This window comes from Eschrichtius robustus, chromosome 1, assembly GCF_028021215.1.
Source record: "Eschrichtius robustus isolate mEscRob2 chromosome 1, mEscRob2.pri, whole genome shotgun sequence".
In the NCBI taxonomy this organism is placed as follows: domain Eukaryota; kingdom Metazoa; phylum Chordata; class Mammalia; order Artiodactyla; family Eschrichtiidae; genus Eschrichtius; species Eschrichtius robustus.
The window spans coordinates 124510205-124582293 of record NC_090824.1 but is presented as its reverse complement, the minus strand read 5'-3'; the positions used below and the strand labels follow the sequence as shown (position 1 = coordinate 124582293).

General features: G+C 40.6%; 2 protein-coding genes and 1 long non-coding RNA gene across 5 annotated transcripts; 1 reads left to right on the top strand and 2 right to left on the bottom strand.

Moving 5' to 3' along the window:
- Positions 1 to 24605: 24605 nt before the first annotated feature.
- On the bottom strand, positions 24606 to 45873 carry LOC137770445 (uncharacterized). 2 transcript variants are annotated; one of them, XR_011075177.1, is made up of 4 exons: positions 45597 to 45873; positions 42089 to 42195; positions 30183 to 30356; positions 24606 to 26079 (listed from the first exon to the last, which is right to left on the bottom strand). It is a non-coding gene; the product is annotated as an uncharacterized lncRNA (long non-coding RNA). The 2 variants fall into 2 exon arrangements; XR_011075176.1 differs by lacking the exons at positions 42089 to 42195; positions 45597 to 45873 and adding an exon at positions 37321 to 37421.
- RPS27L (ribosomal protein S27 like) lies at positions 37341 to 40858 on the top strand. The gene is made up of 4 exons (XM_068553136.1): positions 37341 to 37480; positions 38371 to 38479; positions 39441 to 39551; positions 40663 to 40858. The coding sequence occupies exons 1-4, from the start codon at positions 37475 to 37477 to the stop codon at positions 40689 to 40691; spliced, it is 255 nt and encodes an 84-aa protein (XP_068409237.1). The 5' UTR covers positions 37341 to 37474; the 3' UTR covers positions 40692 to 40858.
- A 4766-nt stretch (positions 45874 to 50639) lies between the features above and the next one.
- LACTB (lactamase beta) lies at positions 50640 to 66435 on the bottom strand. 2 transcript variants are annotated; one of them, XM_068536441.1, is made up of 6 exons: positions 66017 to 66435; positions 65521 to 65587; positions 63903 to 64093; positions 63263 to 63614; positions 62168 to 62333; positions 50640 to 51358 (listed from the first exon to the last, which is right to left on the bottom strand). In XM_068536441.1, the coding sequence occupies exons 1-6, from the start codon at positions 66377 to 66379 to the stop codon at positions 50827 to 50829; spliced, it is 1671 nt and encodes a 556-aa protein (XP_068392542.1). In that variant the 5' UTR covers positions 66380 to 66435; the 3' UTR covers positions 50640 to 50826. The 2 variants fall into 2 exon arrangements, with proteins under 2 accessions (XP_068392542.1, XP_068392552.1); XM_068536451.1 differs by lacking the exon at positions 62168 to 62333 and having other exon boundaries at positions 51088 to 51358.
- Between the last annotated feature and the right edge of the window lie 5654 nt (positions 66436 to 72089).

The window sequence follows — 72089 nt, the reverse complement described above, 5'->3', positions numbered from 1 at the left end:
AATTGATGGGAATTAAAAATGTTTTTGTCTTGTTTTCACTTCCCTGGCTTTTCTCTATTAGCAAGTGTGTAGAACATTTGGGACTTTCTAGCTGATAAGTCTGTATACCACTGTTGAACTATTCAAGCATTTTGATATACTGACACTACTTCAAGAAGAATCCAATTTTTTTCCTTTTGTGAATTATGAATTTTCATATTTTGTATAACAACATGTTACTTAGAGATCAGATTTGGGTGGTAGTAACTACTATTGAATCAAGGCACTTTACTCAAAAGACTGGACAATAAGTGTATTTGTAGACCTAAGGGTCCCACAGGTAACAGGTTGCTGGCTGCCACTTTCTTTTCTTTCTACAAGTGGCACGTTACTATGTTCTGAGAAAACCACATCAATACTTTTTTGCCAGTTGCCCAAACCCACCCTTAAAATGCTATGTCACTGCAGATACTAGGCAGACCAGCACTTTCAGTTTGATTCTGTAAATGTTTATTGAAGCCTTTGATAAGTTTAACATGTACATGGCAGCTTGACTTAACAGGAATCTAGCTGTCCAAGGAGTTTACCCTCTGTGGTTTTTGTCAGGCCAGTACTCTTTTCCTCCTGCTTTTGGGCAGCCGCTCCTCCCCCTCTGGTGGCTGTGAGTCATGGTACTTTATTCCTTCAGCCACAGAGGTGGGCATATGGCCAGGCTAGGTCAAACTGAGTTCTTACCCGTGAATTTTCTAGGAAGGTGGGGTGATGATGATGAAAGGAGGTCTCGCTGATGTGAGGTCTTCGTGAGCTTCAGGCTGGTTGGTCAGAATGTAGTTCATTTTCCTGTATTCTCTTGTTGCTGCCCTCCTCTATATGGTTACTTTGTCCTCAGTCTGGCTTTCCTCATGGTAGCAAGCAGGACTGCCATGTTGCACAATTCCAAGAGCCATTATTCACTTCTTACAGTAGTTTATTCATCCTGGGGGTCTTTAACCCCCAAGAATCTACAAACACATTCTTGAGGGTCTGTGTGTTCTCTAGGCAAATTTTCAAATTAATTCAAGCATTCCTTAACTGGTTTAAATTGTTCCATGACACTTGAATGCGAGAAATGTCACCTTTCTTAATTGCTTAAGTGAAATTAAACTTGACTGAGACCCCTACTCATCAAGGGCTGGCAAAACTGGTACCAAACATTATTGGGACTTTTCCTTCCCTTAACTGTATCCTACAAGAATCCAGGTGCTTACATGGTCCTGAAAAATGAGGGACAAAGCAACCTCTGGTTGTCAGTCTGTACCCATCAGTGCTGATGCTTCTGTCCAACCACCCTTGGGTTCTGGTCCTCTGCCATCTGTTGAGCACAGCTGTCCTGGTGGGCTACAGAGATGTCCTTCATGGTGATTATTTTCAATGACAGATGACTCAGTCATCGAATAAGTTCTCTCTCTGTTTTCTAAAGTCTGTGTACTTCTGTGTCTTCTCCCTTAGAACTTGAGCCTTTTGAGGAAAGGGACATTGCTGTTTTCTCACTGTGTCGCCAGCATGCCTAGAATGATGCCTTACACATAGTAGGTACCCAGTTAAGTTGTTGAATGAATGAATGAACATCTGACTATCATGCCAGAAGTCTAGGTTGTTTGTTTTTTTTTTTTTGCCACACCACATGGCATGCGGGATCTTAGTTCCCTGACCAGGGATAGAACCTGTGCCCCCTGCAATGGAAGCGCGGAGTCTTAACCACTGGACCACCAGGGAAGTCCCCAGTCTAGGTATTTATAAAACATCTGGGACACCTTCAGTTTATTATTTGCTATAAGACCTAGGTATTTTTAGCCTCACGAATACCTTTCTGGTTGTACTTTACCTTGTATTTATATGTTATTCATTTTGAAAGTATACTATTTATTGTTGTGTTTAAAAAATCAGTGTGATTATATATTATTTCTCTAGCTTGTCAAGATCATATTGAATGATAACTCCTCAAAAATACCAATTTCTCTTATCAACTGTTTGTCATCCCAAACCATGCTATTTGTTTAGTGATAATCCAGTGGGATAATTCTACAATTTTCTTCATCAGAGAGGGACACACTGTACTCTTTCCACCCACTGATGTTTCCTGAGCAATCACTGGTTGAATAATGTCTACTCAAACAAGCTCACCCTGTGAAACCAGCTCAGAAAGGCCTACCTGGAGGATACAAAGGTATCTATCATGTGGTCCCTGCCCTCAGTTTGCTTCCCAGGTAATTAAGGGGAGATCCCACAAGCGAAAAGTTCAGTGATAAATGGGAGGCAGATATCTGGCAGACACACACTTCATCTATTCTGATGGGTCAGGTGTCTGTTCTGATTGATTGGCTTTTAATTCGGATTGGTCAGACCTCCAATCTGATTGGTCAAGTGCTTATGTCAAACTGATTGTTAAATATTTTGCATATCTCCACTGAATGTAAAAATTAAATAAAAATGACATGATAATACCAAAAAATGGCTACATGAAATTTACTCTACTATAGGGTGGATTGGAAGGAATCTATTCTAATACACTTGTATTATTTCTTTCTCTAATAATAAAGTTTTTGACAATAAAATATGTTAGTGAAATTCATTCCTTTCATTAGCCTGGGCATTGCTATGTAGGATTTTGTGTCAAATAAGGCACATACACAGTAAGTACTATGTGTTTTGGGTAGAGTTTCTTGTTAGAATGAGTGATTAAAGAAAGCCTTTTGGAACCAACTTTAAAATGGACTTTGATCCAATGGCAAAGTCAAGATGTTATGAAACTCACAATCAGCATCATAAGAGGTATTGAGATACGTGTGGCAGTAAAAAATAGAATAATAAATGGTTTAAATAATAAAAATATTTACTTAATCATATACTAAAATAATCAGATCTAGAACTAGTGACAGGTGAGTGATCCAGTAGCTCAAATGACATGCCCAGGACCTGGTTTCTCTCTCTTGGTTTCTTAGCAATGCTTCCTCAAAGTAACACTGATTTCAACAGACCAGCCTCATGTGGTTGCAAAATGTCTTGCTGAAACTCCTGGGACACCTAGATTCAAAGAGAGCAGAAAGTAAAGAATCCTCTTTCTCAGGAGTTCAAATTAATACCCTAGAATTCAGTTCCATGGGCCCTGACTGCCCTTCCGTGAACAAATCCTAGGGTCCAAGAGAACGGCGTAAGCCAACTGGCTTAAGTCATTCAAGCTGAATATGGGGTCAAACTCACCCTAAATCACAGGGTCCTGTTAGAAATAGAGAAGACAGGAGGCAACAAGGCTGTAGAAGCAACCATTGAAAACTACTACCTGGGGCTTCCCCGGTGGCGCAGTGGTTGAGAATCTGCCTGCCAATGCAGGGCACACGGGTTCGAGCCCTGGTCTGGGAAGATCCCACATGCCGCTTAGCAACTGGGCCCGTGAGCCACAATTACTGAGCCTGCGCGTCTGGAGCCTGTGCTCCGCAACAAGAGAGGCCGCGACAGTGAGAGGCCCACGCGTCGCGATGAAGAGTGGCCCCCGCTTGCCACAACTAGAGAAAGCCCTCGCACAGAAACGAGACCCAACGCAGCCAAAAATAAATAAATTAATTAATTTAAAAAAAAAACTTCTCAAAAAAAACCCCAAAAACTACTACCTGTTTCAGTGTCAAATGCATATAGATATTCATATCATGTTCAGTTATGTTGGAATTTCTGGAGAGGTCATGGGGCTGAATCCAGGAAAATTCTGACTTGTCTTTCTCTTAAACAGATGGATTGATGTTGAACTGGAAAGAAGAGGCAAGAGAGAAATATTGTTTCCTTGAGGAGGGGATGGGTGGTCCAAAGCTAGAATTAACACAGGCACTTAGACACCTGGTCCCTTTTCTACCCCACTTCAGCAACCACCTAAGGTTAAACACTTTGATAGCCTTGAACTTTCTAAATTCTCTATCAGGCCCTGACAAGCCTGTCCTGGGATTTTGTAATGGAAGGAAGATTGGACAAAGCATCAGGTGACCTGGGTTCCGTTCCTAGCTCTGCCCCTAACTAGCTCTGTGACCTAAAAGAAGGACAACAACCCTTCTGTGCCTCAGTTTCCTCATTTGTAAAATGAAAGAGGCTGGACTAGAGAATCCATTTCTGTCTATAAAATCCTTTGGCTCTTGAACCCAAGCTCCTAACAGATGTCCTGAGATCTGCCTTAGGGGTTCTGGTCTTACAGACTTTGGTCTCCAAGGCCAACTAAACACCCTAGTGAATTGAGGAGATTCATCAACAGGCCTAGGAGGCCTTGGAGGCCAGGCAGAGTGTGGGGCTGGAAAGGAGCCCAAGACACCTAGTTCCTTATTTTAAAAAGCATTCAGTTCACCCTATGACTCAGTTATCAGTACTTCTCTCTTTCCAAGGAGTGCAAAGTTTCAGTCCTTTCTGTGACGAGAACAAGTTACTGGGTTGCCAACAACTTATTGGATTGCCAATCTACAGGATGAAGAGAAAAATGAAATTCTCCTTTGTATTTTGAGCCATATTCAATCAGATTCCTGCCTCCAATTCCTACTTAATATGGATAATCATTTCCTGAATAACCTTAAACATAGATTTCGCCCCCACCACCAATGTAACAGCAGCAAAAGGGCTTATAAAACGGAGTTTATCAGGGAGCACGTTGAATGCTCCCAAACCTGTGATAAAACACCCTATCTCTCTTGAAATTTTTGCTCTTGCTGTTCAGGCAGAACTGAAGAGTTAACATGAAATCAAGCAGATCTCTTTGATTACTCATTTTTAAGATTTACAATTATAAATTATGGTACAATCTAATAGCATGCTGAAGAAATAAGGCTGAATAGGTAATTCTTTGGGGCCAGGATGAATATTCAGATTAAGAAGAACTGTTAATGAAATCCCAATCACATAGTAATTTCCCTCCTATTACTTTCTGAAACTCAAGTAGCTGTATGGCCTAATTAGGCCTGTTTGGGGGATTATCACAACATTTTATTTCTGCAGTGAGTGACATCACTCGGCGTTTAATATTCATTGAGGCTTTTACGAAACAGAGAGGTTTCCATATGTCTCTAGAGCAAATCATTTGTGTTTGCCATCTGCTACTCAAGAGTAGTTTTATAGAAAAAGAATGCAAATCGCTTGGTTCTTTAATTACTTTGGGGTTAGGCTATACTACAGTTGGGATTGTGGGACAGCCAATTCACTGCTAGGAGAATACTGTTGTGTACTTAGCCACCAACTTAAAGAATTCTTTTCAAGCAAATGGCATGAAAAGAAATTGAAGCCTAAAATTATCTTTGCCCTTTTAAGTAGAGGCAAAGACCATTGTGAAGTGACGTGTGAGGGTTTTTTGAGTTGGCATTAAGGAGACACTATCCAGAGCACAGGACATTGAGGTCAGTGTAGCAAGCATCGGTTCTCTTTTCTTAGTTCTGACACCAAAGGAATATATGACTCAGTACTTAAAAAAAAAAAAAAAGCCAAGGATCTCCTTGAGCTCAGTATCAAAAAAAACGGTAATTTACTCTTAGTCACCCAGGAGCTAATTACCTTGGCTTTGGACTCAGTGCCATTTGTTTCTCCTTCCCCCATTCTCATTAGCTTCTTGAATTCTGGATAATTCTCTGCTCAGTAGCATCTCCACCAGCCTGTGAACACACGCCATTAGTTTTGCTTCATCAGGAGTAACTTCAAACAACAGAGTTTTACCGAAAGTGGAAACCCTGGAGCTTTAAGATTATCTGTAGATTTCAATTACTGACGCTTTTTCTAAACTTCCTCACAGTAAAATTTCATTCACTGCGATTGTTAGCACATAGAATGTGAAAAATTGGCAACTGAAAGGGACCTAGTTTGGCCATTGACTAGCTATGAGATCTTAACCTCACGGTCCTCTGATTTCTAAGACTATTTTCTGCTTTAAGATGCTATAAAATCAATGCGTTTAAGAGATCGTTTATTCTAATGTTTCCAAAGTTTGTACCTCAGAATACTAAGTGAATCAGCAGATGTTAGTAGGTGAAACTAGAAGAGAGGGTTTCATGGTCAAACTCGTTTGAGAAATGCTGCTATCAAAGTGTTTTGAAGGTACAGCTTCTCAGAACCCTTCATATGCTGCTGTGCCTTGTGACTCTCCAACACTGGGTGTGGTGGGCAGCTTTTCCTACACTGCTGCCCCAGGCTGCTTTTTGAAGAAATGTCTTAAAAAAGGACCTGTGTTTTGCAGAATATAATTTGGGAAACTCTGATGTAACCTAAACCCTTAGTTTTAGACATGAAGATCTAAGCTGTAAAGTCCTCCTGTCACGATGAGAATCAGCATGTTTACAAGAAGCTGTCCAGAAGCAAGGCAGCATCCGTTAGCAGAGTGCCTGACATACTGGACTCAGAGCACCTGTCTCTGCCTCCTGGTTTCTCCTGACTCCCAGGGCAGGGCTCCCTCATGCTGCCTCTGTCACCATCACACCCACAGAAAGGCCAGCCAAGGGGTGGGGGCAATGTGATGGCTGTTCCCTTCCCGCCTGGGGCTTTACCGTCAAGTCCTGGGGGACTGGCAGATATTGTACTAACTGAAATGAAAATCATTTTATGTGCAGAAGCAAATTCACCCAGAATTCTGAAAGTGCAGAAGACTAGATCCTTAAAGGAACATTCTGGATGCTGTGTTTTTCAGAAAAAAAGGCGAATGTTAAGTAATTAAGCTAACATTCGCGTTCTTTCTTTTCTATTATTCTATATTTTGAGTGAGTTATAGGATGTGTTAGACAGTCCCATCACGCCCAGGCTAATTTCTTACAGTGACATCTAAAGTTCTGTAAAATGAACTGCACAATAAAATGGTTTTAAAGGTGAATTACTTAAATTTCTTGAGGGCATGAATTATATTTACATTGTATCCCTAATGACTAACACAGGGCTTGGCATATATCAGGCACATAATGATAAATACGTTTGCATTAATTAGTAGATTATAATCTGATGATTAGGCTTTAATAAAATAATGTTAATAACATATTTTTTGTTTGTTTCAAACTAGTATATTTTGAGGTTCCATTTTCACTCCTCAATAGATTTTATGTATTTCTCATATGCTTCTTCACTCATTAGTTCATCTAGTTCTGAAGGGTTACTGAGTGTCATCTTGATCAGCCAACCATCTTCATAACAAGATCTGACAAGTCCTGGATTTTCTGCTAGAGCTTCATTAATTTTAGTTACTTCTCCTGATAAGAGAATAGAGTCCACTAGCAGCTTTCACAATTTCCAAAGCACCAAATTCCTCGTTTGTTCAATTTTGTCCCAACTTCAGGCAGACTACAGTAAACAACATCTCCCAAAGCTTCCTGTGCAAAATTGCTGATTCGCACTATTCCAACACTGTTTTCTGTTGTTACCCATTCATGTTTGTGAATTTACGCACCGACAGCAGATTGGGGCCGGTGCACAGCGCCCAAAGGGCGCCAGCCCGCAGTACCCAAGGCAGCGGCGAGGAGGGTGCGTCGGACACAGAGATGGCGCGCAGGCTGCAGACCGCGGCCTGCACGCTCGCAGCGCCATGCTCGCAGGGGCGCAGGGGGTCTCCGCGCAGCATCTAGAGCACCCCGGCTGACGGGGGCGGAGGTGGCCCCTGGTAATAACATATTAATGGTACTAATTAATGATAGCCTACCTTTTCAAAAATCTCTAAGATACATTCCTTGCCCTGGTTAAGGTTTATAATCAGAAGCTGGTTAGCACTCCTTATTTGTAACCTATTTTCATAAACAATTGCACTGTGATGTGGTGTTTCTTTTAGGTAGTAATAAATGGGATCACTTCTATATTTGACTTTGAGACACATGCACATAGACTTAGAATTGGAATGAGTCAGTGGACATCAAGTTCTGTCTTCCAGTCATTACAGAATTCTGCTTTCGTCACTTGGCCTATATTAAACATCCCCAGAGATAAAACACATAATAATAAGCCTGAAGAAATGTGTGATCCTGGAGGGCCTTCTGAGTCATCAAAGAAGGATTAAGTCATGTTGGTAAATTATAGTATGTGTTCTATACAGTTGACCCTTGAACAACATGGGCTTGAACTGCATGGGTCCACTTACATGCAGATTTTTTTTTCAATAAATATCCAAAAATATACATATAGAACATCCTGTGCCAGACTTGAAGTAGATAGCCTATCCTTATGTAAGCATGAGGTGAGTGATATTTAATACGAAATTAATATGTTAGTTTTCTTACTGTTTTATAGCTTTGCTTTCAAAGAATTACATGACCATATAGTATGCCTCTCTCTCCCTCCCTCTCTCTCTGTCTCTCTATCTGTCTCTCTCTCGTAACTGGAGAAACTGCATATATGCCTATCATCACAGGTACGTGGTTTTTGAAAAAAATATAACAATGTTTCTAATACTGTAGTATGAGTATGACTGTAATACTGTATGCCATAAAAATGGTATAACCATTCATGTGGGTATATGCTAAGTTACAGTGACGTAATAGTATCAATTACACTAGGCTACCATAAAGCAATCATATTGCTCCTTTGTTATTAATGCATGAATCATTTTATCTGTAAATAAATATGAATTTCTTTTTCACATTATCTTTTCATTTTTGATGCCTAGTGTTGTAAGAAGATAGGGTAGGGGGTCCCTGGAGAAAGACAGCCAAGCATGGCTCCTCTTGACATAAGAGAAGCCATTTTTGGCCTAAGCCATTTTGTGATCTAAGCCTGGACACAATGCTTGTCCTTGAACTGGTCTCAGTAATTAATGATCTTAAGGGAACAAAAGAATGCAGGAGCAAATGACTGTTATCAGGCAAGAGAAGTAACAATAGCAAAGGTAATATGTCAGTTGTAAAGACTCCCATTTCTGCTTCAATGGTAAAGATTAGCCTGAAGCACTTTCTTGGGCTGTTTTGTAGAATTTAAAGCCCCCTAGAGCACTCAACCACCAGATCAACTGGAACCTAAGGGATGATGCTGTTGACAATTTTCTGACCCTGGTGACTTCAATCAACTAAAGCTTGGACTCTGTCAACCCCCAATTGTATGCTGAATTCTCCTCTGCTCAAGCCCCTTCATGAATGAATATGCATGTACCCTCAGCTTAAAATGTCACCAATTTTGGGACTTTCCTGGTGGTCCAGTGGTTAAGAATCTGCCTTCCAATGCAGGGGATGTGGGTTTGATCCTTGGTCAGGGAACTAAGATTCCCATATGCTGCAGGGCAACTAAGCCTGCGTGCTCTAGAACCCGCACGCCACAACTGGAGAGAAGCCCACATGACTCAACGAGGAGCCTGCGCGCTGCAACGAAAGATCCTGCATGCCACAACAAAGATCCCGCATGCTGCAACTAAGACCTGATACAGCCAAAATAAATAAATATTAAAACAAACAAACAACACCAACAACAAAAACTTTGCCAATTTTGCTGTTCAGGGAGACACTGCTTTGGGAAAGATCCCCAGTGTTCTCCTTACTTGCTGCAAGTAACAAATCCTTCCTTCTCCTGATCTTTGGCTTGGTTGTATCTGTTGGCTTGACCCCCACCAAGAGGTCAACAGTTTTTTGGTAAAAATTTTTGGCGACCACGAAGGGACATCTCACCTGGCCCCTCTGGGTTCTCCCAGCTCTATGTTGCTGGGGACCTGCAGGCAAGGGCATAGGAGAATCCCTCTTGGTGCCTGAGCTGTCAGGTCCATGCACCTCAACTCACTTATCAGACTCAGAGGCTACTCCAGACATCTTGATCTGGAGGGTCCCTTTGAAGAAGTGAGTGGCATTCACCCAACAAATCAGCTTCTGTCCCCATCTCAACAGGGGAGGAGGAATGACTCAAGAACTGTGCAGTTAATCTTGTCCAGTAAGCAGATAGGGTAGGGGATCCCTGGAGAAAGAGAACCAGGCATGGCTTTCTTGACATAAGAGAAGCCATTTTTGGCCTAAGGCATTTTGTTATCTGAGCCTGGCAACAGGCTGTTGTCCTTGAACAGGTCTCAGTAATAATGATCTTAAGAGAACAAAAGGACAAACTTAGGCAAGAGAAGTAACAATAGCAAAGATAACAAATTGTAAAGACTCCCAGTTCTATTTCAATGGTAAAGACTAGCCTGAAGCACCATCTTGAGCTATTTTGCAAAATTTAAATCTGCTCCGAGGGCAGAGCATTAGGCCTGGGAGCCCGTGGTGCCTAAGTGGACAGGGAAAGCACTGGCCGAGTTCCCTTCCGGCCCTTTGCACCCCTCCCCCATTATCTCCCCAAGGGTCTCCCCCAACGCCGCTGGGCCCCTAACCGTGGGTGGGTCCCGCTGGCTGTAGGAATTCCTTCCCTCCCCCAGCTAACCCTCAGGGATGCTGGTCCCGAGGTCCGGCCTTTACTTTTGTTCCCCCTTCCCTCCCTCCCACTCCCTCAGGACCCGCAGCTGGAGGGGGCCTCGGCGGGCAGAGGATCAGGCCCCAGATCTCAGCAGGCTCCTGGGGGCCCAAGTGGGCAGGGGAAGTGTGGCCACGCTCCCTTTTGATCCTCTGCCCTCCCAGTGGTTCCCCCAATTTCCCCCTTTGGGTGTGGGATCCCTTCCCCTCCCCCAGCCGCCCCTCAGGGGCGCCAGTCCCATCCCACCTCCCCTTCTCCCCCACTTCACTCCCCTCACGCCCCACGTACTACCCGGTCGCTGGGGGCTCCTCCTGTCCCCTTAGGTGTCTGTGGTCCCCCACCGGTGCCTGGTAGGTGACCTAGTTGTGAGGAGAAGGAGACGCGAATTCTGCATTCTCCTAGTATGCCATCTTGACTCCACCCCCTCCTTCTGATATTTTTGACAAAATTCCCAAATATCATATTCTTTTTAAAAAAAATTTTGGCCATGCCACACGGTTTGTGGGATCTTACTTCCCCAACCAGGGACTGAACCTGTGCCCCCTGCAGTGGAAGTGCAGAGTCTTAACCAGTGGACCACCAGGGAAGTCCCCCAAATATCAAATTCTAACTGAAGTTCTTTTGACCTCCAGCTAACTATGATGCTTCAGAGGACCCCTGAAGCACCTCAGAGAGAGATATTAAATTAACTAGGATTATTTGGTATGTTAAATTACATGGGAAGCATTGTCAAATGAGTGATAAGCTTTCTCAGGTTATACTATAGGGATAAATGTTATTATTATTAATATAGATACTCTAGAATTATATGAAATTTCTAAAATTTGGATATGTCCTGGTATATAATGTTATCTGTCATAATTCTAGGTATTATCTTAAAATGTTGTATGTCACAGCAGTAACCAACATTCTTTGTCAATTACATTGTAATCAGGTGTTAATCACGCCTTTTTAAGTCTTTTGTCATTTACAGACAGTTATTGTTATACTCTGATGATTTGCAAAAGTGCTTCATCTTCAAGAAGATTCTTAGGAAGGATGTTTTGATAAGTACAGGTCTCTGATAAATTTCTGATCATACCACTGAACTGGGTAAGAAATTAAAGAATCTTAATGAAAACCTGATGGCTTCATAAAACTGTTAACAAAAAGGATTAGCTATTGAGTGAACTAATGAATATGGTTATAATTTTTATGGTTTTTGTCTAAAATGTTACTGGCTTTAATCTGTGTTTTCCAGATATAAAGAAACCCTTCCGCTCAAGCTAATTATGACTAACAGCAATTTGGTAAATTATACCTTTGGAAGTAAAACAGGAACATTTGTCTTTTTTTTTCTACCTGATCCCTCCAAAAATTAGAAATTCTTAAGTTCCCAGCAGCTTTATCAGGTAAATAAAGAAGGCCACCATCTAAAAGGTACAGGAACCTCAAGATATTTTGGGGACCTTGAAAAGGGCAGAATTCACTCAAATCTATAGATATTTCAGGTGAAATCTGTGACAGGCCCATGGCATGGCTTTCCTGGCTTTAAGATACCTTTCAAAAGTTCAATTGAGATTCCTTATGAAAAGCTCCAGCCGAGCCAACTTAAAAGAGCCTAAGTAATCAATTAAGCAGACTTATTTTGCAAATAAATTAGTCTTAATTTGGCTATATTTGCTAAAAATGAGGGTAATTTTAGACAAAAATTATGTTTCAGTGGATACTAAAATCAAGTTTTGTTAATTGAGGTCTGTATTTACTGCCTGAGACTCACCTCCCAGATAGCTACGTATTGTTACGTTACATAATTGTAAATTTTAAATGAATTGCTAAAAAGACACTCTAAGTTTGTTTCTGAAGCTTATCACAACAATGTGTCTTTAGAAGAAGATCAGATGCCCCATGTCAAGGCCCTATCAAAATTGAATGTTATTGTGTTAGCCATATGTTCGCCCTGATGTTCAGGAGGAAAAGAAAATTATCTAGTGAAGTTATCACAGAGTGTAACTACTCATGACATGTATCACTGCTTGCTTTAAGTCTACTGCTATAAGCACATGAACAATGTTTGTGTTACAATTTGGTATAGTGGATAAATGTATATATAACCTACAAAATGTTTCCCCATGAACATACCTCTGAGCCTGTTCACAATATTGATTAACTTCCCCCAATGTGGATAACTAGAAGAATCTCTATATATTAACAAAAAGAAGGCTTAGCACCAAGGGACATGATGAACCCAGGGCAGGCAGCAACCACCCTGGCATCAAGGGACAAATATTTTTGTCTATCGAAAGACTTTCAATCAAGAGGGGAAATGATGAAAAAAAATCTTCATATTGAGATATGGGGAAGTCATGCTGGCTTATACATGATTTAACTTAAACTTTACTGACCAGAATGGCCTGTTTTGTGGCCTATAGAACATGCATTGTACATCTGCTTTGGCCATTGAGGAGAGGAATGCTTTTAGAAATCAAACATAGAGGGGAATTCCCTGGTGGTCCAGTGGTTAGGACTTGGTGCTTTCAGCTTTCACTGCAGTGGGCCTGGGGTTCAACCCCTGGTCAGGGAACTAAGATCCTGCAAGCTGCATGGTGTGGCCAAAAAAAAAAAAAAAAAAAATAGAAGGAAAGAAATCAAACAGAGAGGACGTCATCATCACTCACATAGAGGCTTTAACAAAATTTATCCAGCAAGCCTTAACAACAGTAATCAGGCTGTCAATCTAATGAACTCAGAAGTTTCTATGATGAAAAAGCGGTCCTACAAAACTGCATGGCCCTTGATATTTTAACAGCCTCTCAAGGAAGAACTTATGCTATAATATATACCAAATGCTGTTTTTAATACCTGGTGAGTCTTCTAATATAACTCACCTTATGATGCACATGAAAAATCAAATCTCCTCTCTGAATGATCCCCTCCCAGTTTAGGGAAAATATTAGAAAAATGGTTTGGTTTAGGCAGCTCTTGGCTCAAGTCTGTGCTAATGATGTTGCACATTTGCTGTTAACTGTCTCTCCCACTGTGCCTCTTCTACACCTGCTAGAATAATGCTATTCAAGCAAGGTTCAGACACTACTTTGGTGGACCCCAAAACTTACCTAGCTCTAGCAGCAAGAGAGTTTCACTCCTCTAACTAGGGAGACTAAAACATCCATTCTCAGCAGGAAGCAATTACAGAAGACTTACCTTCAGTCCAGTACCCCTCAGGATTGAAGAGTGAAATATCTCAAGGGGGGATTTTGTAAGCAGATTGGGTAGAGGGTCCCCAGAGAAAGAGAACCAGGCATGGCTTTCTTGACAAAGAGAAGCCACTTTTGGCCTAAGTCATTTTGTGATCTAAGCCTGGCCACAGTGCTTGTCCTCGAACAGATCTCAGTAATTAATAATCTTAAGGGAACAAAAGAAGCAGGAATAAATGACTGTTACCAGGCAAGAGAAGTAACAATAGCAAAGATAGCAAATCAGCTGTAAAGACTCTCAGTTCTATTTCAGTGGTAAAGATGAGCCTGAAGCACTCAATCACCAGATCAACCAGAACCTAAAGGATGATGATGTTGACCTTTTCTGACTCTTGTGACTTCAATCAACTAAAGCTTGGACTCTGTCGACCTTTGCCCAATTCTATGCTGAATTCTCCTCTGCTCAAGCCCCTACATAAATATGCATGTACCTTTAGCTTAAGCGGAGACACTTTTTTGGGAAAGATCCCCCAGTGTTCTACTTACTTGCTTAAGTCCTTCCTTCTCCTGCTCTTTAGCTTGGTTGTGTCTTTTGGCTCAACACCCACCAAGAGGTGAACCCAGTTTTTGGGTAATAGTGTTAGTTATTTGGATAACATCTACAGTGTTTTGTATCATATAAGACAATATTGATGTAGGTACTGACAGAAGATTCATCTTGTAAACAGACAACATAAACTTACAGTATCAATAAGTACAGTATAGTACTGTAAATTTTTTTCTACTTTATGATTTTCTTAATAAAATTTTCTCTTCTGTAGCTTACTTCATTATAAGAATAGAGTATACATTACATATAGCATACAAAATATATATTAATGGACTGTTTATGTCATCAGTAAGGCTTCCAGTCAACAGTAGGCTTTTAGCAGTATGTTTCGGGGGAGTGAAAAGTTATATGCAGATTTTTGACCGTGTGGGGTAGGCACCCCAAGCCCCCACATTGTTCAAGGGTCAACTATATTTTTATTTAATAAAAAAATTTTTTTAGCACCTACAATATATAAAGCAACTCTCCAGGTACTATAAGGGTAATAAAGATGAAACTGATCCAGACCATCTCTTCAGAAGCCAATGGTGGTCGACAGATGAATGGATAAAGAAGATGTGGCACATATATACAATGGAATATTACTCAGCCATAAAAAGAAATGAAATTGAGTTATTTGTAGTGAGGTGGATGGACCTAGAGTCCGTCATACAAAGTGAAGTGAGTCAGAAAGAGAAAAACAAATACAGTATGCTAACACATATATATGGAATCTAAAAAAAAAAAAAAAAAAAAAAATGGTCATGAAGAACCTAGGGGCAAGACGGGAATAAAGACACAGACCTACTAGAGAATGGACTTGAGGATACAGGCAGGGGGAAGGGTAAGCTGGGACAAAGTGAGAGAGTGGTATGGACATATATACACTACCAAACGTAAAATAGATAGCTAGTGGGAAGCAGCCGTATAGCACAGGGAGATCAGCTCGGTGCTTTGTGACCACCTAGAGGGGTGGGATAGGGAGGGTGGGAGGGAAAGAGATGCAAAAGGGAAGAGATATGGGGACATATGTATATGTATAACTGATTCACTTTGTTATAAAGCAGAAACTGACACACCATTGTAAAGCAATTATACTCTAATAAAGATGTTAAAAAAGAAAAAAAAAAGAAGATGTGACACATATATACAATGGAATATTACTCAGCCATAAAAAGAAATGAAATTGAGTTATCTGTAGTGAGGTGGATGGACCTAGAGTCTGTCATACAAAGTGAAGTAAGTCAGAAAGAGAAAAACAAATACCGTATGTTAACACATATATATGGAATCTAAAAAAAAAAAAAGGTTCTGATGAACCTATGGGCAGAACAGGAATAAAGACACAGACGTAGAGAATGGACTTGAGGACACGGGGAGGGGGAAGGGTAAGCTGGGACGAAGTAGCATGGACATATATACACTACCAAATGTAAAATAGATAGCTAGTGGGAAGCAGCTGCACCACATGGGGAGATCAGCTCGGTGCTTTGTAACCACCTAGAGGGGTGGGATAGGGAGGGTGGGAGGGAAGTGCAAGAGGGAGGGGGTATGGGGATATATGTATGCATATAGCTGATTCACTTTGTTATACAGCAGAAACTAACACAACATTGTAAAGCAATTATACTCCAATAAAAATGGTAAAAAAAAAAAAAAAAAAGAAGCCAAAGGTGGGACTTCCCTGGTGGTCCAGTGGTTAAGACTCTGCACTCCCAATGCAGGCGGTGCAGGTTCGGTCCCTGGTTGGGGAACTAAGATCCTGCATGCCACACAGTGGGGCCAAAAAAAAAAAAAAAAAAAAAAAAAGAAGCTGATGGCCTTGTAGGGGAGGTGGAGCACACTCGTAAATAATTACAATGCCAGGTAAAATTATGATCTGCCAGTAATGTGCTGTTGTGTTATTTATAGTTCTTTCCAAATTAGTTTATTTTTCTTTCAAAACTGGTAGTCTATAGTTAAGCGGATTATCCAGTATATTAGAACTCCCTGTTCCCTAACTATTCTGGATAAATGAAATGTTACATTCCTCGATATCAGTGACATCAGGTGTTACTAGCAGCCATCAACATTGTCTGAGAGTCATTCTTCTCATTCAATGACAGGACTGTACCGTTCCAGCAAGGTCTTATTGACAGCACCACATCACCTTCTTTGGACATACAATTCTCCTGAACTGGATGGGCGAGGAGGATGGATCAGATAATGTGGGAACTTGAACTGTGGTGGGGAGGCTGAGGGCATGCCTTCAGGAAGTTGGATACTTGTGTGGGTGGCAACACAAAAGTAGATGGGCCATGTTATCAAGTGACAACCAGAGATGGGGTCAGTATAGGCACGCAGATTGTCCCTGGCTCTACAGAATGGGTGTCTGAACAGATAGTGGATCTGTGGGGGCGAAGGCTGTAGGGGCAGGAAGAGGACCTGTCTGTTCACTCCACAGATGTGACCACTATGTGATGGTGTGAATTGACTCTTTTATTCTGATTTGGGCTCTGTTTTTATCTCCATTTTAAAAGCAAAAAAAAAAAAAAAAAATTTTAATGTATTAATTTATATAACCACCATCGAAAGATCATTAAGGAAATATGTCCTTCATATATTAGGAACAATGCTGTCAGAGAAGGTTGGACTAAAGCCTTTGAATCAAGAATCCAGAATTCAATGTTGTTACCATTGACATACAGCACAGTCACAAATTAGCATCAGAATATACATCTTACACATTTCCTTATTTACATCTTTGGCCTTGAGAATTTGATGATAAAAATACTTTTTAGATGTGGACATGGTTCCCTTAAAATTAAATGTTGTGGGACTTTCCTGGTGGCGTAGTGGTTAAGAATCTGCCTGCCAATGCAGGGGACACAGGTTCGAGCCCTGGTCCAGGAAGATCCCACATGCCATGGAGCAACTAAGCCCGTGTGCCACAACTACTGAGCCTGCGCTCTAGAGCCCGCGAGCCACAACTACTGAAGCCCACGCGCCACAACTACTGAAGCCCGTGCGCCTAGAGCCCGTGCTCCACAGCAAGAAAAGCCACCACAATGAGAAGTCCGCACACCGCAATGAAGAGTAGTCCCCGCTCGCCGCGGCTAGAGAGAGCCCGCGCGCAGCAACGAAGACCCAATGCAGACAAAAATAAATAAGTAAAATAAATAAATTTATTTAAAAAAAAAAATTAAATGTTGTAAATCATTAATTTAAACAAAGTTGATCTGTGAGTTAATACGGGAGCTGGTAATGTTAACCTCTTTGCATCTCAAGCCCCAGGACTGGGATCATGACTCTGACTCTAAGGGAAACGATGTGGACAGAGGGATCTGTTTTGTCCCACGGCTCCTCGAAACCTCGGCTGACCCAAGGACCCCTCCACAAAGAGCAAGGCGGCACACGCCCAGGGGCCCAGGGAATCTCTCCTTCTACCCACTTGGTCCATTTTGGGGAGGCAATAGTAGGGGTACCCAACCTAGGGTCACCACCTAGAGCTTTGGTATCTGTTTTTTTATGGGAGCTCAGCCTCTTGAGTAAAATATTTAATTACAGAGCTTATTCATTAGGTTTCTGGCCTTGACACCTACTGGAGACCACGCCTACTGCCCAGAGTAAGTAAGTTATTTGTGGGAGGCAGCAGACATAATACTTGAAACAGCTCATGCCTCTGTGCCTTGTAGCTGAAGTGAAATTATTTATGGTATCCAGATTTGTGCCGTCTCCAGTATTAACTCACACTTTTGGCTGATTTATTATTTGGCCAGAGAGCATTTGCTCTTAGGTCTTGGCAAGAGGCCCCTCCCTGGGGCCCACTCTTTAGAGAGCCCTACTCTTGCTCTCTTCTGCTCATTCCTCTTCACTGGGTGAGGAATCCACAGGCCAAGTGATTTATTCACTCAGAGCCTTGCCCTGCTTTTAGGTCCAGAATTCCCTGCCAAAGTCCCTGCTTCCAGGACTGGTATGAACCTCTTTTCCCGATCTACCCTTCCAAAGGGAGACCGTGCCATTGGTGTGGTACCACAGGCCCAAAGCGGTGGCTGTGAGGGGGTGCCGATGTGGCAGGAGCTTGAACGTATGTGGGGTGGGATCATCGTCGTGTGTATATAAGGCCCTTTATGATATGGGCCAGGGCGGCGGGTGGGAAATGACATCAGGCCAGAACTGCTTTCTTGGAACCACCACATTCTGGTGTGGAGCTCTGAGGAGTTTTGCATCAATCAAACTGATTTTATAGGTCATTATAAACATCTATCAAGGTAGGAAAGGCGAACTGGCCTGTCAAGGCTAACTTGTTAGCTTCGGCTATAATTTTTTAACATTTAGACACATGATAGGTGGGCCTCCATTTTTCCTGTTCCCCACATCCCACAAATATGGGACTAGGTCTGCTCTTGGAATAGGTTCAATTCTGAGTTCATTTAAAATTTTAATATAAAGGATCTGGTAAGAGATGGGTGAAGTGTGGGTAGTGGGTAGGCGGCTTTCCACCAGGTCAAATGTGACATTGCTACAATTGCCCACATTTCCTGGCCTGCTCTCTGGCCTGGCAGGAGAAACCTTATGTGCATGTGTGTTTAACATCCACTGAGAGCCAGAAAAATATGACTTGGCTGTTTTCAAAGAATTCAAGCCCCACACTGTGCTCTGGTTGTGACAGCTGCCGTTCCCCTGCCAAGCAGCTCTTCCCAGCTGACTTCCTTAAGCTGTTTGGAGTTAAGAGCTGGGCACTTTGAAGGCCTCTTCCAGGCCAAAAAGAATGAACTAGAAAGGGAATTGGGGCAGGCTTCCTTGGTTGCACACCACTTCACTTCAGCAAACCCCTAAGCCTTGCTATCTGTTTTGTCAGCTGTAAAATGAGCAGACTATTTCAGCCCTACCTCAGAGGGCACCAAGCGGCGGGTTTAATTAATGATGATTGTGATGGGCTTTGTCATGTAAAGTCATATATAAATGAAAAGGAGCATTGGAGCTATTTTATCCAAAATCTGGAGTGCATCCTGCTTTCCACTGCCATCGATAAGACTTTACGTCCTGATCACAGACCGCTGCAGACTTCAGGAAAACAGAGAAACAGAGAAACTTCAGAAAAACACAGCTGGGCTCGCCTTACCTGAATAGAAAGCAGGGTTCGGTCATGGAAGTGGAGCACAGAGCAAGCAATCGGTGCATGGTTCAGATTTCTGATGGCAAGCAGCACTGAGATCCACTGGGTCCAGCTGGCGGCAGATGATGGACTGGTTTCTGCAATCAAAGTACAAAGAACAGGTGTACCCATTTATTCCTGGGACTGCTCTGGAAAGATCCTTGAGATTGAAAGTGTCACGTTGAGGGGACAGCTCTTTCCAAAGATTTCCCCTGCCCTTCTCCCTGTTGTCCCTGCCTCGGTTTGCTGGCTGACAGCTCACAGCAGAGGTGTTTTCTTCAGGGACAGTGTTTACTGAGAACAGGCCACAAGGATCAATCCTGTCTAGGATCCATTTCTTCCTTTAGTCTTGTGTCTTATTCATAAGGGTCACAACCCACAGTTCACTTAAAGACACGGGTACATGATTAACCAGAAGTTGTACTGGTCCTGCTGAGAATCACACCTGAGAATTGTTGATTACTTTGGCTAACAGGGGATTTCTGTCTCTCTGACATGATTCAGCTAACAGCAGCAAATCGTAACTTTTATATACTTAGTAGACATGATCATTCCTTCCCTTCATCTCCTAGAGCTAGGATGTTACTGGGATGAGACACCATATTCAGCGTTCTAACTATTTTGTACAGCCTCTTGTTAAGTATTAGATGACCTTGAGCTCCTTGAGAAACCCAAGAGGGTCTTAATCATTTTTGCATTACCCTTGACATCAGTGCCTTCCTTATAGGAGACAAAAACAAAAAACAAAAACAAAACCCCCAACAACTTGTTTAGATGCATTGAAAATGAAAACTCCTCATGAGATAAAAAATGATAGGAACTCCCACTGTCCATTAGGGAGCTTCGTTTTCAATTTTTTACAAAAATTTCTTGTTGGACGATCTAAGTATTTTATATTGGTTAAGGTCTTCAGCTTCAGCCAGACTTGGGCTTATATGCTTGTTCTGCAAATTACCATTCATGGGACCTTAACTAGCATGCTGCCTTAGTTTCTTCATCCGTAAAGTGGGGAAAATAATACTATCTCTCCCAGCGGTCCCCAACCTTTTTGGCACCAGGGACCGGTTTTGTGGAAGACAATTTTTCCAGAGTGGGATGTGGGGCAGAGGGCGGGGGGAATGTTTCAGGATGATTCAACCACATTCCATTTATTATGTACTTTATTTCTATTATTATTACATTGTAACATATAATGAAATAATTATACAACTCACCATAATGCAGAATCAGTGGGAGCCCTCAGCGTGTTTTCACTTGCCACTCCCTGATAGGGTTTTGATATGCGTCTGCAAGCAATTCATTTATTATGGTCTCTGTGCAGTCAAACCCTCTGCTAATGATAACCTGTATTTGCAGCCGCTCCCCAGCACTGGCATCACCGCCTCAGCTCCACCTCAGATCATTAGGCATTAGATTCTCATAAGGAACGCGCAACCTAGATCCCTCGCATGCACAGTTCACAGTAGGGCTCATGCTCCTATGAGAATGTAATGCTGCCGCTGATCTGACAGGAGGCGGAGCTCAGGCGGTAATGCGAGCGATGCGGAGCGGCTGTAAATACAGATGAAGCTTCGCTCACTCGCCCCGCCGCTCACCTCCTGCTGTGAGGCCCGGTTCCTAACAGGGTTGGGGACCCCTAATCTATCTCATTGAGAAGTTATAAAGATTAAATGTGATAATCTATGCAAAGTGCTTAGCACAGTGGCTGGCACAAAATCAGTGCTCAGATAATACCATGATCATCATCATCATCGTTAGAGATTATAGGGGAAGGAGTCTTGGTTGCTCTCAGAGCCTAAGAGTACAGCCTTCAGGTTTAGTAACCTGCCCCATGGTTCCATTAATGTTACCTTATTAATCTGAAGCAGGAAGCCATGTAAGTCAGAACCTCCAGATTTTCTGCTTCTAGTCTCTGATTTCAGGTTTTATTCTTTGGACACCTAGAGAAGTATGAATAAGATAATTTTCATTCAGACATAATTTGAGGGCTGTTTAAAAAGGCAATTTACAAATTAACTACTTGTACATATGCCTAAGTAATTCTGTTGGTTGTAAAATATATTGTTAGGCAATGTAGATCCTTGTAAACAGGCTCATTTCCAATGTACTTGGTGGGTCTTTTGCTTAAACTGGTTTCTCCCCTTAATGTGTGGTCCCTAGATTTGATTATTCTACATGAAAAAAAAAAGTTTTTGTTGCAGATATTCATCATCAATGAAGTTCATGATGAAAGCCTTTTCAGTTAACAAACTATGTTTAGGTATTGTTCAGTGTTTCAGGGAGAAGGCAGAGCTACAGTGAGGCAGCATGAACGGGAGGACTTAGAGCCACTGGCTGCCTTGACAACAGTTTGGAGGGAGTAGGCACCTTAGGGGGTCTTAGTTCAGTCTGTGCCTTTTTTTTTTTTTTTTTTTTTTTAATATTTTTTGGCCACACCGCGTGGCCTGTGGGATTTTTTTTTTTTTAATTTTATAGCTACTTTATTTATTTATTTATTTTTGGCTGTGTTGGGTCTTCGGTTCGTGCGAGGGCTTTCTCTAGTTACGGCAAGTGGGGGCCACTCTTCATCGCGGTGCGCGGGCCTTTCACTATCGCGGCCCCTCCCGTTGCGGGGCACAGGCTCCAGACGCGCAGGCTCAGTAGTTGTGGCTCATGGGCCCAGCTGCTCCGTGGCATGTGGGATCTTCCCAGACCAGGGCTCGAACCCGTGTCCCCTGCATTAGCAGGCAGATTCTCAACCATTGCGCCACCAGGGAAGCCCCTGTGCCTCCTTTTTAAAGAGCTTCTGTGTATCCGCTTCCACAGGGGTGGGCCCCAGGAGTCACTACCACCCCAAGCGCTTACAGCTGATTGGAGGAGACGCTCCTCACCCAAGCTGAGATTCTGTCTACAGGACATCTGGAATGCAGACACAGCCCTTCTGGTCAGTCACTATTGGCCCTAGATTTAGGACAGCATACAATAAGGGGCTGGCGTTGCCATTTTCACGATGTACTCTGGGCGGCAGAAAAAACTGGAATGTAGCAAAAAATGACTAAAAACGTCAGGGAGAAGTAGAGATGAGAAACCAGGTCGCCCCTGGGAGAAAAGGGGAGGTGGCAAGAGAATAGCTGTCTGCGTTCCCATGGGCCTCTCAGGGCTTTGTTCTAACCCCCTTGAGGCCCAGCTGCCCTTCTGGCTCTGGCCCATGTCCAGTCCACTCTCTGTTTTAGCTCAGGCAAGCTTGAACTGTATCTGTTACGTGAAACCCAAGGAGCCTTGGCTGAGTGAGGTGCTGGCACAGAGAGAGAGGCCACGCCAGGCGGGGTCCACATGGGGATGCCCACCCAGGGGGGTCCCATCACACCGGCCAAAATCAGACATGCATACAAGTAATTTTTGCTGATGATAAAACTGAATAGAACAGATTCATAGTTATTCCAAAACAGTGCTCTCTCCTAGTCACTTCCTGAAACGCTTTTTTGTGTAGTAGGAAGCAGCTGGCATTATAGATGGCACACCCAGAATTGTGTCTAACCCTGAATATTTTTAAAGGGGTACGTGTACCTACAGCTGTCATTGGTCATGCGTGTTGCAGGAAACAAAGCCAAACACAACGTGATAGGCACTGGTCTCTCCTAAGGAGCTATCAGTCCCCATCACCGTGCCACTTGACACTCATCTATAGCTTTCGCCCTCCCCCAGATTCAGGGCCCAATCCTGTCTCTAGCTGAAGGCTTTAAGGAGCCCTGCTTCAGTAGTTCAGGGGACAAAGTTAGGTTATCCTGTGACTTGTCCTGCTCTGACCAAATGCCCTGGTTCTGGCCTCTGGGCTTTTGCCTTCAACCAGGCATCAAGTCCCTGTTCTAATTCCCTGTTGTAGAGCCTGAGTCCTTGATTCCTCAGGCTTTAGCTCCTGCCTCCATAACCTGACCAGGACCCTGGTCTCTTCAAAATCAGGACCCTAACTTGCTTACATCTATTTTCTCCAGGTAACACCCCTGAAAGGCAAACCAAGCTGGGAGCCTGCTAACTGCCACTTGTCCTGTCTGTCCCACACTGCCAGTCTGGGTCACTCCCACTGTTTCTCCCATTCCCCCACCCCCACTTTCACCACTGCCAATAATCTTATTTGCTCCACGTATGGGACACCTACCTTTTGCGACCTTCTAGGTCTTTCTAACACTGAATCTCTCTCAATTATCATGTCACCTGTTACTACTCTCAGAACCCATGTGGTCCTGCAGCTCTGCTTGCCTGGCAGACCTCTTCCACTGACTTCAGCTGGGCACCAATCACAAAGCCTTGCACACAGCAAGGTGACAGGGAGGCGGGGTGGCATGGTGGAATGAGCATGACATGAACGTGGGCATCCCGAGCAGACCTGGGTTCAAATCCTTGCTCCTCCACTTGCACCTGTTCCTTAATGCCTGTAGGACTCAAAGGTATAAGGTATTGTTGAAAGAATTATATTATGAGATAATGTGCCTGTCAAAATATAGTAGTTATTTAATAAAATACCAAATTTAGCTTTTTTTTGGGGGGGGGCGGGGGCTGCACCACGCAGCATGTGGGATCTTAGTTCCCCGACCAGGGATCAAACCTGCATCCCCTGCACTGGAGGCATGGAGTCTTCACCACTGGGAAGTTCCCACCAAATTTAGCATTTAATAAAACACATCTGTCTTTCTTTCTTGAACTTATATTTCTAACAGCTTTATTGAGGTATCCACATATCATTCAACCCACTGATTTAAAGGGTACAATTCAATGGTTTTTAGTATATTCACTGGACTTAGATTTCTTAAAATGTAATTATAGCATAAGGGATATGAGGATTAATAACAGTTAAAAAGACGTAGGATTTTAGTCAGCTATAATTTTATATAAATCAAGAGTGTGATGCCATTGCATTGCCAAAAAAGCTTATGCGATTTTGGGCTGTACAGATACACATGTGACGATAAGAACAAGATGGAGAGTGGTTCCCTGTCATTCTGAGCTGGACATGTGTTCAGTCCTTGGGCCTAGTTTAAGAGGGATATGGGCAAATTGGAGCATGTCCAGAGAAACATGAAAAGGGTGACGAGAAACAGCAAATACTGTTTGTAGGAGCCTATGATATTCACCCTGGAGAAGTAAACCCAAAGAGGAAATGAAACCCCATCCTCAAGTAGCTCTGGGTTGTCATTTGGAAAATGAATGACGTGTATTTTCTATGTTCTTTCGCTAGGCCAGAACCTCAATAAGTGAATTTAAGTTAAAAGCAAGCAGATATTTTCTTTTTAACATCTTTATTGGAGTATAATTGTTTTACAATGTTGTGTTAGTTTCTGCTGTATAACAAAGTGAATCAGCACAATCAGTGTATACATATATCTCCATATCCTCTCCCTCTTGTGCCTCCCTGACACCTTCCTTATCCCACCCCTCTAGGTGGTCACAAAGCACCGAGCTGATCTCCCTGTGCTATGCAGCTGCTTCCCACTAGCTATCTATTTTACATTTGGTAGTGTATATATGTCCATGCCACTCTCTCACTTCGTCCCAGCTTACCCTTCCCCCACTGTGTCCTCAAGTCCATTCTCTACGTCTGCGTCTTTATTCCTGTTCTGCCCATAGGTTCAGCAGAACCATTTTTTTAAAATTCCATATATATATGTTAGCATACAGTATCTGTTTTTCTCTTTCTGACTTACTTCACTCTGTATGACAGACTCTAGGTCCATCCACCTCACTACAGATAACTCAGTTTCATTTCTCTTTATGGCTGAGTAATATTCCATTGTATATATGTGCCACATCTTCTTTATCCATTCATCTGTCGATGGACACTTAGGTTGCTTCCATGTCCTGGCTATTGTAAATAGAAGCAAGCAGATTTTGACATGATATAAAGGAACAATCAGAGCTGTCTAAAATTGGAGTGGATTGTCCCTTCCTAACCTGAAATTCTGTATTTAATGTATTACCTCTTTAATAGCAAGTCAGAGAGCTACGCCTTATAGAGCTTTGACTCTGTTATGTGTCGAGCTCAGGTGGGTGAAACGATCAAGTAGGTCACCCCTTCTTTACTTAAGGTCAATCATTCAGTTTGGGTGAGTCTAGTAGTCCATTCTTCCTCCCATTTTTCATTCCCACTCTCTGCTTTTTGATCAGAGGACAGAGAAAAGGAAGCCCCAAATCGTCAACATGGGTATTTTCGTAGCATTTCTGATGATAATGGAAATATTTCTAAAATAAGACTTTGGCATTACCTGATCAGGATATTGTGCTCATCTCTTCCCTACTCTGTGTAAGGGAGTTCATCTTAGCACTTGAAACTGGCCATGGTGGAAACATCTACAGAAATTAGCAAATACGGCAGACCATCTTCCCCCACTCCCCCAGCTCATCGACCAGTGCCCACTGCTTTAGCATCCACACCACCCAGTGATGACAGAGCTGGCACTGTTAATAATGATGACAGACCTTCTACTAGATTTTTGGACCATGTGTCTATATGAAATACATTTATAGACAATGGTATTTAACTTTCATATAAGGGCAATTTCGAATTTAAGTAGTTTAGTGCAATTAACTAGTTTCAGATGAGTGGAATATTTAGGGGAAAGTATTTGGGAAAAACTGGACTCATTCCCAACTGTTTTCTAGACTACATCTCTTTTTTCTTTAAGGAAAACCCATAATAACCATGGTCTGTATATTTGAAGAGTCTATTAGGCACAGCTACTCATGGAGTGACCATGTGACAGACTAGGAAGACATGTCCAAGATGAAGGCCCTCTGGAAGTGGGAAGATAAAGCTCTCTGCTGGCCCGTACTCCTTGTGCCACCTATTGGATTTTGAAAGAACAATCTCTCAGCTTTTGATTCAAAGGTAAGACTCCAGCAAGTATTTTCTGCAGATGGAACATATTCGTAATCTTCCTTAAGGCAGAACTATTGTAAAAACCTTGCATTGTACGCGTTGTTATGAGGGAAATCACCATCAGCCCAAGATTCCCAGGGCCAACTGGTTTCTTTGTCATCAACAAGCTCCAGGAATTACAGTCGGCATTTATTGAGCACTCGCAGTATACTATGTACCTTACAAGCATTGTCTCATTTTATCTTCGTATAACCTTATGTAATAGGTATAAATATTTTCATTTTACAGATGGGGAAACAACTTCAAGTGGTTAAGTGGCTATTAGAGTTAAAAAGTTTCTGTGCTCCTCGGAAACAGGGTTTACATTGCCTACTGCTTTGTATATAGCAGACATTCCATAAATAGTTGAATCAGTTTTTTAATGTGAATAAATAGAGCACCATTCTTCTTAATACTTTGAGCCCTTTGACCTATTAGCCTTTTAAGCAGCTTTTATCTAATGGAAAATCAGAATGATTTTCATTTATTTTGCTTCTACATACATTCCAAGGGCAGAGCTCCCTGTAATATCTCATTAACCCTACAATGACATAGAATTATTTTCCCAATTTTAGCAACAAGTTAATGGAGGCTTAGCTGGAATTAGGTTGTCTTTTTATGTTTTCATCACACCAAGTCAAGGCAGAGGAAAGACCAAAGGCATGCATTAAGAAGAACCTAGTTCCTACTGTATAACACAGGGAACTATATTCAGTATTCTGTGATAAGCCATAATGGAAAAAATAGGAAAAGGAATGGATATATATGTATAACTGAATCGCTTTGCTATACAGTAGAAATTAACACAACATTGTATATCAACTATACTTCAATAAAATAAATTAAAAAAAAAAAAAAAGAAATGAGCTTGAACATAAAGGGGGAAAAAAAAAGAACCTAGTAAAGTTATGACAAGAAAAAAGGGTTCTAGATAAACCCGAGGGAAACAGTCCTCAAAGAGTGACCACAAGTCAGTTCTGCTGAGTATGTCACTCAATGGACAGGGTTCTGTGCTTACTAAGCACTGGAGTGGGCATGGGGGAGATAAGACCAAAACCTGATTTTGAGAAGCCTATGGGCTTTTAGGGAAGAGAAGACATAGACACATACACATAGGGAAAGTGAATTTGCAGTACGAGAGTGTAAAAATGAAAAGCAGACAAGACAGCGGTGGTTATTGAGAAATGATTAACGCAGGCAATAAGCATTGCAGGAGTTCAGAAAAGGGAGCGATTATATTTGCATAAATTTATGCTGACCTCAGCGTCTTCACTATGAGCTGTGGGAAGACAATGAAGTTTGAGAGAGCACCTGGCTTCCAAGGAGCTCACTTTCTTCCCTGGAGACTTGAGCAGATCATGAGGGGGTTTGCAGGAAGTAATAGAGAGATGAGGAGAAGACCAGAGACCTGATCATCAAGACCAGCAAGATGGTGCTGGGACAGCTCATGTGGCTACTGAGCCTGGATGTTCTGAATTATTAATTAATGATGTTTCTCTCTCTGTATTTTTCCCTCTTTCTACCTTTAAGCAAAAGTAGCCTGGAGTTCTTCCTGGACTTTGCTTTTTTTTTTTTTTTAATTTATTTATTTTATTTATTTGTATTTGGCTGCGTTGGGTCTTCGTTGCTGCGCACGGGCTTTCTCTAGTTGCGGCGAGGGGGGCTATTCTTCTTTGCGGTGCACGGGCTTCTCATTGCGGTGGCTTCTCTTGTTGAGGTGCACGGGCTCTAGGCGGGCGGGCTTCAGTGGTTGTGGCACGTGGGCTTTAGAGCGCAGGCTCAGTAGTTGTGGCGCATGGGCTTAGTTGCTCCGTGGCATGCGGGATCTTCCTGGACCAGGACTCGAACCCATGTCCCCCTGCATTGGCAGGCGGATTCTTAACCACTATGCCACCAGGGAAGTCCTGGACTTTGCTTTTGAAATTTTTAAGCCCTCCAGAGAACTCTCAACCTTGGCTCCTCTTGGAATCACCAGGGGAGTTTTTAAAACACTGCCACCTGGGTCCCACGCCCAAATACTCTAATTGACCTAGGGTGCTCCTTTGGTGATTCTAATGAGCAATCAAGTTTGAGTATCATTGACTTAAAGGGTTCTTTGACATGATAAGAGAGAATGAAATTTGCTAGAATGAACGAAGTATCTTGGAGAAACAGGAGAGGTGGGGAACTTCCCTGCTGCAATCTAGAGAAATAGCCTTGATTTGCTACCCTGGAGTAGTAGGAATCTGGGTCTGGCTTCCGCACAGCCCCATGGGGGAGGTAGGAAGACTCCAGAGAGAATGGCTGTGTGGTGGCCAGGGCTTCTCACACTGGGATATACACACAGATCACAGGGGATCTTGTTAAAATGTAGATTCTGACTCAGTAGGTCTGGATGGGGCCTGAGAGTCTGCATTTCCAAAAAGTTCCTAGGTGATCCCAATGCTGCTGGTCCACAAACTGGCAAAGATCTGCATAGCCAAGGCCTAGGCCGTCTCCCTTAAGATTCTCCTATCCATCTAAAGCAACGAATAGGAGGAGCCATGACCTGTCAAACCTGAAGGGTTCCACAGACAGGGACAGTAGACATCTGTGCAGTGACCTGGTTAGACTGACAACTGAAAAGCCGATGGACCCCATCTGCAAAGCCTTCTAGACTAAAAAGGGAGCATATCCTGTCAGGGGATACTGGCAGATCACAGATGACCCACTCAAAAGGGGTCTAGAAACCAGAGGGCAAGAGAAGCCAGCTGATACGGCCCATCAAAGTCAGCCTCCCGGGCACAGAGCAGGGTGAAGGATGGGCACAGAGCTGGTGGGGGACACATACAGGAAACGTAGCACAATCCTCAAGAATGAGGTGAAGTGTTCGCCAGGCCAGCTATCTTAGTCTGTTTGGGCTGCTATAACAAAATACTATGGACTGGGTAGTTTAAACACTAGACATTTATTTCTTACAGTTCTGGAGGCTGGGAAGTCCAAGATCCAGGCATCAACAGACTTGGTGTCTAGTGAGAGCCTGCTTCTTGGTTTATAGATGGCATATTTCTGTGTCCTTACACGACAGAAGGAGTGAGGGAGCTCTCTGGGGCCTCTTTTTTAATGGCACGAATTCTATAATGGAGTAGGACCCTATGGGGCCTTCCTGGAACAGACCGCCCTCCCCCCCCCCACCCCCGCTGCAATGTCCTCCCCCTGCCTCTTGTTTGTAGAAAAGCTGTAGTCTCCCAGGCCTCCCCTGAGTCACAAAAGCCTACCTCAAGAATTAATGATTGAAAGGATGTGAACATGTAATGACAAAAATAGCAGTTGGGCCAGGAGAACTGCTAAGAATTTAAACAGTCAAACAGCTATATGGCAGTCACAGGATTTTTAGTTCCTCCCTGAAGTACCTGGATAACAATATCTGATGCACATTTCCTGAGTTGTTTTACAGATGCTAAAACCGCCACCAAATGGAAGAAGTTAACTACTTGATGACCATGAGCACTTAGCCCCCAGACCTACTGGAGCCTATTGATAATGTTGATCCCTGTGACCCCACCCTGTTACCTCACCATCAACCACAATTCTTCGATTCACACACCCTGTGACTCCCCTCCCTCACCTTGTCTTTAAAAATGCTTCCTTGAAAAAAAAAAAAAAAAAAAATGCTTCCTTGAAACCCATTGGGGAGTTCAGGTCTTTTGAGCACAAGCTGCCTGTTCTTGCTCAGCCCTGCAATAAACCTTTCTTTGCTCCCAACTCCAACATTTCAGTTTGTTTGGCCTCACTGCGTGTCAGGCACACGAACTTGGGTTTGACAACAATTCCAACATGAGGGCTCCATCCTTATGACCTAATCACCTCCCAAAGGCCCCACCCTCCAATACCATCACATTGGGGGTTAGGATTCAACATATGAATTTTGCGGGGGACACAAACATTTGGTCTATCGTACCAGTCCAACGGGGGCTCAGCCTCAGTCAGAAATTAAGTTGGTATGGAAAATAAAGAAAATGACACCAGCGTTTGCATCTGAGACTCTTACCCCTTAAGATTGGAGCTTACCTGAAGTGTCAAGGATCCTCATGCGCGGCAGATGAATCGCAACCCGAACAGCAGAGCTTTGGGGATAATGTTTGTGACCCTGTTGGAGAACTGATGTGCAGAGAAGAGGTCGGTTTCAGAAGTTGCTGCTGCTTTCAGGAATGTGTTGAGAATAAGCCACACGTGCTTTGCAACCTGCCAACAGGTGGACAATAGAAGGAAGAGAAAAAGAATGCTGCCTTGTTAAAGTTTTGCTGACAACGTGGATTTCTTTGAGCTTCTCAGAAAAATACTTAGAAAGGCAGGGGTAAGAAAAGTTAACTTTAGGGCCCCACCTCACACCCTGAATTTCTTAAAGTCAAGACTAAACTAAACCTCTGACCATCTTTCTGGGAAAAGAAGGGCACAAGCCTGAGGAACTCCAACCCAGGGGAAAGTGGGTAACTGACCTATTTAGAACTGGTTTTGGCCGGCTTGAAGTTTAGCATCAGTGGGTTCCTGGCTTACCCTGAACACCTGTGAGTTTTCCCAGCATCTGAAGTTTGGCAAAGGAGGAAGGGGGTGGAAATGGCCGCACACTTCTAAGGTGAAGGGGGCCGGGTGCTGAAAAGGAGGGTTCAGCAGCACCTTCTCAGACCTGGCCAGATAGAACAGCTGGAAAGTTTTCAGGCAGCACACAGAATTTCTTTCTTTTTAATTAATTAATTAATTAATTAATTAATTAATTAATTTATTTATTTATTTTTGGCTGTGTTGGGTCTTCGTTGCTGTGCACAGGCTTTCTCTAGTTGCAGAGAGCGGGGGCTACTCTTCGTTAAGGTGCGTGGGCTTCTCATTGCGGTGGCTTCTCTTGTTGCTGAGCACGGGCTCCAGGTGCGTGGGCTTCAGTAGTTGTGGCACACGGGCTCAGTAGTTGTGGCTCAAGGGCTGTAGAGCGCAGGCTCAATAGCTGTGGTGCACGGGCTTAGTTGCTCTTTGGCATGTGGGAGCTTCCCAGACCAGGGCTCGAACCCATGTCCCCTGCATTGGCGGGCGGATTCTTAACCACTGCACCACCAGGGAAGTCCCCAGCACACAGAATTTCAACTGGCACTTCTCAGTCCTTTGGGAAGCCAGGCAGGAGCTCCTTGTGCAGGCCCTGAGTGTAGGCTGCCAAGGCAAAGGGACTCTGTGTCCCTGCACCTGCCTGCATGTCCCTTTATCTGCCATCAGTGCAAGGGCGTGGGGACATGTTAGGAGAAACTGAGCTTTGGACGAGGAGGCAGAGTTATAAATAGAGTCCAGGTCTTCTTGACCTTGAGTTTTATTTCTCACACTATTACAGTGTCTCAGAAGTTGAAGGCTTTTGACAATGTGACTGTACTGGGCATTGGTTAAGTAACTGAAGCAATAACTAGGCCTGATGATTAGAAATTGTTCTGAGACCTACTACACATCAAGTGCCAAAATAAATTCCAGGTTAGGGAGTTCCCTGGTGGGCTGGTGGTTAGGACTCTGGGCTTTCACTTCCATGGCCCGGGTTCTATCCCTAACCAGGGGTTCAATCCCTGGTTGGGGAACTGAAATCCTGCAAGCTGAGCTGCACAGCAAGAAAAAAAAAAATTCCAGGTTAATTAAAAAGTTAAAGAATAAATGCTACAACAAAAGAATTAAAAGAAAGCATAGGCAAATATTTAGCTGATCCTAAGGGGGCCAAGGCCTGTCTAAACACAATAGCAAAAAGGAAAAAAATTATAGATTTGAAATATATATAAATTCCTCTATGATTAAAAAATTGCCAAAATATTAATAGGAAAAAAGTTGAGAAAAATATTTGCAGTATCTATGATCAGTGGTTAATATCCTTAATCTAAAAGGATACATAGAGAAGAAATAGATGATCATCTCACTTTGTAAGTGCTAATGGCCAATAAGCATTTGAAAAATGTTAATGAAGAGAACAGTGAAATATGATAAAAAATGTTTTGCGATGGTTAATTTTACGTGTATTTTACTACAATAAAAAATGGGAGGGAAAAGGATATAAGTTATGTGCAAAGAATTGAAATCTTAGGTAGGAAGAAGAGATTAAAGAGCTTACAGGAAAATGAATTTCCTTTAATACTCAGTCTTATCCCTGCATGTGTTTGGAGACTTTCCAGAGAGTAGTTCCCAAACTCTAGTAGATGGTGAAGTTTTTTTGCTAGTCTATGGGGAAATGAGAGGAGAGCATAGTCAGCTTTTCCAAAAGTTAAACATTTTCAGTGTTTACCATGAGCGTAGTCTTTCACACCTGTTTGTTATTACAGGTTTTTGGGGTTTTTTTTGTAATTTGTAGTGATAGTGGAAGATAATTTTTTGAGAAAGAGAATGTGCATGGGTCTCTAAAATGTCTGCATCTGGCTCACAAGAGAGCTGACAACACAACGTTCTCCTTCAAATTAGGGGAAGACAGTGACAAGTCCAGACACTTGCAAACAACTGCTCTCAATTTTCATGGAAGACTTACAGCAAAGTTTCCTTTACTATTCCATACTACATGATATTATGACAAAATACCATTTACTTCTCTTGGATTGACTGAGATAGGGAGAAACATAATATCCAGTATTGTCAACGTTGCAAAGAAAGGGGCATTCTCAGACATTTACATCTGGATTGTAAATTGGTTTGATTTTCTGGAGGGTAATTTGGCAGTTTATATTATAAATCGTAAAATGTGCATAACTTTTGACTCAGCAGTTCCTTTTTAGGAATATCCTAAGGAAATGATCAAGGATGGACACCCAGACTTATCTACAAGAAGGTTTACTACAGCGTTATTTTAATAGTGAAAAATTGGGGGGATGGAGTATTGAGTGTTAGATTTGACAGAGCTGGGCGGTGGGTAGAGGGGTCTTCATTATTGTATTCATTTTCTATTGTTGCTGTAACAAATTACTATATAAAGTTAGTGGCTTAAAACAACACAAATTTATTTGCAACATCATGGATGGACCTTGAGCACCTTATGCTAAGTGAGATAAGCCAGACAGAGAAAGACAAGTACTGTATATTATATGTGGAATCTAAAAAAATCAAACTTGTAAAAAATACCCCAAGAAACAGAGTAAAATGGTGGTTACCAAGGAATGGCGAGTGGGGGCATAAGATTCATGGTGTTTAAGGGTACAAACTTGTAACAAGTACTAAAATAGCCATAAAGATTTTTTTAACATCTTTATTGGAATATAATTGTTTTACAATGTTGTGTTAGTTTCTGCTGTATAACAAAGTGAATCAGCTATATGTATACATATATCCCCATATCCCCTCCCTCTTGTGCCTCCCTGACACCCTCCTTATCCCACCCCTCTAGGTGGTCACAAAGCACCGAGCTGATCTCCCCGTATGAAGCAGCTGTTTCCCACTAGCTACCTATTTTACATTTGGTAGTATATATAAGTCCATGCCACTCTCTCACTTCGTCCCAGCTTACCCTTCCCCCTCCCCGTGTCCTCAAGTCCATTCTCTATGTCTGTGTCTTTATTCCCGTCCTGCCCCTAGGTTCATCAGAACCATTTTTTTTTAGATTCAATATATATGAGTTAGCATATAGTATTTGTTTGTCTCTTTCTGACTTACTTCACTCTGTATGACAGACTCTAGGTCCATCCACCTCACTACAAATAACTCAATTTCGTTTCTTTTTATGGCTGAGTAATACTCCATTGTATATGTGTGCCACATCTTCTTTATCCATTCATCTGTCGATGGACACTTAGGTTGCTTCCATGTCCTGGCTATTGTAAATAGAGCTGCAATGAACATTGTGGTACATGACTCTTTTTGAATTACGGTTTTCTCAGGGTATATGCCCAGTAGTGGGATTGCTGGGTCATACGGTAGTTCTAGTCTTAGTTTTTTAAGGAACCTCCATACTGTTCTCCATAGTGGCTGTATCAGTTTACATTCCCACCAACAGTGCAAGAGGGTTCCCTTTTCTCCACACCCTCTCCAGAATTTATTGTTTGTAGGTTTTTTGATGATGGCCATTCTGACTGGTGTGAGGTGATACCTCATTGTAGTTTTGATTTGCATTTCTCTAATGATTAGTGATGTTGAGCATCTTTTCATGTGTTTGTTGGCAATCTGTGTATCTTCTTTGGAGAAATGTCTATTTAGGTCTTCTGCCCATTTTTGGATTGGGTTGTTTGTTTTCTTGATATTGAGCTGCATGAGCTGCTTGTATATTTTGGAGATTAATCCTTTGTCAGTTGCTTCATTTGCAAATATTTTCTCCTATTCTGAGGGTTGTCTTTTCGTCTTTTTTATGGTTTCCTTTGTCGTGCAAAAGCTTTTGTTTCATTAGGTCCTATTTGATTATTTTTGTTTTTACTTCCATTTCTCTAGGAGGTGGGTCAAAAAGGATTTTGCTGTGATTTATGTCATAGAGTGTTCTGCCTATGTTTTCCTCTAATAGTTTTATAGTGCCTGGCCTTACATTTAGGTTTTTAATCCATTTTGAGTTTATTTTTGTGTGTGGTATTAGGGAGTGTTCTAATTTCATTCTTTTACATGTAGCTGTCCAGTTTTCCCAGCACCACTTATGGAAGAGGCTGTCTTTTCTCCACTGTATATGCTTGCCTCCTTTATCAAAAATAAGGTGACCATATGTGCGTGGGTTTATCTCTGGGCTTTCTATCCTGTTCCATTGATCTATATTTCTGTTTTTGTGCCAATACCATACTTACTATACTGTCTTGATTACTGTAGCTTTGTAGTATATATAGTCTGAAGTCCGGGAGCCTGATTCCTCCAGCTCCATTTTTCTTTCTCAAGATTGTTTTGGCTATTTGGGGTCTTTTGTATTTCCATACAAATTGTGCAAATTTTTGTTCTAGTTCTGTGAAAAATGCCATTGGTAGTTTGATAGGGATTGCATTGAATCTGTAGATTGCTTTGGGTAGTATAGTCATTTTCACAATGTTGATTCTTCCAATCCAAGAACATGGTATATCTCCCCATCTGTTTGTATCATCTTTAATTTCTTTCATCAGTGTCTTACAGTTTTCTGCATACAGGTCTTTTGTCTCCTTAGGTAGGTTTATTCCTAGGTATTTTATTCTTTTTGTTGCAGTGGTAAATGGGAGTGTTTCCTTAATTTCTCTTTCAGATTTTTCATCATTAGTGTATAAAGAATTAATGTACAGTTTATTGAACATAGAATATTGTAAGAATGTAATGTGATAATTATTGTTACAATGGCAACCATAGTACATAAATATATCAGAGTAACACATGTATACCTTAAATTTATACAATGTGACATGTCAACTGTATCCAAATAAATAAATAAATAAATGATAAAAAAAGATAAAACAACACAAATTTGTTATCTTACAGTTCTGTAGTTCAAAGTCTGACCTGGGTCTCACTGGGAGAAAAATTGAGGCCTGGCAGGGCTGTGTTCCTTCTGGAGGTTCTAGGGGAGAGTCCATTTCCTTGTCTTTTCCAGCTTCTAGAGGCTGCCTGCAATCCTTGGCTCACCACCCCCTTCTTCCATCTTCAAAGCCAACAACATGGCATCTCTCAGGCTCTTCTTTCATCACCACATCTCTCTCTCTTTCTTTCTCTTCCACTTTTAAGGATAATCCAGGATAATTTTCCTAGTTTAAAGCCAGCTAATTAGCAATCTTATGCCCACCTGCCATATAACTACAGGTCCTGGGGATTAAGAAGTCTTTGGGGGCCATGATTCTGCGTACACAATTGTATTATTCCATATACTTATCTGTCTGAAAGTATTTAATATTAATTAATATTTTAAATATTAAGTATTTAAAACCCAGCGCTAATGTCTATTTTACTTTATTTTTTTTCCAGACAGAATTTTTATTTTATTTATTTATTATTTTTGTGGCATGGGGGCTCAGTAGTTTTAGCTCGCAGGCTCTAGAGCTCAGGCTCAGTAATTGTGGCACACGGGCTTAGTTGCTCCACGGCAGGTAGGATCTTCCAGGACCAGGGCTCGAACCTGTGTCCCCTGCATTGGCAGGTAGGTTCTTAACCACTGCACCACCAGGGAAGTCCCCCTAATGTCTATTTTAGTGTATGGATGAAATAAGGATATATATTCACAAGATGAATGCTATGTGCCCATTAAAAGTCATAATGTAGGAGAACATGTAGTAACATCGAGTAATGTTCATTATACAGTAAGTTGTGGGGGGAGGGGATCAAGTCTATAAAAGAATACATACAAGATGATACCAATTATGTAATACCAAAACCCAAAACAAACCTACATGCAAGTGAATAAAAAAATGTCTGGAATGATAAAGGAAAAAATGTGAACAATGCTTATCTCTGGATGGTGATTTAAATTTTCTTCTGTTTTTCTGCATTTTCCAAAATGTACATTACACATGTACTATCTTTTCGAAGAGAAATAAAAGTTGATCGAGAACGTCTATCTAGGACAATTTTCTGATGAAGCGTCTCCCTGGTTTCTTAGCTTTTGACCACACGCGCCCACAGGATGGTCCTCTTCATCAAAAATATTTCAAGTCTGGCCATCGGTGACACTCGCTGTTTTTTTCAGGCTCCAGCTCTCTGCTCTGGAAAGTGTGACCCACGGAGGACAGGAAGGAGCCACACGGTGAACTAAGCACGGCAGCGAATCGGTGCTTCTTAAAAACTTTTTTCAAGGCCAAGCAAACCCAACGCACAGCTACATCCCGCAAAGAACTTAATAACCGGTACCGGTACCTTGGAAGCAGGATGCGCAAGTAAACGAGCCTCTTTCATAATCTCGCTGGGACGTGTTAATGGTTTTAATTAATAATATTGTTTTTAATACATAAAAGAACAGAACAAAGGCACCGCCCGTGTGCTCGCCCGCAGGGCAGCCGAGGGCGGAAGGCTTGGCGGCGGGACCTATGACAAGTGACCCAGCGTGCCCAGCCGGGTCCGCTCTGCAGCGGTGCCGGCGCTCCCGAAGCTCGAGGGGGCTTCCCATTCGGGCGTGCACCGCCTGAGCCTGGCCCCAGGCACCACTTGCCCAGGGCGAAGCCCTGAGGCCGGCGGCCTTAGCCCAGGAGCCCGTTAGGATCGCGGGCTTTGGGAGCTCGAATGGACGAGCGCCTCAGCACCTCCCCTGGCCCGCCGCCCGCGGATCCCGGCCGGAGCCAGCCCTCACCACCGAGAGGAGCGCCTAGAGTCGACGGGGCCGCCGCTCCGCTCCTCCCAGTCTCCTCTATCGCGGAAGTTGACGCCGCGCTCCCGGTCGCGTGCTGCTCGCTAGGGGTGTCGCCTTAGAGATCTGCACGGGCTGGGCTTGCGAAAGGATCGACATGCCTGTGAGTTGTTTACTTTCGGGCTTCGCGTTTGTGTCTGCCTTCTCGGTCGGCCGAGGGGCCCCAGGGGCGGGCTAGCTCGATGGCTCCGCGGGCCCCCGGGGCTCCCTGTCGAACACGGCTCGGCGTCTCGGATCCCGCGGCTCTTTCGCGCGTGGCGGACTTGTTGGGACTTGCCCGGCGGCGCGGCGTGTCGGGCCCTGCCTGGGCGTGGAGCTGGGAGGACCCGGCGCCGCCCTGGGTGCAGTCTGGAGTCGATGGCTGGGAGGGGACAGCTCCCCGGCTACCCTACTCAGCCCTCCTGGGTTTCGGTGGGAACCCGCGAGGCTGTGATCGTTGAAGTCTTCTCGCTCTCCTTTTGCTTCGTGGGTCTTGCCCCCCGTGGCTTCTCTCGGAAGCAATTTCCTACTTGTTTCCTTTTTAAAAACTGTCTTCGCAGTTGCCTTACAAATTAACTCTATCAAGGACCGTCTCGCGTCAGCCACTTAAGAGTTCTTATCAGATGTTGAACCCTGGGGGCAGAAATCACCTCGGCGTTGGCATTCGCTGGGTCTACCTCAGCGACTTCTACTCTCAGCGGGTCCAGGGTCCGGATCACGTTCTTACTTAGCACCACAGTTTTATTTTCACTGGCGACTGTTATTAGTTAAAAAGAACGGAGCTAACCTTACCACATGTTTCCTGATCGTTCCCCTTAACCGGAACTTGGAGAACACAAGCATTATAAAAAGTGTTGATGAAAGTTAACAGGCTTTAAAATAAGTAACATCTAAAGTGTTGTCTCTGCTGAATATGACCGTTATTCCTGTTTTTTGCATGTATATTTCACATATGGTTAAATCGGCCAGAGTTGTGGTGTCATTCTAGTAGTAATAATATGCTTTTTTATTCAGTTGGCTAGAGATTTACTGCATCCTTCCTTGGAAGAGGAGAAGAAAAAACATAAAAAGAAACGGCTGGTTCAAAGTCCAAATTCTTATTTTATGGATGTAAAATGTCCAGGTAAAATTTCAAACTTTAACTCCTTTCCTAAGGAAAATTTCTGTAAGGATTACTTACAGAATTTCTATAAGGGTTGCTCATAGTGTGTTGTGTATGTTTTGATATTAGGACCCGAAGTGGGATTACAGAACTGGAATGTCATAAGGGTTATTTCCATAATAAACCACTTTAGAAACATTTCGGGGGGGGTGGTGTGTGCAGATGGGACTCCACAGGGGACATGACACTGAACGTAAGTCTTTAAGCTGTTCAGATGACAAGTTTTCTTTTTCACGATGCAATGAAAAGTATATTGATTCTTCAGTGTAAAGCTGCAGGGTCCGGTATGGTGGCCATTAGCCATATGTGGCTACTGAGCACTTGAAATGTGGCTAGTCAAAATGGAAAAATTCTTTCTCATTCTTTTTTTCTTGAGGTATAATTGACATAAACCATTATATTAGTTTCAGGTGTGTGACCTCATGATTCCGTATTTGTATGTATTGGTAAATGATCACCACAATAAGTCTAGTTAATATCTGTCACTATACATAGTTACAGAATTTTTTTTTCTTGTGATAAGAACTTTTAAGATATACTCTCTTAGCAACTTTCAAATATTCAGTATGGTATGGTCACCATACTATGTCACCATACTGTATCTTGTTTTTTTTTTTCATGCTGTATCTTTAAGTGTGAAATATACACCAGATTTTGAAGATGTAGCATTGAAAAAAAAAGGCTTTGATTATATGGTGAAATGATAATATTTTGGAAATACTGAGTTCAATAGAATATATTATTAATTTCACCTTTAAAAAAAACTTGTTTTTAATGTGGCTACTAGAAAAGTTTGTTACATATGTGGCTTGCTACTGCACAGCACTGAAGTTCCTAATCTTTTACAAGTCTTTACTAGAAATATGTTGAACAGGTACTGTGTTTTTTTCTGCTTTTCACTTTTAACACTTCCCTTTTTCAGGCTGCTACAAGATTACCACGGTTTTCAGCCATGCTCAGACAGTGGTGCTTTGTGTAGGTTGTTCAACCGTGTTGTGCCAGCCGACAGGAGGAAAGGCCAGACTCACAGAAGGTAAATCATTTGGCATTTTCTAACCCAGTGATCAGATTTTATGATTTTAAAATCTCTCTCTTTACTAAAAATCAGTTTTAAAGAAATCTTAAACTCATAATTACCGAAATAATTTTTATCTTTCATTGCTCTTTTAGTAGAGTGCCCTGTTCAATGAGATAAGTTTGTACTCTTGACCTTGCAAAGAATTGCTTTATTATTTTTCTTAGTTTAGAGCACCTGATTCTGTTGTATTTAGTCAGTTTGCTTAACTTGGAATGTTAGACATAAATCAGAATGGAGCAAAAGAATAAATACATAAGATACCTCAAAACATAGGATTTAAAAATTTCTCCTGTAAATATTTTGTTTCAAATGTATTTGGTACATATGATTTAAGATAGTTTTAATCATTGCTAGCTGAGCAACAGATAATTAAAATGTCAGAGGTTTGATTTCTCTGAGCAACTACTTATGATTAATGTAGTCTAATTTTAATTCTTTCACTTTTGTGAAGAAAAAATAATACATATGTATATAATTTTCCATAGTAGTACTTAGAGATTTACAGCTCAATAGTGATATTTGAAGTTTGCTTGTGGTATTTTGGGGAGCTGTGAATTCCATGTTATTCTCATTGGAAGAGTTATAAGTGGATTGGCAATAAATCCAAGATCTATTTGGTGTGACTTCATGAGATCTAACTGTGAAATTAGCACAATATTTAAATGCAGTATTGCTCTTAAAAAATGTACTTGCAAGATTGCCAAAACCTTTATATCATGCCATGATTTTAGAATTTTGTGTCCATGTGCTGACAGATGATTAAAAGGGTGCATCTGTACCAGAATTTTCCTAAAAGACCTGAAATGAACTCTAATCAAAATTATTTTCTTGAACTCCATTATAACATTTGAGAACAGGGAGTGACAGTCACATCAGAGTAAATTCAAATATAAAAGATATCTTTTAGCAAATTTCTGGTATAAAAAAATAAATAACCTGTATATGAATATTACTCTAGTATTTCTAAAACTTAAGCTTTTACGTAAAAAGTATTTTTTGTCATTAAAACTCTGTACCAAAGATAGAACAGACTTGTGTTTAATATGCTCTTGTGATTCCTTTGCAGGGTGTTCATTTAGAAGAAAGCAACACTAATGATCCACACAACTTCCTGAATTTGTGTTCTATCGCAGAAAGCCTTATCAGTTCAGTAATTCCAGTTAATCTACCAAGATAATGTAATTATGTTTAATTTTGTAAGGTATACAACAGCGCTCTCCTATTTTGGTGTCAGTTTTTCAATAAAGTTTTGATTATGGGCAAACTACTCCTTTTCTTTTTTTCAAGTATGTGTTAATGTGCTATACATTTATATATGCTGTGTATATGAATTCGGTTTAAACATTTTTAAAAGGGTATTCTGATTAGTTTGTGTCTCGCTTCAGGAGTAGAAACTTTAAATATTTGATTTTCAGTCCTTTTCCAAATTTCTGTGTGGGGGCTAAATGATTACAAATGGAAAGAAGTTCATTATTTATTAATTCTAAATATAGTTTTGGTATTGTAACTATGGAAACATATTTATAGAAGTACATACTTAATGCAGTAACAATCACAGTGTAATGCCTTGGATTTATATGCCCATAACATACTGTATACTTTAGTACAGTAACTGCAGCTGGGGTCTGAGTTATAGAAAGCTCTTTTTGGGGTAGAAAACTGGAGAGGAGGAATCAGGAGTAGCATGATTTACTCAGGATGTTCTGGCAGGGGGCAGTAGATGGTATTGAATTCTCTGGTCCAGACAGGTGAGCACTCCTGACTGAAAAATGTGTTGAGTGGTTCTGTTGTCTCATTGTCACTTTTATGGTTTATGAAGTGACCCTTGGGAGTTAGGGGGTAGAGTGTATCTTTCCCTCTCTAGCACCTATATGACTGCTCGTTAGACTGGGAAGGTAACTGCTTCTCTTTTACCTGTTACCTTTAAGGCAGGCACTGAAGACAATCATTTCCTATCAAGAGGTGTTCCTACATATACACCCCCAATCCGAGAGACTGATCCTTTAACATACTGATTGGTATATCAGAGGAATGTTGCATGAGAACTGAAGAACTATGGAAAGTTTGGAGCGTATTTAATGATATGGAGAAATAAATAACTCAGAGCTTCCCAAACTTTCTTGGTTTATGGCATCTTTAGTCTCAGTAATTTTTTCATGGAGTCCCCTGGCCAAAAGAAATACCTAACAGTTAAATTTATTAAGTAGTTAGGTTGTAGCAACTGTAGTAGCCATTTGAAAAAAAAGAACACATAAATCAAAAGCAAAGTGATAATTCTTATCTCATTCTTAAATTACCTACTAATGGAATGAGTGTGCCTTTTGGGCACTGCAGTTTCTTAAAATTGGGATCACGTTGGACACAGCCATCCTCATTTTTTTCACATTGATTTTTGCATCGTACTAGCTTTTTATCACAGCAATGGCCCAAAACCCAGCTTCACAAAGATACATCATCAGAGGAAATGTGGTGCTATCTAATGTAACAGTTACCTGGAACTAGAAGTTTGCATGGTATCCAAAAGATGTCAAGTATCAGTGTTTCTCCCATGATGCTCCAAGCCACCTCAGCTTGCACAGTTTAGGAACCTTGGAAAAATCTGTGGTAAATAAGGAGCAAATTCCTGAAAATTTTCTTGGAAATAGTATTGGAAGAAAGTATTGTACTTTAAAGAATCTATCTAAGGATTAATTTAAAGAGATACTTGGCACTGGGAACTGAATGGTATATTAAGTTTTACTTCATGATTAAACATATTACTGGGTTTGAAAAATGCTCAGTAGAGAACACTCAGACTTTTCCAAACTTCAAGGTTTGCCACATACATTTTTACTGAAATTTTTTCTTTAATACTAGTATTTATATTGTCTTCATTTTTTAACATAAATGTATTTTTAAAGGAAACCTTATATCTCTTCCATAAATTAAAAAAAAGTTACATAAAGATAATTAAAAATAAAATGAAATTCTTGGCTTCTGACCTGGTCGGGTGACAAATGGTTTCTTATCTGGTTGCCCCTGTAAGTCATCTGATAAAGGTCAGTGTTTTTGGTTTGAGATATAATGTAGATACCATAAAATTCAACACTTTACAATGTAAATTTCAATGGTTTTTAGTATATTCACAACGTTGTACAACCACTACTACTATCTAATCTCAGACAATTTTCATCTCTCCAGAAAGAAACTCCATACTCATTAGCATTCACTCCCCATTTCTTCCTCCTCCCAGCTCCTGGCAACCACTACAGACTTTCTATCTCCTTGGATTTGCCTGCTCTGGACATTTTATATAAATGGGATCATACAATATGTGGCCTATTGTGTCTGGCTTCCTTCACTAGCATAATGTATATCATGGCCATTCATGCATGTATCAGTATTTCATTCCCTTTTTGACTGAATAATATTCTGTTTTAAGAATATACATTTTGGACTTCCCTGGTAGCACAGTGGTTAAGAATCTGCCTGCCAATGCAAGGGACACGGGTTCAAGCCCTGGTCTGGGAAGATCCCACATGCTGCGGAGCAACTAAGCCCGTGCGCCACAACTACTGAGCCTGCGCTCTACAGCCCGCGCACCTAGAGCCTGTGCTCTGCAACAAGAGAAGCCACTGCAAGGAGAAGCCCGCGCACCGCAACAAGAGTAGCCTCTGCTCGCCGCCACTAGAGAAAGCCCATGTGCAGCAATGAAGACCCAACGCAGCCAAAAACAAAAAACTATTTAGAAAAAAAATATATATATGTGTAAATTTTATCTATTAATCAGTTGATGGACATTTGGGTTGTCTTCACTTTTTGGCTACTATAAATAATGCTGCTGTGAAGTTCTGTGTACACATTTTTGTGTAGACATGTTTTAAACTCTCTTGGGTATAGACTTAAGAGTGGAATTGCTAGGTCATACAGTAGCTCTGTATTTAGCTTTTTGAGGAACTGCCTGTTTTCCAAAGCAGCTGCACTATTTTACATTCCTACTAGCAATGCACAAGCATTCCAATTTCCTACATCCTTGCCAATACTTGCTATTGTCTATTTTTTTGATTGTAGCCATCTTAGTGTGTGTGAAGAGTTATCTCATTAGGGTTTGATGTGTATTTCCCTGATGACTAATGATGTTGACCATATATTTTTTTTAAACATCTTTATTGAAGTATAATTGCTTCACAATGGTGTGTTAGTTTCTGCTTTATAACAAAGTGAATCAGCTACACATATACACACGTTCCCATATCTCCTCCCTCCCGCATCTCCTTCCCTCCCACCCTCCCCATGTTGACCATATTTAAATGTGCTTATTGGCTATTTGTATATCTTCTTTGGAGAAATGTCTATTCAGATCCTTTGCCCATTGTTAACTGGGTTGCCTTTTTATTTTTGAGTTGTAAGAGTTCTTACGTATTTTAGATACAAATCCCTCATATATACGGTTTGCAAATATTTTCTCCCATTCTGTAGGTTGTCTTTTCACCTTTTGTCCTTAGAAACACAAACATTTTAAATTTTTATGAAGTCTGATTTATCTAATTAGATATGGAAAACAGTATGGAGTTTCCTTAAAAAGCTAAAAATAGAGTTACCATTTGACCCAACAATCCCACTCCTGGGCATATATTGATTATCTGGAGAAAACCATAATTCGAAAGGATACGTGTACCCCAGTATTCATAGCAGACCTATACCAGGTTGACTGTTATTTTCTTACCTAGCAAAACCTCACCTTAGAAAAAAATTCGGGAGACTAGTCCTGTCAGATTTAGTTAAAAGCCTACATTTTAAATTTTTCTTAGGGAAGCAGGTTTAGTTTCGATTATTCTACAGGAACAGAATATTGGAGCTGCCACTGCCTTCTGGACCCAGAGCTCAGGAGACACCAGCTTCAGCCCGGGTCGATATTTTGTGTTTGTATTCTTAAGTCCATGAGTGTCTTTTTCATTTTTTCATTTCACATTTTTTTTTAAACAGTATTTTTCTTCTTTAATCCTCTTGGGCTTTGCTTTTTTTTTTTTTTTTTTATAAATTTATTTATTTATTTATTTATTTTTGGCTGTGCTGGGTCTTCGTTTCTGTGCGAGGGCTTTCTCCAGTTGTGGTGAGCGGGGGCCACCCTTCATCGCGGTGCGCGGGCCTCTCACTATCGCGGCCTCTCCCGTTGCGGAGCACAGGCTCCAGACGCGCAGGCTCAGTAGTTGTGGCTCACGGGCCTAGTTGCTCTGCGGCATGTGGGATCTTCCCAGACCAGGGCTCGAACCCGTGTCCCCTGCATTGGCAGGCAGATTCTCAACCACTGCGCCACCAGGAAAGCCCCTCATTTCACATTTTATATATCATGCCATGTATATAAGAGAGGGGGTGCGTAAAAGCATGACTCTACTGTGCCATCTTTGTTTTGTCTTTAATTTGCATATTAACAACAAAAGTTGTGTATTTTTCTTTATTTGCAGCCAGATTTACTAATTAAAATCCCAATACATGTTTTTTTTAATTCATTTTATGTGACTTAACCTTTTTTTTTTTTGCTAAGCACTCCATCTTATAAAATTGCATGCCACTAACTGTCCTTTTATTGGGTCTGTAAATTTTTAGAGATGCTTTTTTTATGGGAAGACAAGATAGTTTTAGAACAGGCTTTTGAGTCAGATATGCCTGGATTTGAAATGAGTTCTAATGGTTAATGCTTGTGTGACTTTGGGCAAAATAAGTACAATAATTTCTACTTAATCGGGTTGTTTTGAAGATAACATATATAAAGTGCTTAGCACAATGCCTGACACATAGTAAGTACTATGTTAATAGTATTCTTTTAAATAAAAAAGGATCCTGTGTATTCAAAATCAAGCACTTTCAAGTTCTGTTTTTTTCTTCCAAATTATTTACCCACTTCATTACCACACTGGAGCATAGCTGTGTTAACTATTGCTGCAAAGGAAGTCACCCCAAAATTTAGTGGCTTAAAATAATGATGACATTCTTTTTCATGATTCTGTGGGTTGGTCTTACCTGGGCTCACTCATGCATGGAGGCTCAACTGGACTGGAAGGTCCAAGATGGCTTCAGTCACATGTCTTGTACTGGCCGTCAGCTGGGTTATCCAGTAAGGTAGTCTGGTTTCCTTACGTGGCTGTCTTGGGGGCAGTGTTCTTGGAGGCTGAAGATGGAAGTTTGATGGTCTCTTGAAGCCTAAGCGTTGGAACTTGTGCAACATCATTTCCACCACGTTCCCTGGGTCAAAGCAAGTCACAAGGCCACCTCAGGTTCAAGGGAGTGGAGAAACAGACACCACCTTTGGTTGAGAAGAGAGGCAAAATCACATTGCAAAGGAGCAGGCACAATGGAATGGGAGGAATTTGTGGCTATTAAAATTTTTACCACATGTTGGGAGAACTCCAATATTTATCAAGGTTATTCATTCTCCAACCCATGAACATGTCCACAATCAATTCTTAAAGAAATGCTTTATTCATTTCCCTATTCTGGATGAGCACAGAATATAAGTGGGAAATTTACATTAGAGGAAATCCAGATGGCCAATGAACGTATGAAAATAGGTCTAACTTCACTAACAATAGGTAAATGCAAGTAAAAACAACCAGATACCATTTCCCATCCATTGCATAGTCAAATATTGAAAGTCAGTGTTGTCATATAAACAACAGAATTAGGTTCAACCATATAAAATTGTTTATATTCATGCATTTTTGACGTAGAAAAACTGCAATTTCATATGGTCAAAGGATGTTCCTTATAGCACCGCATATAATAGTAAAAAAAAAAAATCCATCAATAAGAAAATGGATAGTATAATGTGATATAGTCATACAGTGTAATATTTCATAGCAGTTAAAATAAACTGAATTTATATTTCCCAACTTGACCAGATCACAAAACAATGTTAAATTTAAAAGGAGAGTGTAGAAAACATCTATACTATGGTGCTATTTGTGTAAATGTAAATAATACAATTTAATACTATATCAGATATGAATATATATACTTGGCTGTGAAAGTATTAAATAAGGGACTGGAAGGATATACCCCAACTCCTGACAGCAGATTCCTGCAGGGCAAAAGGAGTGGGACTCTGGGTGGTGGTTCTAGGGCTTTTCAGCTTTATCTATTATGTTTTATCTGTTAGTATTTTTTTAAATATTTATTTATTTGGTTGCACTGGGTCTTAGTTGCAGCACATGGGCTCCTTAGCTGTGGCATGCGAACTCTTAGTTGTGGCATGCATGTGGGATCTAGCTCCTGGACCAGGACACGGAGTCTTAACCACTGCGCCACCAGGGAAGTCCCTAGTATTTTTCAAATGAGGAAAATTTGACTACATGTTAACATTTTAAATTCTGGGTATTGGGATTATATGGGTATTTGCCATGTGAACCTTTTGTGCTTTCTAGTATTTTTTTTTTTCCACAAAATAAAACATCAATTAGCTATTCTGGTATCCTCTAAGAAACAGAACTCAGACTATTTGAACCTGAATCAATAGCAAATATCTTAACAATATAATTCTTTAAGCCTATAGTTGTGAAAATGTAGCTGTAAAATCCTAAAAGGTTACAAGGTTATTATTCTATAAAAGTAATCTTTTTTCTTTATAAAATGCAACAATGAACTCTAACCCATCTACCTTTTTTCTATTAAAAACTACAAAGGCATATTTCCAGAATCTCAGCTTTTACATCTGGGGTAGAATTTTAAAATTTTGTATTCTGTGATAGGAAGGTAAAGCAAATCATTTGTTGCCAATAACCACCTTGACAAGTTGTAAATTTCAGAAAAAAAAAAAAAGAACAAAAACACAAGAAAGTTGTGTCAAGTTCTCTTGCGTTCTTTTCCCTAATATTAAGGATCAGCTGCACCGGAATTACCACCTTGGAAGATGTGGAAATGTATCAATGCTGTTTCTAACAATATTAAGTAAGAAAATAAGTTATCATAGCAAATAGGAATTCCATCTGGGGTCTGTGAACCCCTGGATGTTTGTACATTGGTTCATTTTCTGAGAAGATTCCCAGCTCTTCTCCGAGCTTCAACAAGAATTCTAAAAAGTGAAAAACCAGTCTAAAGCAAGTACCCTGCTCGTAATGCACATTCACTAACTTCACAGGGCTCTTCACACTTTGTGGCTCTTCCCGCACAAACAGTTCAGTCACGCTGCACTTCTCCCGGACACCCAGACAATGCTCTTTCCTCCTCTCCCAATGTAAATGTCACCTCCTTGGCAGCTCCAAGCAGTTCGCTCTGTGGTCTGTGCTAAGGTTCAAAGCTCACATTGATATCACATGATCAAACTAAAAACATGTATCTGCCAATATCAGAAATATTTTTTTAAATTGCCATTAATTTGATTTGCTTTTAGTCACAGTATTTAATGTTTAAAATTTAGAAGAACACTAAAGGAAGACATTTTATATTTATCAAAGACAGCATGGATTGAAAAATTTGACAAATATGAATAGAAGACCTAGAGGTCAGAAGCCTGAAAAAAATGAGATGAAATGCATCTGTTGTAGGGAGCTGCTTTCTCTGTACTTTGACCCCTCAGAAATATCCATCTACTTACCTTCACAGATCAAAGTGGAGTGAAGAAACAGGCTGAGAGCTCAGAACTATAGAAAAGCCCTCTTTTATTACACTGTATTAAAACTTTGATTTCTTTTTGAATTTTCCTGAATTCAGTCTCCAATATTCGTCATCTATGGCTGTTACACAATATTTCCCAGTACATCAACACTACAATAAGCCATCCATGGAGCCAGTCTCCAAGATAGTTCCCAATGAACCCTATCTTCTGGTGTTTAGCCTTTGTGTAGCCTTCTCCCACACTGAATCAGGGTGGGTCTGTGTGACCAGTAGAATTTGGCATAGGTGATAGTGTATGACCTCCAAGGGTAGATTATGAAAGACATTGTGGCTTTTGCCTTGTTTCTCTCTTTAATCACTCAATCTGAGGGAAGCCATAGGACAGTCAAGTAGACCTATGGAGAAGTCCATGAAGTGAGACATTTGAGACCTGTTCCCAAAAGCCAGCAAGTAACAGAAGCCTCTTGCCTATAGCCACATGGGTGAACTATCTTGGAATGAGATCCTCTAGCCTCGGTCAAGCCTTCAGGTGACCGAAACTACTGCTGACATCTTGCCTGCAGCCATAGGAGAGACCCTGAGCTAGAACTACTCAGCTAAACTGCTCCCAGAACTTAAGAAACAGAGAATTTGTGAGATGGGGTAGTTTGTTATGCAGCAATAGATAATTAATGCACATTATGCTAAATAAAAGAAGCTAGACACAGAAGGCCACATATTATATGATTCCACTTACATGAAACATCCATAATAGGCAAATCCAAAGAGACAGAGAGTAGATTGGTGGTTGCCAGGGCCCGGGAGTAGAGAGGAATGCAGAGCTAATGTTAATGGGTATAAGATTTCTTTTTTGGGTGAAGATGTTCTGGAATTGAATGGGTACACAATCTTGTGATTACACTAAAACCACTAAATTGTACACTTTAAAGGTTGAATTTTAAGGTATGTGAATTGTGAATTCTATCTGAAATACCTATTTTTTTACATTACAGACTTTGATACCTGGAAGTGGAGTGCAGCTGTAACAAACACCTGAAACATGGGGGTGAATTTGGAAGAGAACAGTGAACAGAAGTTGAAAGGACTTTGAAAAGAGCGTCAGTGAAAGCCTGAGGAACCCTGAAGAAACTGTTTAGAAGTATGGTGGCCTTTGAGGAGGCTGCAGGCGTGGACTTAAAGGAAAGTAAGGAAAAATGTTACTGGAAATTGGAGGAAAGAGGATTATTGTTCTCCAGTGGCAGAAAGTTTAGCAACACTGTTGCCTGCAAGACCACAGAAAGTAGAAAATATGCCTCATGAACCGGGTGAATTTAGCTGAGATTTCCAGACACAGTGTTGACTCTTGGCTTCTTCTTGTTGCTTATACTAAAAAGCAGAAGAGAGATAAGCTAAAGGAAGGACTACTAAACAAAAACGAATCAATAATTGATGGTTTGGAAAGTTCCCAGACTCCCCAGATGACAAAAGATGCTAAAATTAAGAAACAATTTCAAAGCAAAGATAAAATTTACGGCACTTCGAGGAAAAAAACAGTCTAAAGACGAAGTTGAGGGTATGACTATAAAACCCTTTATGACTGTGGAAAGAACCAAGATGGTGCCTCGAAAGCTATTTAAACAATAGGCCTTAATAGAAACTTAACAGTGTTTTCTCCAATTGTCTCAGCAGAATTCCAAGTTAGAGAGGGATATATTTTGAAGAGATTTTTGGGTATGGCTTTTGTTTATTAGCATGAACCTCAATGAGATTAGCAAGAACCTCAATGGGACTCACAAAGTTTTTAAAAATTATACTAGCAGGAGGACTGTTAACTTAGACTGAAAGGAGAGTACAAAAGAGCCCTCTGGACCCTCAAACTTGTATAAGCAGAAAGCAGGCTGAGAAAGCCACTCAGATGCAAACACATATTGCCTTTCATGAAAAAAACAGTAACTCAGAGGGCAGAACTAAGAGCTCTGAGAACACAGCCAGGAGCCAAGAATTATTCTCAAGCCTTGAGTACTAATCAAGCAGCTGCCAACCTGTGTCTGGTTGGATGTGGGGAACAAAGAACATCTTCAGTTCACAGGTCTTAGGATCTGTGAGTGAATGAGCCATTTGGGAAGGATTTCCTCCAGGACCAGAGAAGTCTTTAGAAGACTACAACATCTTATCTGCAACCTCATTACAGGCCCTGGTGCCAGACCCACCCAGCCAATCTACTCCTGAATTCCTGAGCCTCAGAAACCACAGGATAATAAATGTGTGTTCTTTTAAGCTGCAATAGATAACTAATATACCATTTCTCATAATCTTGTTTCTGCTCTCATATTAAAAGAACAATATTATGAGGTTCCTGTGGAATGAGATTTTCTCTATATTACACATTTAAAAAGTACATTTTTATCAGAATATTTTATTTCAAGAATTAACACTTTTTTCAAAAAGTAAAAATATAGTTACTTCCCTGAGTATAAAGAATTCATCTTACAATAAAAGGCAATTACAAAATTAAGCAATTAGAGGTACACAATTCTCTGCATTCAATTATACTCTATTACAAATTTATTCTTTAAAATCTCATGTATTTGGGGACTTTAATGTTTCGAAAAAACAAACAAATAAAAACAAAACCATAACGGCTCGTTTTGCACCTGTGATGTTAAGGCATGTCTGATCTGTCTTTATCAAATTCCAGAGCAATCTTTAAAGCAGTGTTGTTGAGGCCAACAGATTGCATGTTACATATGATAGAAACAACTATTCCTCTTGGGGGAAACTTGTTATTTATAGTTGCTGCATCCAGTTCTTCAGGAAGGACCAGTAGGACACTACTGGCACCCACTGCACCTCCAGTATGTGAGGCATAATGCCGTTGCTTCCTACAAGAACCATATGTTTGCTTCTTTTCCACAACACCCCATGCCATTGCATATTTACCCTCTCTATCCCAAGACATCTCTGTGTTAGGCACTGGTGTCCAAATCATAAGCATTGTTTCTGGTTTGAGATATCCAGGTAAAAGATTTTCATTTGAGTTCTTAAACAGCCCGACTTGGTAACCATACAGCATTGCATTCCCAAATTTCAGAAGGTCACCTACTGTAGACAGAAATCCACCACCAGCCCATTTATAGGAGTTATCCACGTAAGGTGTGTTGACAAGACGTCTCTTTTTATTGTAAACATAAAATCTAAAATGAAATAAGAATAGTCATTAAAAATTTGATAGTCTTTTATTGACTTTATACATGAAGATGAATAGGAAAACGTATACATGAGACAGATTGTATTTCACTGTAGTGAACATACTTTCTCAGAAACTAACCACTAATTTTCAGTATGATTCAAATCAAATGAAACACAGATAACTAATTAAAGTGTAGAAAGTGGGTTGTTTTTTCTATTGGCAAGGCTTGCCCATGCTAAGTGTATCAAACTTCTAATACCTGTAAAAACTGTACTGATTAGTACTACACATGATATATATTTTCCCCGTGCACATGCAGAAACACCTAATGTTTGGTAGACATTTTCAGTCCCTGGGCTCAATGAATCATGTGCCACATGTAAATTTTATAACTGAAAATGTACATATGGGGATGTTCAGAAATAAGGTTAATATTTGTAAGGAGACTATATCTCCTGGTTAAAAATACATAGATATACTGTGCATAATGATGTGATATGGTACTTTCTTGGTGTAGTGGAAGAAGCAGGAGTTAGCAAATCTCAGTTTGAATCCCAACTCTCACCCTTACTGGCTACGCTTATTTGATTTCATTAACAAACACTTATACCAGCGGTCCCCAACCTTTTTGGCAGCAGGGACCGGTTTCATGGAAGACAATTTTTCCACAGACCAGGGCGGAGGGGGGATGGTTTCGGGATGATGCAAGCACATTACATTTATTGTGCAATTTATTTCTATTATGATTCCATTGTAATATATAATGAAATAATTATATGACTCACCATAATGCAGAATCAGTGGGAGCCCTGAGCATGTTTTCACTTGCCACTCACTGATAGGGTTTTGACATGAGTCTGCAAGCAGTTGGTTTATTATGGTCTCTGTGCAGTCAAACCCTTTGCTAATGATAATCTGTATTTGCAGCTGCTCCCCAGCACTAGCATCACTGCCTCAGCTCCACCTCAGATCATCAGGCATTGGATTCTCATAAGGAGCACGCAACCTAGGTCCCTCACATGCGCAGTTCACAGTAGGGTTTGCGCTGCTATGAGAATCTAATGCCGCTGCTGATCTGACAGGAGGCGGAGCTCAGGCGGTAATGCGAGAGATGGGGAGTGGCTGTAAATACAGATGAAGCTTCACTCGCTTGTCCACCGCTCACCTCCTGCTGTGCGGCCCAGTTTCTAATAGGCCACAGACCGGTAACGGTCTGTGGCCCAGGGGTTGGGGACCCCTGACTTATACAGTTCTTACTATGTTCCAGGCATTGTTGTAAGAACTATATAAGTATGAACTAATTTATTCTTGTAACAATGTTAGGAGGTAGGTAATATTATAATTCCTATTTTACAGATGAGGAAACTGAGGCACAGAGAATATAAATAACTTGTCCAAAGCCACAGAGTTTTTAAGAGGCAGAGTTGGATTAAAATCCAGGCAGTCTGTTGCCTCTCTGCTTCCATCCTAATTTGTAAAATGGGGACAAAAACAGCTACTTTGCAGAGTTAGAAATAAATGTATAAAGCACTTTGCATATTTCTGATAGGTACTTAATAAATGGTAGCTGTTATTCATTCAAGCATTCAACAGTTATTGATGGAACACTCACTATGTGCCAGGCACTGTTTGGATGTTGGGATAAAGTGTAAACAAAAGAGAATAACCTCATGGGGTTTCCATTCTAATATGAGGAGACGGTACCATAAACATTAGGTACATGAAATGAAATCACAACATAAACAAAAAAAGGACACTTGGCTCATGAGCCTCCTTCCTTTCAAGTTTCATAATAAAATGGTGTTTTAGGGCTTCCCTGGTGGCACAGTGGTTAAGAATCCACCTGCCAATGCAGGGGACATGGGTTCGAGCCCTGGTCTGGGAAGATCCCACATGCCGTGGAGCAAATAAGCCTGTGAGCCACAACTACTGATCCTGTGCTCTAGGGCCCAGGAGCCACAACTACTGAGTCTGCGTGCCACAACTACTGAAGCCCGCGTGCCTAGAGCCTGTGCTCCACAACGAGAAGCCACTGCAATGAGAAGCCCGTGCACCGCAATGAAGAGTAGCCCTCACTCGCCACAACTAGAGAAAGCTGCGCGTAGCAATGAAGACTCAATGCAACCAAAAATAAATAATAAAATAAATAAATTTTTTTAAAAATGGTGTTCTTAGGTTTTCAGTTTGCTGACAGTCTCACCTGTAATGACCTTCATCTTCATCCTAACTTGGCTATTCATAAGCACTGTCAGACCTGAATCTCATCATCACTTTAAACTGTTTTATCACTAAGGTCTCAAACTCAGACATTTCTTCCTAGGACTATGACTTCCAACCCTTCCCGCTCTCCAGATGAACCTGCTTTCTGCCCTCAATGGGACCTTCATCCATTCCCCTTGAGTCGTCCCAATTTTCCCAGGTCTTTTAGTTCCCAGTGGTTTCCCCTGATTTTCTCTTCTAGGCTGAACTATATCAGCCGTTTCAACTATTTCAGCTATGGTCTCATTAGCACGTTTTTGAACTAACACTACACCAATCCATCAATCCTAAATAAATCTAGGTACCCCTTATCTATCAAGAAAGGCTCCAGGAATTCATATAACAAAGCTGACTGGTATAAATTCATACTCTTGCTAAGGGTCTTCACTGCTGTTCTCAAATCCTTTTATTCTTTTCCTGGGTACTCCTTGGTATACTCTTCATAACAGGTATTCCCAACCTCTTCCACCCTCAGTCCTCTACCCTATCTCAGGTCCAGTCATTTTACTGAGAAGATCGAGGCCATCCAAAGTGAGCTAGAAACTCCCATCTTTATTTTAAAATGCATTTACATTATCACCCAATCTTTAAAAATTTTCCTATTGTTTTTAAGAGGCATTTTTTTAGTTGTCAAAATTATTAGAGGGCTCTTACTGACATTTAGTGGATAGGGGCCCAAGGGTCCTTATGTCCCGTGGTGTATGGGAAAGTCCCACACAGTGGTGCATTCTCCTATATCCTGTGAGATCAACTATCCTACAAGATACCCATGTAAGTAAAGAATCTGTTTATAACTAGCTGAGCCTAGAACCCTCTCTATTTTATATGTAAATACGAAGTACTTTGTACTCTACAATGTATTTTTCTTGAATGTAACCACTGTGAAAACTGAAGATCACACTCTATTTTGCTCAAAACTTTAGCCAGAGTTAGCCACCAAGGACATGAGTTGAAGCACCAATGCAATAAACCTGTATTGGTCTGCATTTTGTTGACACATTTAAAGTAATTTTATGTATTAAGTTGCAGTTGACTTTATTATGTCTTCTCATGTTGTTGTGAGTAAACATTATCATATTGAGATATCTATTCTTTATTATAAATTATAAATATTCCTTTTATTTCTTCTTCATATTTTAGTTAGAGTACTGAGTGTAGGTTATATGATCTCTTTCATTCAGATATTAAAGGAGGTGTTATAACATATTTGTTAAATTAAGGGGCAGTGGGTCTAAAGGCATTGATACTCATTGTCCAGTATAATTTAGCCCTTGCTTACCTATTTGACCTCATCACATACAACATCTTGCCTTACTTCTTTCATGCCAGACTTCTTTCTGTATTTGCAATAAGGCAAACTAGCTTTCCTTATTATTCGTGTTTCAACTCAACAAACATGGCCTAAAACCAATATATTTTAAATAGATCTCCCCACTAACATCCTCTCCCTCTATATCCCATCACCCTGTTCTATTTTCTTCTCATATCTGAGATTCTTAGTTTACGTACTTGTCTGTCTCTTCCCATAGAATGTAAGTTTCATAAAGGCACGAATCTTATCTACCTGGTTCATTGATGCTTCCCTTATCTAGAACAGTACTGGCCATCCACTAAGTACTTGTTAAATATGTTGAACACATGAAAGCATCATTTGTTGGCTAGTATTTAATGGAGACCCCTTGCAAGGCACTGGAGAGCAAAGAAAAACCATACACCCGTGGCTGCTCTCAAAGGGCTAACTGTCCAATAATCTTGTGGGACAGTTCTTGAATTTCAGAGCACCACATGAATCACCTGGAGATTGTTACAATGCAGATTCTGCTTCAGTACATCTGGGGAGGGCCCCAAATTCTGCAGTTCTAACAGGCTCCCACGTGATTCCAATATCGCTTTGAGTAACAGGTTGTGGGATGACTAGCAAGATGGACGTGAGGAATCCTGAGCACTAGTGAGAGCTAGCCTTGTTGAAATGGTTCCTCACTTTGCTGGGGAGCAAAATAGTTCAGTCTGACTGAAGCAGAGAGCTTTAAAAGGTGATGCCGGAGGAGTAGATATGGGACAGGGCACAGCTCACAAGGGACTTTCTGTGCCATGCTAGGAATTTTGACTCCTTCACCTTAGTTCACAAAATGCTCTAGTTTTCTATATCCTAAGGAAAAAAAAACTTTTTTTTTTTTTACCCTTGTTACAGCTGCCAGCTACCAGTCCTTTCACTCTCATTCATCGCCAAACTACATGAGACAGTCCACACCTGCTGTTTCCATGCATTCACCCTCTCCATTCATTCAATTCCATAAAATCTGGCTTCTGTTCCCCCATCTCTGCTAAACAGCTCTCTTGCGGGTTATCAAGATCTTCTAATTCCCTTTTTATGGTCCTCATCCTAACTGCCCCTGTAGCACTGTGACCCAGCACTTCGCTGACACTCCCCGCAAGCCACTTTGCTCTGCGCTCTCTCTTCTCACTCTCAATCCTATGATTCCCCATATCCCTCCAACCACCAGTGGTTCCAGTGTCCCAGGTCTTCTTTTATACAGAGATAACTACAAAACTGCAGCTGTACCACAAACTCTGTCCCAAATGTACCATCGGATTTTCTACTAGCATTAATAATTCTCAGATTTGTTTTCTTCTCAATGTTGTTTATCAGAATCAGCAGTGGGCCTCATCCCTCCCTTCAAAATTCATAACTCTGAAGGGATAGTGGGCATATATAATTTGAAAAAGGACTCCTCTTTCTTCTGTCAAGATTCTTATATGTCCCCCAAAAGTCCAAGTCATAATATTGGGTGAAGCAGGAGTGACCACAGGTATGTGCTCTGAAGGTTAAAAAAAAGAAAAAAGTCTACAGAGGATCTTAATATGCTCTCCTGAGAACCAATGATTTGATATGTGGTCTCCTCAGTTCTCAAAATGAACATGTCCAAAACTACTCTCTGCTGAACCTTCGTATATTTCTCCTCTCCATTAATACCCTTCTTGCCTCTCTTGCCCTCAAATCTCTCATATCCAATAATGATAAATCCTCATTCAACCTCAGCTTTCTGTCCGACCTTTCTCCCTCCTTCCATTCCTATGGCTACTCCTGTATTTTAGGTCCCCATTACTTTCTGCCTCAACTCTGATTACACTTGTATTCCCAGCCAATCAAATCTCAAAGAAGCCACATAACAGAATAACAAAAATACGTTTTCTCACTGAGAAATATATTTATTACAGTGAACTCCAAGTTTGTAAAGTAGGAGAGAACTACCAATCTATTTTGGTTAATAATCAGCTTTGTGCAACTTTTAATAAAGCATTTCAAAGCACCTACATCAAGGCTGGAAATTAGGATGACTCAGTCACTCCTTTTTGCAAATATAAATATATGGAGAATTTTAGACTTTAATATAGAATTCTAAACTTTAAAAAGGTAAATTCAAGACTTTAATTCCTTTTCACAGAGGACAAATTAATGACTTCTCATGAAAATAATTCTGTTCAGCTGAAAGATAACTTTACTATTTCAAATTCTTAAGGAATTTCTGCACTAAAAAGAACGCAATTATAGACACAAGTTCTTAAGTTACTGGGACATCTTTGTAACTGAATAATTGATGGAATGATGCCAGAGGACAAACAGCCTCTTCCTACTTATTTAAGAATCCCTAGTTTCTGCACAAGATTATATTATCAAAGAAATACACATCTACAAACTTATAAATTCAAAATAAATTTTTAAAAGCTTCTTAAATGCCTTTACAAACAATTATGCATCACTTTGTATTTTATTGCTATGAGAAGTTAAAAAAACCACAGAATTTAAAATGCATATTATGAACACCAATCCCACTCTAACATTTAGCATTAACATGGACTGAACCTACTACTAGAGTCCATCAGCTAAAGGCATAAAAAAGAGCTTCATAAGGAACAATGCTTAATTTTAGAAGATACTCTAGAAAATAAAGATAATAAATAATAATTAAGATAATAAGAGAAGGTAAAGACCATATCTATACTGTCAAAATACAGCAAACCCTTCAGAAAACATTCATTTTATTTGATTTTGGTCCTATCCAATTATGAAAGAGATTTTTGTTGCAAGTATTGTGCCAAACACAGAGAAAATATGAACAGAGTCTAATAATAAGCTAATGCATTGACTAAGGATTCCCCCATCAACAAACTGAGTGTCTTTCAGTGGCAAGAACATTCACTCCATTCCCCTGTGGTCTTTGCTTAAAGGGTTATTTAGTTTACTTGCCTATACAGAGTATACTTGAAATACAGAATCAATGTATTTATTTGCATATACAGAATCAATGTTCCTATTCTTCCATTTAAGAAACCCCAGTTTTATTCAGGATAACAGTGCACCCAGCTAAAAACTAATTTCTCTGCATTCCTTACAGCTGAACGTGGCCTGTTGCTAAAATTCTGGCCAAAGAAATGTAAGTAGTATTTTGGAGTGAGATTCTGGGGGAATACCTTAAACAGGTGACAGACACTGGGAGGCACTATTTTAAACACACACACATACATACAGAGAAATGATAAAGATGATAAATATTTACTCTTGGGATACAGTAACTCTAAAAAGCCTAAGTCAAGATAATGTAAACATATTTATGGTTATAACAAGGGGTCAGTAGACTAGATAACAAAGCTGCAAACTTTTGCTGGGAATTTTATTTCTTGTACAATGGTACCATAAAACAAATGAATAGAAACACATGCATTTACTAAATTTTACTTTAAGGTTTTTTTTTTAATACACACATCTATGAAAAGATTTCTTTTACTCCCTGAACTTTTCCCCAAAGCTGGTGAAATAATTACTAAGCTCTTTTGAAATAATTACTACAAAAATAAAAAAAGAATCATAGAGTTGAGCTTTAGAGGCCCAAACAGATACTGTATCAAGTAAAATAAAAACAAAGCAAATGGACAGAACATTTTCCTTGGTAACATATTTCCTTCTTCTTTTAGTGTCCTATTTTATTTCTGTAGCCCATTTAATCTACCTAAAATGAATCACTTACCCCTTTAGCATTATCGGGCACAACTAAAACCTAAAGAAAAAACCCAGAGTTGACAGGAACCTTTAACAGTAGAAACAGAAACCCACTGCCTTTTTCAAAGAATGGGAGATAAAATGAAATTAACTCACCATCATATGCCATATTTTGATTTCTGTGCATCATAAATTAATCACTCATTAACAAAACAGCAAATGATAGCTGCCTTGCAGTCTGCACATTCATGGAGCCTTAATTTTCAGCTGAGAAAAGAGGCTCAATGATTCTCCCTTATATCTAACTGTAGGCATTTGTTATCAAATGCCTAGATTTGAATCAAAATAAGGTCATGCGTCTATGCCATCTTTATTAGAGAATCTTTTCTAGATTCAACTGACAACTTCAGGTATTTGTCATTTTTTCTTATGCTTTCCAGTAGAATATAATGTTGGACCTAAAAATAATAAACACTGTCTGAAGTGGTTGAAAACTACAGGCCATTTCCATCATTACAAAGTCTACAAATAACAAATGCTGGAGAGGGTGTGGAGAATAGGGAACCCTCCTACACTGTTGCTTGGGAATGTAACTTGGTGCAGCCACTATGGAAAACAGTATGGAGGTCCCTCAAAAAACTAAAAACAGAGTTAGCATGTGACCCAGCAATCCCACTACTGGGCATATACCTGGATAAAACTGTAATTCAAAAAGATATATGCACACCTATGTTCATAGCAGCACTATTCACAATAGCCAAGACACGGAAACAATCCAAATGTCCATCAACAGATGAATAAAGAAGATGTGGTACATATATACAATGAAATACTACTCAGCCATAAAAAAAGAATGAAATAATGCCATTTGCAGCAACATGGATGCAACTAGAGATTATCATACTAAGTGAAGTAAGTCAGAAAGAGAAAGACAAATACCATACGATATCACTTATATGTGGAATCTAAAATATGGCACAAATGAACCTATCTACAAAACAGAAACAGACTCACAGACATAGAGAACAGACTTGTCGTTGCCAAGGGTGGTGAGGAAGGGAGAGGGATGGACTGGGAGTTTGGGGTTACTTGATGCAAACTATTACATTTAAACAATTTTTTTTTTTTTAAATGGGAATTATTTATTTATTTATTTATGGCTGTGTTGGGTTTTCGTTTACTGTGCGAGGGCTTTCTCTAGTTGTGGCAAATGGGGGCCACTCTTCATCGCAGTGCGCGGGCCTCTCACTATCGCGGCCTCTCCCGTTGCGGAGCACAGGCTCCAGACGCGCAGGCTCAGCAACTGTGGCTCACGGGCCTAGTCGCTCCGCGGCATGTGGGATCTTCCCAGACCAGGGCTCGAACCCGTGTCCCCTGCATTGGCAGGCAGATTCTCAACCACTGCGCCACCAGGGAAGCCCAAAACTATTACATTTAGAATGCATAAACAACAAGGTCTCACTGTATAGCACAGGGGACCGTATCCATAATCTCCTGGGATAAAACATAATGGAAAAGAATATAAAAAAAGAGTGTATATATGTGTATAACTGAGTCTCTTTGCTATACAGCAGAAATTAGCACAACATTGTAAATCAACTACACTTCAATAAAAAAAAAAAAGAGAGAATAAAAAAGAAAAAAAACTACAGGGACTTCCCTGGCAGAGCAGTGGTTAAGACTCCGTGCTGCCAATGCAGGGGGCTCGGGTTTGATCCCTGGTCAGGGAACTAGATCCCACACGCACACTGCAACTAAGAGTTCGCATGCCACAACTAAGGAGCCTGTGAGCCACAAGTAAGGAGCCCGCAAGCTGCAACTAAGGAGCCCGCCTGCCACAACTAAGATGCAGCTCAACCAAATAAATAAATAAATATTTTTTAAAAACCCAAAACAAAAAAACTACAGGCCATTTAAAAATTAAAATTCGGGCTTCCCTGGTGGTGCAGTGGTTGAGAGTCTGCCTGCTAATGCAGGGGACGCGGGTTCGAGCCCTGGTCTGGGAAGATCCCGCGTGCCGCAGAGCGGCTGGGCCCGTGGGCCACAATTGCTGAGCCTGCGCGTCTGGAGCCTGTGCTCCGCAACGGGAGGGGCCGCGACAGTGAGAGGCCCGCGCACCGCGATGAAGAGTGGACCCCGCTTGCCACAGCTGGAGAAAGCCCTCGCACAGAAATGAAGACCCAACACAGCCATAAATAAATAAATAAATAAATAGAAATTAAAAAAAAAAAAAAATTAAAATTCATTGCTTGCTGCTAACCTAATTTCTTTTAGGTTCAAAAAAACTTTCAGGCTGATTTGCAATGCATATTTGATCCTTTTGAATAAGCTGGTAATTTAAAAATGGTAATTTAACTAAATACAACAGAAAATTGAAAAAAACTAGTATGGAGATAGGAAGATAAAGCTAAAAAATCTACCATTTCATCTAGTCAAGTACCATTAAGCCATTTGTAAATCATGTTCTCTAATGGAAACATAAAAAGTAAAAGTAACAGCTGATTTAAACACAGTTAAATGTGTTGTTACCTTTCTAACAAACCAAATAATAAGAGTAAAATGGAAAAGAAAACACCATAATCGTAAAACTCATGTTAGTCTTTAGTCCCAAAATTCTCTTCCTATGCCTTTTTTACAAATTACTTGTAAAAATTATGATAAAATTTTAGTTTGATATATTTCAATAAAATGATTTTCAAACTTTTACAGTGGAGAAACCTGGTATATACCACCTCAACAAAGTGATTAAAATTACCATCACCAGTAATGGAACAAATTGAACTCATGTGACTTCTGAGAGACTTGACGACTAAACGTAATGTGTGAGCTTATATTAGACCCTGCACCAGAAAAAATTTTTTTTCCTTTTGTTATAAAGGACATTATTGGGACAACTGGCAAAATTTGAATAAGGTTTGTAGATTTGATATGAACCTTGTGTTGATATTAATTTCCTGGATGTCCTTATTTTTAGAAAATACACATTTAAGTATTTATGGGTACCATTTAAGTATAAGGGGTACCATGTCTGCAACTGATTTCCAAATGGCTGAGAAAAAAATAACATAGAGACTGACAGATAAAGCAATGTGGTAAAATGATTAACATGTGGGGAATCTTGTTGAAGCATATATGAAAATTCTTTGTACTAGTTCGTGTAACTTTTCTATAAGTATGAGATAATTTCAAAATTAAAAAAAACAATTAAAAAAATAAAAGGTAAATAAAGCATTAACGAAAACATAAAAAAAGGGATGATGGAAGAGCAAATTATAGATGCCCATGATGGGTGCAATTTTGGTTTAATTATTCATGTGCTTAAATTATTATTGCTATCTTTCACCTAAGGATCTTGGGGTACTTCAAATATATGTGTATTTGAAAAATAAAATATATTTTATTTTCCTTACATTATTGGTGGAAAAATAGACATGTAGAAAAGCTCCCAAAATGTGGCAAGTTGATTTTGGAATGGAGACAAGCAAAATGTAACTTTAAATTGATAACAGTGTAAAGATGCAATACAGCTAGACACACCAGAAGGTATTCATTTACCTTGCTCTATTGTAAATCACTGGCTCATTTTCTTCCTGCACAGTTGTCAGCATATCCAAGTCATGGAATATTTTCTGCATATAGTCCAAATATTTATATCCTGAAGCTCTTTCTACTATGGCTGCCAATAGGGTATAGCCAAAAGTTGAATACAAAAACTGACTACCTTGAGACATCATTTTAAGGGGGAAAAAAAAGAAAATGCTTCATTATTATTTAAAAACATGTAAAATATTTTCCCACTGAAAATTGGCATATGTTTAAAACTGGAATATTTTATTTTAGCATTTACGTAAAGATCATGGATGATATATTAACAAATTTAGTCAACTTTGCAATGGCCCTGCTTATTCCATGTCTCTAACACAAGAATAAAATGATGATCAATACACTTATCAGTTTTTTTGTTTGTTTTTTGGTTTTTTTTGGCTGCACTGCGCGGCCTGTGGGATCTAAGTTCCCCAACCAGGGACGAACCCTGTGCCCCCTGCCATGGAAGCACAGAGCCCTAACCACTGGACCACCAGGGAATTCCCACAATCAAGTTTTAAAATGAAAATGGAATACAAGTACATAAACCTGCAATAAATTTAAAGATAAAGTGGTTTCAGTAGGTATCATATCAAAAAATATACAGAAAAAGTTATTTTTATAGATCAGCTTTTTGGGAAATAAAATTTAGTTGATGCATACTAATTTCTTTAAGAAATGAAAGCACAAAAGTAGTTGAACAATTTAAATACTAAGTTAAATACTAATGAAATACTAAAATATTAGCAATACTTTATCATGCCAACTTCGGTTTAGATTTTATTTGGAGAATTATTCCAATATTTAATTTTTTCCATGAATATCTTGATACTGAGAATCCTCTAAATGTCTAGGTAGCCTCCAATGAAGCTAAATCAAACAACTAACTGCCTGGATGCTAGGCTTTGTTAAGAACTACAGACAAAAAAGCAAACATCTGACAACAAAACCCATGCCATAATCATCAACCACACTGAATGCACTCAGGATGGTATCACTTTGCATTTTCTGAAAATTAATACTTCAGTAATGATGACTTTGTAAAAAGAAGAAATTAACACTCACCAGGTTTAAAGAACAAAGGGTCATTTTTAAATAATCTTAGGGATTCAATTGAATTTTCAAATTTTTCTTTCAAATATAATTCGCCTTGTTCAAAATCATTCTTTCTCTTGCAAGGTTTTGAATTGCGGCCTTTGGCTTCATTATCTTGCTCTATCTTAGCTTTAGCAAAGTCATTCTTTTCATTACTTTTGCCTCCTTTTTCTTTTAACTCTTTTTCTTGGTCAGATTCCATCGTCCCTTTCATCATCTTCAAGGCTTTATAAGCTTTCTCTTCTTTCACCTTTTTCATGTCCTTTTCATAATGACGAATTCCACTTAAGTGGGAAATCAATAATCTTGTTGTGACAGAAACCTAATTGTAAAAACATGAAAATTTAATTACAATATGAAACTGCGTAATAAAAAGTTAGTAGCCCTGGAATAATGTTTCAGCAATATTTTCCATTTTAAACTGCTGCTAGAATAATGTGTCCTGTACACACCTTTAGCCTCAAATTTCAGAAAAATACCCACTCGGTTATTATCTGGATAAAACAAAACTTTAAAACATTAACAATAATTAAAAACAAACTAAAGAATCCTATGAAAGCTTTTAAACCACTTAAATGTCATTAGAAAAATGAACTGCGAGATTTATTACCTTTTCACCTTCATATTCTTTTTCTGGGAATTCAGGAACATAATGTTGTACTGGAATATCAAGATCCAGTTTCCCTGCTTCCCACAGTTTGGCAATAGCAACCATGGTGAGGCTTTTGCTGATACTGGCAATTCTCATAACTGTCTCTGGCTTGCATGGTACACGATTCTCAACATCAGCATAACCTAAACCTTTGGGAAAAAAAGCAAAAAGTCACTATTAATAGGCTTCATGGTCAAAGGAGTCTTCAAAAACTGTAATAATACTATCTTAAAACATTCTATGTGTTTATCTAAAGGAAAAGATATTCCACTTGTATAAATTAATTAAAACTCAATATATAAGGGATGAGTCTTAGCAATACTGACAACAGTAAGCCTAACAATTTAACCTTATAACTAAACTGAAATTGTACCCTGTACACAACAGTAATTTTCTGATTCAGTTATTAATGTTTCTTAGCTTATCTAAACAATTTGGTTATTCCACATTTTAAATAAGTTACTCTACATTCTTTAAAGAAAATATCATTGTTCTTCAGATTACATTTTTTCTTGATTTTTCAGTGAGTTTCTACTAAATTCCTTAAAATAACCAATAAAAACAAATGTGAAAAGATGCCCTGCAAACCCAATCTAGTTAATCATCAATTTAATTCAGCGCAAGTCAGAAGAAAAACAATGTACTACTAATTTAAAGCTCCTTCTAGAAAATATTTTAAGTTTGGTTTCATCTTCTACAGGATAAAGATGTGGAAATCTGAGACATACAATGAACTGAGATCTGAAAAGAACGAAAAGGCATACAATAATTATTTTCACCTGTAAATGCAGATTATGCTGAAAAATATCTGCATAAAAACAAAGCCCTCACCTATAGAGCTGACTTTTATATAATTTTGGATTACAATATCTGTCATAAATGTTGATCGGGGTACACTTAAACTTGAAGGAAGAATCATTTTTCTTTAAATTCAAAACCTTACTGCTCCTATCAACTTCTAAAGGTACTACCTAAAAACCTGCTGTGATGAGTTGGACCAATTTGTGTGCAATGAAAAAGTAAATCAAATTATAAAATGCTTTGATAAAAGTATCATAAAATGATTAGAAGTCTCTCTTCCAAAACTGCTAGCTTTTCGTTTGAAAAAATAGCTGACACCTCTGCATAGGTAAAAACAAAAAAAAAACTAATAGATTGTAAGCTCATTAAGGACAAGGAATCATGTGTATCCCCTGTTCTTAGTACAGTGCATTTTACAGAATGGGGGACTCAGTAAATTGTTGACTGAACTAAAAAAGAAAAACATTAAATTCTGACGTTTTATCTAGTCATAAGGGTTATCTACAAATGTGCAGTTAACAGACCGTTCTATACACCACTTTGAGAATACAACAAACCATCTTTAAGACTTCAGTTTACTCATCAGAGTCACACTTTAAACCCTGCTGTTTATAGAAAGTCCAATTCTTTAGTCTGTTAGTTTTCTCTACAGCATGTATGGTTTTATGAAAACTGAACAGCACTTCATGGGATTCACGCCAAACAGTAACACATCAAGATTTCATTCACCGACTGGCACAAAACAAGCCAATAAATAAAACTATTCTGAGCCCACCTTCTGACCAGACTTCTTTTCCATCTACAGAGACTCCAACCACAATGCCCGGTGCGCCCACCTCATCCTAAGAGCCAAGGGGAAAGAACAGTTCAAAGACAGGCCGAAATCCCTCGCACGTCCGCCAGCGCCTTCCTCCGGTGGGGCTTCCCTCGGCCCGAGCCCCGCCCACCTCGGCTCGGGCCCCGCCCACCTCGGCTCGGCCGGCCGGGAGTTAACCGTGAGGGGTGTGCCCACTGGGAGCACTCAGGGGAAGGGGCGGTCCCTGAGGCGGGCCGTGACCTCCGCCCCGACTTGAGCAACCCCTCGAGAGCATCTGACCATGGCCGGGAGGTCGGGAAACGGGAAGTCTTTCTCGGAAGCCGACCGCGGGCATCCAGCCGCCCGGGGTGGCGTCCGCTCGCCCCGAGAGATGACCACCAAACGGCCTCATGCTGGGGTGACGCCGGGGGTGGGGCGCCGGGTTCCCGGCCGCCTACGCCCCCCGTAGCCGCACCTTGATCCTGTGCAGGAGATCGCGGCTGCGGGCGATGGCTCTGGCAAAGCGCCTGGAGTGCGGCGGCGTCGGGGTCTGCGGAGACCACTGGGCGAGGGGCTGCTCCTGCGGCGGCAGCGGCTCGGCCTGAGGCGGCGTCTCGGGGTCTGGGGCCGCGGTGGGCGGCGCGGGGGACGCACCCCTCAGCCCGCCGGCCAGCTTCACCCCGAGCGCCAGCCCCAGACCCAGCCCGAGGCCCCCGACCCAGACGGGGCCGAGCGGCGGCAGCCTGGCACGCTGGTGAGCTGCGCGCCGCCCGCAGCCCCAGGCGCAGCTCCCGTGGGTCGCGGCCCGGGTTGTCACGGCTGACAGGAGCCGGTACATGGTGTCTCGGGCGAGCCAGCAGCTTCAGAGCTCGCGCAGGCCGGGCGGGCGGCAGAGGTGCGGGGAAGGGAGGGGAGGAGGGGAGGGGGCGGTGACTGTGCTCAGGCCCTAGCAGTCGAGGCCCGATGGCTGGAGCGCCAATCGCATCGAGTCCTTCCTCTTTTCCTTTTTTTCTTTGCCTCGTCTCTTTTTTGACATTTCTTCATCTTTCTCCCCCGCCCCCCACTTTTCCTTCTCTGCCTCCCCTTAGATCAAGTGTCACCTCCTCAGAGAAGCCTTCCTAGTCCCCGTCCCCATGGGAGCTCTCGCCACACCTAGACCCCCAGTGCGCACGCCTCCTTAATAACACTTAACACTTATGTTTCACTGAACTAATCTGATTTCTTACCAGACTGTGACCCTTTGCAGAGCCTTGACTTTTACTTTTGGATCTTCATCTCCTGCAACAGCGCTTGGCACACAGCAGCCGCTCAGCAGGCGTCTCCTTTTCCCCCAGGACCCGCTTTTCTCTCTCTTAACTGTCTCCATTCTTTGTCTCTTTTGGGCTCCTTCCATTTCTCTGAGGCCCTTTAAAATCTTACTTCTCAAAGTCTAGCTCCACACCACATCAAACATATTGTTATATCTACGCCTCATATTTTTAAAAAACTTTGTTGTTGTTTTAAAAAAAGAAAGTTGTAAATAAAATCTGCAGACTTCCCTGGCGGCGCACTGGTTAAGCATCCGCCTGCCAACGCAGCGGACACGGGTTCGAGCCCTGGTCCGGGAAGATCCCACATGCCGCAGAGCAACTAAGCCCGTGCGCCACAACTACTGAGCCTGCGCTCTAGAGCCTGCAAGCCACAGCTGCTGAGCCCACGTGCTACAACTACTGAGCCTCAGCACCTAGAACCCGTGCTCCACAACAAAGAGAAGCCTCCATGGTGAGAAGCCCGCGCACCGCAAGGAAGAGCGGCCCCCGCTCGCAGCAATTAGAGAAAGCCCTCGCGCAGCAACGAAGATGCAATGCAGCCAAAAAAAAAAAAGAAAAAAAGAATTAAAAAAAATAAAATTTGCACTTAAAACTTTTAATCCAAAAGTAAATCATATAATTTAGTTAGCTATGATTTCTGACAGCTGTAGATGATCAGAGGTTCTTACGAAATAAGAAACCTAACCTCAAATTATCAATACTACAAAATGTAAAATGTGTATAATCCTAATTGAACCGTTAATTATGTTAATTTTGAAGATAAACATCCATTCCAATTTTTACAATTTTCTCTTTATACTTTGGGATATATAATTATTTTTTATGTATTACATATAATATTATATATACTATCTACTTTAAATGTTTTATTATTTTTTAAGTTAAAAATATTTTAAATATTAAATAAAATTATTTAAATAAATAATAAATATATATTTCCCAAAGATTTTTGAAAGCCTGTAAGCCTTAGTACTGGGACAATATACCCAATGTATAAAATGAGTCTGTCTTTCCTTACAGGTGGAATTTGTAGAGAGAGAATTCTCATACTTGAATTGACAAGCTATTGTCAAGAGAAAAAGGCATAAACATCTTGAGCTACTGTTTAAGGAAAACGCAATAACAGTAACCACATCTAGTCAGAAGATACTGGGGCTAAATAATTATAAAGTGGTGGGCTGTTCATAAAGCCTACAACCCTGAAGAGATCAGTGTATCTTAGGACCCAGAGGGTTTGGCAGTGAAACTCACTGAGGTTCCTGGAGCACCACCTGCTGTTAGAGTGGACAGGTGCACCCTGTCAAGATGGTATTGGAGGTTCCCATCATAGGGGCCCCCACTATTCCAAGCACATGTCAGTGAGAGAAAAAAATATAAAGAGAAGAATGTAAAAGACATAGCCAGTGGTGGTTACAATAAATTCTCACTTTATCATTCTTTTAAAAACTATACATATATGTTTTATGCACTCTTCTGTACCTCTCCTTGGATCAGAAATGGAACAGAAGCAGAGAGCCATAGAGCAAAAGCCAAAGTCCTGATGGACTTCTTCCAGTTTAGAAGCAGGTAGAGACCACCCAAAGTATGGCTTCTGTGAAGGTAGTGAAGAATAGATGTTCTCCGTGAAAGCCAGGTGCCTAGGAGGCAACTTAACCAAGCAGCTGGCAGACATGTTGGCAGGATTTTTACTATCACTGTGAGGCAGAAGCCCAGAGCTCCGATATGTCAGCTGGCTCTGGACTGGGAGCCACAGAAACCAGGTAGAAGAAAAGTAAACCACAAGACAGGGAGAGGAGTGCGATGACAGAAAAAGAAAGGAAAAGGAGAGGAAGGCAAAGGAAGAAGGAAAGAAATTTTCCACTGAAAATAAACGTACCAACCAAATTTCTGAAACATATAAGGAAAATATTTCTAAAAAGACTGGCACCAAAATCAATAATCAAGAAGTGAAATCAGCTCAGACAAATGAACGCAGTAGAACAATCTACAGAAAAGAAAAAGAAAAAAAAGGAAGGAAGAAAGGAAGAGAAAAATGGCCATTCCCTGGCTAAAAAAAGATGGATTAATAGAAAACAAAATAAACATGTTTTTTTCAAAGAATTCTCAAAGAGAGAAATGAATCATAATATTCACAAAAAAACAAGGAATTATGAAATAAGAATAAATGAAACAAGAACATAAGGATGCAAAAGAACTTATCGGAAATCATGTAAATAAAAAATCATGAGAGCTTCAGAAAGAGTATCTCTTCCTAAGTGGGAAGTACAAATTTGGTGAGCTGTCTCTATACGAGGTCAGTTTTTGTTTTCCTTTAGTGTTTACTTTTGCAGGCGAAATGTCTCCAGCTGCTCTAACTATTCTTCATTTCTCAAGGTTTCCAGGCCTCAAACTGGCTCTAAGAACTAGACACAGTACTCGAGAATCTACCAGTAAAGTGAGACCATCAGTTCCCATCCTCTGGACAGTTACCATTTTTTACCAGTTGTATCATGGCATTTGTTCATAATGAATTTGTTGTCAGCAATCAAGTCTTTTTTTACATAAACCATGCAGTCAAACCCAGCTTCTCTTCTGTATCAGGTACTTGCAAGATTGATTTAACATAGACAGTGTCTCTATTGACCTTTATCTTATTGGTTTTGGCTTTGTATTTCCATGGTATTATTTTTAATCTAAATTCTGTCAAAATAAACCTTTTGACTTTCATCTTATCTGCAAACAAGATAGGCAAGCTTTCTGTCTTGTTCAAAATACCGAATAGGGCTGGACCTTAAATAGAACCCACTAGTACACCAGTAGAAACTTCTCTCCAGGAGATCAGAGGTCCAGTATCCAATACTCTTTTGATATGGTTGTTCAAACAGACAGGAGCTCATCATTGCTATTCTGTGACCCTCTAGTGTGATAGACCCTCTAGTACTATTATGAAGATAGTACTTCTGTTTCCTCTTCTGAATGTTTCCCATTGCAATCTTGACCTCAGGTTCATTGAAAGCTTTTGCAAAACCCTACTTTATTCATCCAACACATATTTATGGGTATCTGCTCTTTGCCAGACAAAGTGTTGAGGTTACAATGATCACTCAAAAGAGACACACTCTCAGCCCTTCTGGGAGGGTAAGATAGTCATGAATCACATAAACACACAAATAAAGGTAAAATCCCAACTGTATTAAGTGCTGTGTAGGAGAAATGCAGTGTGTTGAGAGTTTATAATAGTGAAATTTGACCTAGTCTGGGAGATTAGGCTTTCCTGATTAAGTGAAATTAGATCTAAAACCTTAAGGTTAAATGGGAATTAACTTGGTTGAATATGGGCAGAAAGAAAGAGGAAGTGTTCCATGCAGAGGAATCAGTAAGTGCAAAGGCCCTGTGGTGGGAGAGAGGAGGTTTCATTCAAGGAAGCAAAAGATAACCATGGCAGCTGGCATGGAGAACTAAGGGAAGTGAGGTGAGGGATGAGGGTGGGGACTGACCATTTAGGACCTTATCTCTCTCTCCCCTGTTATTTCTTTAGAAGAAGGAATACTCTTCTAGAGCACCTTCTCCTTATACGTCCAGCTCTAGTATATACTGTAATATGTAATATTATGAAATACTATTTATTTTCTTGGCTTAACATTTCAGGTTTACTTCATCATTCATACTCTGTGCTTTGGTCATAAATATTACTGTTAATCAGCTTCCTGCTCCATCTTCCAACCCCAAGAATTAGTGAGTTACTTCCCCCTTCATGCTGATACTTTCTTTATTCACACTTGTTCCTCATACTATCCGGTTTAAAAGTTTTGATTCAGTGACTTATTCTTTTATCCCTTAAAATTTCAATAAGGATATATTTACTTTGGATGGTAGCTTGGGAGTATCGATTAGCTATTAAATATGCTTATAATTCATGACCCAGCAATACCATTTTTAGGTTATATATTCTACAGCAGTGATTTTCAAAGTATGGCCCTTGGACTGGCGTCATTAGCATCACCTGAGAACTTGTTAGAAATGCAAATGCTCAAGTCCCACCCAGATCTACTAAATCAGTGGTGCCCAGCAATCTGATTTTAAAACCCCACCAGCTGATACTGATACATACTAAAGTTTGAAAAAAATCTACTCTAAAGAAATATCTGCACACATTGTATCAGATAACTTTTGCTGTTAGAACAAGTATTTATTTAGCTCACAGGTCTCCAGGTTGGCAACTTTGGCTGGACCCAGCTAGGCGGTTCTGATTTCCTCTGGCTCAGTCATTGTCAGCAGTCTGCTGCTGGGATAGCTGGGGGCTGGCTGGTGTAGGATGCCCTCAGCTGACACAGCTCAACTCTGTTCGGTGTGGTCTCTCTTTCCCCAACAGTCTGGCCTGGGTTTGTTCACCTGGTGGCTGGACAAAACTCCAAGGGATAGAAAGCAGAAGCATTCAAGGCCTCTTGAGGCCTAGGCTTGAAATTGGCACACTGACGTGTCTGCTGCATTCTATTGGCTGAATTAAGTCCAAGGTCGTCCTAGATTCAGGGAGAGGAAAAAGGACTTTACCTGTTGGTGGGAAGAGCTGCAAAATCAAATTGCAAAGTGCGTGGATACAGGGAGGGTGGAGATTGTGACTTTTTTTTTTTTTTTTTCCATCTTCTACACACGTGCATATAGAAACAATACAAGGTTGTTTATTGCACCATTTTTGATGATAACAAAACAATGAAAACAACTTAAATACCCTTCAGTAAGGGAATGGGCAGATTGTGGCACATACATACCAAGGAATACTATGTATCCATTGAAACGAATGAGCTAGGTCTCTTTCTAGGTCAACTAGAAATAAAAAACTTTTTTTTTTTAATGAAAAAAAGGAAACTGAAGAGCAATTTGAAAGAATACCGTTTATATATATATATATATATATTTTTTTTTTAATAAGCACCTCTATTTATTTATTTATTTAGGCTGCACCAGGTCTTCGTTGTGGCATGCGGGATCTTTTAATAGTTGCAGCATGCGGGCTTCTTAGTTATGGCATGCGGGTTTCTTAGTTGCGGCATGCATGCATAATCTAGTTCCCCGACCAGGGATTGAACTCGGGTCCCCTGCATTGGGAGCGCAGAGTCTTACCCACTGGACCACCAGGCAAGTCCCTACCATTCATATATTCTTAAAACCTACACAATATTATATATTTCTGATGGGTACATATAACACATTTATGAAAGTATTACAGAAAGTCTAGAAGTATATACATCTAACTTATAC

Bases quoted from the DNA above. Each gene is read 5' to 3' on its own strand.
- RPS27L (XM_068553136.1), top strand. The intron at 38,480-39,440 runs GTAAAATTTCAA...TCCCTTTTTCAG, and splicing joins TATGGATGTAAAATGTCCAG to GCTGCTACAAGATTACCACG. The intron at 39,552-40,662 runs GTAAATCATTTG...ATTCCTTTGCAG, and splicing joins AAAGGCCAGACTCACAGAAG to GGTGTTCATTTAGAAGAAAG.
- LACTB (XM_068536441.1), bottom strand. From the start codon at position 66,379: ATGTACCGGCTCCTGTCAGCCGTGACAACCCGGGCCGCGACCCACGGG. The intron at 65,588-66,016 runs GTGCGGCTACGG...CTTGGCTCTTAG, and splicing joins ATCTCCTGCACAGGATCAAG to GATGAGGTGGGCGCACCGGG. The intron at 51,359-62,167 runs GTAAATGAATAC...ATTTCATTTTAG, and splicing joins GTGATTTACAATAGAGCAAG to ATTTTATGTTTACAATAAAA.